Source organism: Mirounga leonina, unplaced genomic scaffold (assembly GCF_011800145.1).
Source record: "Mirounga leonina isolate KUSES-001 unplaced genomic scaffold, KU_Mleo_1.0 Mir_53, whole genome shotgun sequence".
NCBI classification, from domain to species: Eukaryota; Metazoa; Chordata; class Mammalia; order Carnivora; family Phocidae; genus Mirounga; species Mirounga leonina.
Window position 1 is genome coordinate 50,516,004 of NW_023270807.1, and position 72,089 is coordinate 50,588,092.

At 37.9% G+C, this 72,089-nt stretch overlaps 2 pseudogenes; both read right to left on the minus strand.

Annotated features, from left to right (window-relative positions):
* The window catches only part of LOC118001094, an 88,033-nt pseudogene extending 81,021 nt beyond the window's left edge, over positions 1 to 7,012 (minus strand).
* Positions 7,013 to 25,473: 18,461 nt separating this feature from the next.
* Positions 25,474 to 53,147, minus strand: LOC118001096 (annotated as a pseudogene).
* Positions 53,148 to 72,089: the final 18,942 nt, after the last annotated feature.

Genomic DNA, 72,089 nt, shown 5'->3' on the forward strand with positions numbered 1-72,089 from the left:
CCTGCTTTCCATCCTACCTGACAATATTGCTGGCTCCTTTTTATCTCTCAGAACTTCAACTCCAACATTAGAACACACCAGTTATAATTCCCTGAACCGCTAGTCATTTTTGTCTATACTCACTTCCTGGTTCACCTGTCGGTCCACAGGCTGTAAATACCACATATCCATTGATGACTCCCAACTTCACACCTCCAACCCAGTCCTCTTTTGATTTCCAGGCTTAACTACTCCACTTAGAAGAAAAGCACATAGTTCAAAATTAATTGATCCGAAGCCCAACTCCTGATATTCCCCCTGAAAACTCCTCCTCCTCTCTTATTCTTCATTATTTCAGTAAATGATATCTCTGTCCTTGCAGTGGTACAGCCAAAACCTTTGATGCCATCATTGAGTTCTCTCACTCACAAAGTCCAAATTGGTCAACAAATCATTTGGTTCTATCTTCAAAATGTATTCAGAAATTGGGGCACGTGGGTGACTCAGTTGGTTAAGTGTCCAACTCTTGATATTGGCTCAGGTCATGATCTCAGGGTTATGAGGTCAGGCCCCACGTTGGGCTCCACCTTCAGTGGGGAGTGAGCTTGAGATTCTCTCTCCCTCCTCCCCTTTTTCTCTCTCTTTCTGTCTCCCTCTCTAAAAAAAAAAAAAAAAAAAATGTATTCAGAAACATACTACTTTTCATCACCACTATTATTACTATCTGATCTAAGTAACATCAACTCATCCCACCTGGATTATTACAATAGTCCTCTAACACTATAGTAGGATTGGTCTGTATTAAATAATTGAGATAAGTTAGATAATATAAGAAAGTCAGAAAATATCACACCTCTATTCACAACCCAGAGTGTCTTCCCTTCTTAGTCAAAGTCTAAATTCCTTGCCATGGCTTATAAGAACACCTTCCACTTTCTCTTGCTTATCTTCCTTCTTGCTAGACTCCATGTTGTTCCTAAAACTGTCTTAGTGCAGAATTTTAGCTTTATTGTTTCCCCAGCCTGGAATATTCTTCTCCCAGATTGCCACATGGCTCATTCCTTTTCTTCCTTTAAGGCTCTGTTCAAATGCCACCTTCTCAGAAAAGCCTTCACTGATCACCATCTGAAATGCACACTCCTCACTCCTCCAACTCTCCCTGTCTTCTTTCTTTCTCTTTTTTTTCTTTTTTAAGATTTTATTTATTCATTTGACAGAGAGAGAGATAGCAGGAGCAGGAACACAAGCCGGGGGAGTGGGAGAGGGAGAAGCAGGCTTCCCACCAAAGCCTGATGTGGGACTCGATCCCAGGTCCCTGGGATCATGACCTGAGCTAAAGGCAGACGCTTAACGACCGAGCCACCCAGGCACCCCTCTCCCCGTTTTCTACTTTATTTTTTACCAACTGCCATACTATATATCTTCTTACCTGTGTCTCTCCTCTTAAAAATAGATTCCATGAGGGGCGCTCAGGTGGCTCAGTCAGTTAAGCATCCGAAGCTTGATTTCAGCTCAGATCATGACCTCAGTTTCCTGGGATTGAGACCCACCTCAGCTTCATGCTCAGCCCAGAGACTGCTCAAGATTCTCTCTCTCTGCCCCTCCTTCCTGCTTTCTCTCTCTGTCTCTCTCAAATAAATAAATAAAATCTTTAAAGAAAATGAAAAAATAAAAATAAAAACATATATTCCATGAATAAAAAGGGCTTTCCTTTCATTCATTGTCATATCCTCACAGCCTATGATAGCACCAAGCATTTGGCAGGAACTTGATAAATACTTGTTGACTGAATATATAAATAAATGAAAGGTAGAAGCAAAGAGCAGGAGACTCTCTCAATAGTCTCGGTAAGAAATTATGGTGGTTTGAACCAGGGTGGTGGCTGTGGAGGTATTGTTAGATTGCAGAGGAAATGCTAACAAAAATCTTGGGATTCCTGTTACTGCTATTTTTGTCACTATACAAGTAGAAATCTGCATTGTACCTGAATGCATCAATATTGGGGGCTCCTTTATGTGAGGCATCCCCCCAAAGGACTTGATTTGCTCTCAATGTGCCAACAACATTCTGATCGTTAGAGAACTGAGGACCAGACCCTGAACTAGGGTTGTCAGATAAAATGCAAGATACACAGATATATTTGTATTTCAGATAAATAAGGAATAGAATTTAAGTATATCCCAAATATTGCATAGGACATATTTATACTAAATATACAAGTACATATAAATATATGTGTGTATATATATATATGTATATATTGTATGCATACTATATATACACAATATAATATATACATTAGATGTATACACATACATATATCCAAATATTGCATGAGACATATTTATACTAAACATATATATTTATATACTACATATTATATATGTATTTATAATATGTTTTATATATTTATGTATATATATTTATATAAAATATATAATGCATATGTATATTTAGTATAAATATGTCCCATGCATATTGAATGTGTGTGTGTGTGTGTGGTGTTTATGTCAAATCAAATCAAATCAAACCATCTTTTCAAATTTAACCTTGTGTATTAATTTGTTTGTTTGTTTATAGCTAAAGATGGCAACCTGAATCTGGACTACTAAAAATTCTTTGAAGTAGTGAATGTTACTTTGAGTATTCTTTGGGGAGAAAATTCTAGGTTTTTGTTAGTAATGATAAACTGAATGAGCCCTATTTTTTCATCTCAAACATTTATTTTACTTTGCAGTGATAGGGGCTATGAAAGTTCAGAGCCATAGTGTAATTGTCTTTAATTTCACTTATTATCCTTGTATCACTAAAGAATAATTTTCAGCCAATAACAGTATCAAAATAGAAAATTATCTATCTTTATAATCTAGTTAATTAATATTACTTTGCACCTAGTAAAATTAGGCTTATTTCACAATTCTCTCAAGAATGTTTGTCTAATAGTCTGCCCCTAACTCTCAATCTAAACTTTTCAACAAATGGGGGCCAGACCTGGGCTCTGCTCCGCCCCTCCCCCCACTCCTCCTCCTGACCCCCAACTCTCTAAGGTTGATGCCATGCACAAATCACATGTTATATCATGATCTCAGGATCCTGCCTGGAGTCAGCAGTGAATGGACTTCTTTCCATTTTACCAATGGGTTCCCTGTCCTTTAACTCCTACATTTGACCAGAGCTCAGTAATAGGTGAAGAAAAGTCACAGAGAAAGGAGAGGAGCAGAGAAGTCTTAATCATATGAGCATAAGTAGAAAAGAATTCAAAACAGAGAGTGTCTTGGATAGAAAGGTCAGCTCCTACATTTACATAATTCTTATAGATTAAAAATTAAATTATAGATTAAAAATATCTCAAATGTTATCTCATTCACATTTTATTTATCTAGTTATTATTTATTTTTAACAAATGTAAACATTGAGGTTCATGTAAAGAAATATTAAGTGACGAGGTAGGTGGGCCTTAAGTTGCAGAAATACAGTGAGTGATCTAATTCAAGCCCAGATGCCTCACCTTCTCCACCAGAGGTCTCCTTATTTCTGAGTAAAAAAGGAGGAAACTCTAAAAAACAATGTCCCTTTGGGTCACCCGGGTGGCTCAGTAGGTTAAGCATCTGCCTTCGGCTCAGGTCATGATCTCAGGATCCTGGAACTGAGCCCAGTGTAGGCTCCTTGCTCAGTGGGGAATCTGCTTTTCCCTCACCCTCCGATATTCCCCCCTCCCTCGCCCATGTTCTCTATCTCTCTCTCAAATAAATAAATAAAATCTTAAAACAAAACAAAACAAAACAAAAAAATGTCCCTTCAACCTAAAGGAATTCTGGATGAATAGAAACTTAAAGCAACCCCAAACTTAAAACAAAACCCCATCTGTGTCTTTTAAGCAAATGGTTTTTTTGGGGAAAAAAAAGATGGAAAGAAAAATAAAAAATAAACTTAGAAAGTGGTCAAAGACTTAAATCTGTATTCAAAAATTATTATATCTTACATAATCACACTAAGGGAGTAGCATCCAGGATGTATTTAGGGACCAATGGGTTTTATGATCTGTCCTTATCTTACATATTTAGGCAAATCTTTTCCCACCAATCCTACTTAATTTTCAGTAATTCTTTAATTGGTTTTTCCTTTGTTAGAATGTTACTTTATCTTAAGATGCTTGTACACCACCTTGTTCACAATAGTTCCTCAAGACAAATTTCTCTATTGATGAATAAATTAGAAAAGTCACTATGCCTTTATGAGAAATCACTTCTCTGTGCAAGTTATTTTCTCAGCACTCTGTGCTACTGTAACTCTTTTGTTCAGTTCTTTTTTTTTAAATTAATTTTATTATGTTATGTTAATCACCATACATTATTACATCATTAGTTTTTGATGTAGTGTTCCACGATTCATTATTTGCATATAACAGCCAGTGCTCCATTCAATACATGCCCTCTTTAATACCCATCACCAGGCTAACCCATCCCCCCATCCCCCTCCCCTCCAGAACCCTCAGTTTGTTTCTCAGAGTCCATAGTCTCTCATGGTTTGTCTCCCCCTTTGATTCCGCCCCCCCTTCATTTTTCCCTTCCTACTATCTTCTTTTTTTTTTTTAACATAAAATGTATTATTTGTTTCAGAGGTACAGGTCTGTGATTCATCAGTCTTACACAATTCACAGCGCTTTGGTTCAGTTCTTCTTAATTGCATGTGTTGGCTCCATCTGAAATGCGCTCTCAATCTTTCTCTTCCTGTCAAAATACTATCCATCCTTTAAATTCTTGCTCAAATGTCATTGGTGCTCTGAAGCCTTCACTGATATTTTCAATGTACACTGTTCAATCCTATTTCTAAATTTTTGTCATCTATAGAATTTAACATTTAATGATATACCATCTCCTTTTATTCCTTCTTTCTTCAAGATTAATGACGCCTTGAAATCAGAACATCCGTTTCATTCTCTTCCACCTAGTTCAAATATCTATCAAAACACTTAATGATTTATTGATGAGGTGAGTAGAAATAATGGTTGTTAACATCTACTAAGTGAACAAGCAAGGAGTGGGACCAGTGAAGAGCACAGGAATTCAGACTAGTAATATAGAACTGACCCTGTTGGGTCAGTGCCTTGACTATAATATTAAGAGTAGAAAAATAGCCTAGTGCTATGCACATAATAAGTACTTAATAAATATTTATGGAAGTCATATATTAATAAATTAAGCCCAAATTTATGTCCATGCTTAATTAAGCCCCTGTTAACAACTTCAACAGCATTCCCCTTAGAACCATTCGAAAAGTGAAATCACTACTTTTATTTTCCAGTCTCTTGTTTTGACCACATAAATAAGCTTCATCTAGATGATTTGAAAAACATATGTGATCATTGTTAGGCTTGGTATCAGCCTTTTATATCAAAAGCCATTAGAAGCAAGAAAAAGATTTTAATAAAAATTGTCGTATATTGGCAAAACTGAAATTGTGTGAAAATATGTAGAAGTAATAATTAAATAAAAATATTGACAAGGATCAATACAAGACAAGGATCAGGATACAGAATTGTCTTAGTTAAGGGCACCTGGGTGGCTCAGTCGTTAAGCGTCTGCCTTCAGCTCAGGTCATGATCCCTAGGTCCTGGGATTGAGCCCTACATCGGGCTCCCTGCTCAGTGGGGAGTCTGCTTCTCGCTCTCCCTCTACCCCTCCCCCCTGCTTGTGCTCTCTCTCTCTCTCTTTCTCATGCTTTCTCTCTCTCTCTCAAATAAATAAAATATTTTAAGAAAAGAATTATCTTAGTTAAGCACTTTAGAACATCAACCATAACTTAGTATTTTTAAGTGAACACCAGGTCACAATGATCAATTATCAGTACGCCCCAGAGATAAGGTTGCAGATGCAAATTAAAACAGTAGGAGACATGGGACTAGATGGGAAATGCAGCAGTAACCATAGACATTTCATTAAGTCATTCATATTAGCTAGACTTTGAGTCATTTGCCTTTTTTTCTTTTTTAAAAAGAAAGGTAGTAAATGCACTGCAGCTGCATTGCTCCCAACAAAGCAGTGTGGCTAAATTTTTCAGAATTAGTGAAACATAAGCTGAAATAATCTTCTTCCAAATGGATCTCTCCATATCTGGAAAATCTTCCTAATTACCATGGTTGTGTCCCTTGACTGTTACACCACCATTCCAAGATTGAGTTATCTCAATCTCATTGATGTATTGCTCACATATTCTTTCAAAATTATTTGTATCAGTAATATACACAGAGTTATTCTTCATCTTCTACAATTTCATGCCAGGGACTTTGGTGAGGACTCACTCCACTTCCTGAACATCTAGTATCTATCGCTTGTAGGTGACATACCTGCTCTTAGGACACAGGCCACAGTCTTCTTCAAGCTCTCTGTCTTTTTGAGTATTTCCTATAGGCAATATTTAAAAATGCATCTTTAATGTTAAGCAAAATGTGAAGCATTATGAAATCATTGCTTTCCCCTTATATCGTATTCCAGATAACACCATAATTCCAGATGAGCTGGGTGCAGGATGTCTGAAACCCAGCATTTCCAGACACTAACCCTACTTTCTCAGATTGTGCATCACAGTTATGTGTAATGGAATAACAATCACAGTGCTTATACATCACTTTGCAGTTTACAATACATGTTCACCTATATGACATTTGCACCAGAATACATTAGCAAGGTTCAGCTGAGTTCAGAATTCTAAAATAACAATTTACCACAAGTATAAAATGATTGTGGAACACTTCAGATTTTTAAACAAGGAAAAAGGGGGGGATTGTGCAACTATGCATGAATTTGCCCTATATCAGCCACATTTTTATAAATGACCCCTTTGCAAACACTGTGGATATCATCTTTTGGATGTTCTCATCAGAATTACCTGTGTCGCATATAAAAATATGGAATCTTGGGCTCTGTCTCACATCTCTGGAGTCACATTCTGCATGCAAGTGAGAGAGGATGGGTTTCCGAAATTGGATATTTTTACTAATCTCCATTAGTTCATTCCGAGGCACATAGTTCATGGTGAAATTTTGGCACTTGAAAGATTTTATTTTATGGAAGCAAATACTTTTTACACCTTAAAAGCCTTAAGCCTGCAACAAATTAGTTAACACCTATTCCTTAGAAGTAGCCGATAAATAACAGGAAAATAGACCGACTTCATTAGTATGGTAAACCATCCCTGGGCTAGATTGTGCTTAATTGCTATTTTTACTAGAGATACCTAACTGTTTCATTCTTGGTATGAAACACTTTTCCAAAAGCACATAAGCCTCAGTCAATTATATTTACTTGTTAATGTGGCCTGCCTTGGTTTTTCTCTCCTTTCCTTTCTTAATAGCGGTTTTTCATTGAACTTGAAATAAGTGCCCCCAAAAACTCTAATCTGTGCAGTCTTTTGAAGAAGTCACATTACTTGGTGCTAATTTACTTCGATTACTTCATTAAATGACTCAGGGCTTTCAAATAACTTTGGTAAGTGCTTTTTCCTCCTAAATACTGATATCACTCAGTGTAGATGAATCCAACTGTGCTTGTCCATTTCAAGTCACATAGATAATTATTTTCACTGTGTAAGTTAGTAGAGATCATAATTGTATGGGATGATTTTCATTAGGATATTGGAATTCATATACATCCACATATCCTTATAACTGTCTGTTAAAATCAAAATATTTTTTGACCTGTTTAGTCCTCAGAACAGAAGATCTAAAAGTATATAAACAAATATCTCACCCAGAATGGTCAATTCTATTGATAGGCCTGCTTTCAGTACAGGACATTGATGTCTTTTTTTTAGGATGTATTTATTTTAGAGAGAGAGAGAGAGAGCACATGCACACAGGAGCAGAGTAGGGAGGGGCCAGAGGAAGAGAGAGAATCTCAAGCAGACTCCCCGCTGAGTGCAGAGCCTGACATAGGGCTCCATCCCAGGACCCTGAGATCATGACCTTAGTCGAAATCAAGAGTCAGACACTCAACCGACTAGCCACCCAGGTGCCCCATCAGCACAGGACACTGATGTCTTACTGAACAATTGAGGCCACTGGAGATCACCTTCCATCTCGTACTCCCTGTCTACACACACACACGCATACACACACAAACACTACTCTCAGTAGACATGCTTCAAACAGTGTTTCAGACTGTTTTAATAATCAGTTTACAAATGGTCTCTGACTCCTAGGAAAAAAAATTATTCTGTCTTCTCTTTTCCTGACTGCCACCTCCTTCATCAAAGTGTGTTATTTCCTGCTAGTTTTCTTCATGATGGTGCCTAATCTCCCTCACCAAAACGACTGTCTCTAGTACTCTCAGATTTCTCTCACTTCCTTGTACCTTGTTTTCCTCTTTGTCTAATGCTCTTTCAGACCACTTGACATATGTTCTCATAGTTCTCCAGAGACTTCTTTTCTTTCTGCTCAGAAAAGGACTCCTTCATAGTCCCAGATTCCACTTGTCCTCTGCTTACTCTATAGGTACTAGGGTGCTGGTGCTATTTCCAACAAATTTTGTTTCTCTGTTATTTTTTCTTTGTCTTTCCTGAAGTGCAAAATCAAAGAGCAAAGATCAAGGGCAAGTGATGTTTCTTCCAGATGTAGGACAGAGCCAAGGCTAGTCTTAATATACTTGAGGTTCAATATAACTCTCTGTGCTTCCTGGGAGGGGTCTGGGAGGATGGGAGATGATTTTTCAATTTTGTGGAGTATTTTTTAAGTATTTTTAATTTAAGATTAAGATTCGTTTAAGATTACATTAAGTCAAAATATAAACTCATGCTATTTTTGTTAGCTCAATTACATCTTGCAAATATTTTGCTGTTCCTTGCAAGTTTAGGGAATAAGAGTTTTTTGTTGTTTTTTTTTTCCCCCCTTCACCCTCCCAATAAGGGTTTTTATATTTGTAGCTCACTTCACACAAGATGTCTGAATATAGGGATGAAATATTATATAAAATAGTCTCTCTGATTGATTTCAGCTAGATTCTAGTAAGAGAGTTCCAGAGACTATCACCTCTGGAACTCAAGAACTTCCAGGTAAATGCCATTGTGTAATGAGACTTTTTGTATCTGATTCCCAGATCTCCCTCCTACTACTTAAAACCTGTAAGCATCAGATATAAAATCAATTAATGCAGACTTCTTATATTACTATTGTATTTAGATACAAACGTTGTGTTTGTAATAATAGTGTAAGGTAAGTGTGGCCTAAACACTACACACCTGGTCATCAGCAGTCCAGCCAACTCCGAGTATGGACTCTTTCATTAAGAGTCATACCAAACCTGGGGCACCTGGGTGGCTTGGTTGGTTAAGCGACTGCCTTCGGCTCAGGTCATGATCCTGGAGTCCCGGGATCGAGTCCCGTATCGGGCTTCCTGCTCGGCAGGGAGTCTGCTTCTCCCTCTGACCCTCCTCCCTCTCATGCTCTCTGTCTCTCATTCTCTCTCTCTCAAATAAATAAATAAAAAATATTAAAAAAAAAAAAAAAAGAGTCATACCAAACCCAACAGGTCCTGTCAGGGAACTGGGCCAGGACAGGCAGGGGCATGTGGGTGGATTCTTTCTGGGTCAGGATGCACAACTGGACGAATGCTCACTGTGCAACTCCAGCTCATGTTAGAAACCATTGATGGGATTTCTTTCTTTCCTTTGTCCTGTGAACAAAGGACTCTACTTTCTGAGGGCAAGACACCAGTCATTCCTAGCCATCTGTGTGAATGTTAATCTCCTTGGAGTGAGGGAGATCACTAACTTCCAAAACCTTTCTTTGGCCAGGAGTTCCCCTTTCTCATGTCTACTGCTCTTGGGAGCAACAGGAGGTGACATGAATGTTAGCTTTGTTCTAATTCATATCCTGAGGCTGTGACACTATGTGAAAAGTTGCTTCATCTAAAGAGAAAGAAGCTATTTAGTTTTATGTCTGAATCTGGAAAATTAGTTTCTCTTGAGACTGAAAGGTGTTCACATCATTCTTTTTATTTAGTCAAAAGCCAATGCACATTAACAACACCGTGAGATAATAGAAAATATGCATTGTTCTCAGCCCCCAGTTCCTGGCACAGAGCTCCTAAGACCTTTATAACTTCTTAAGTGATAAGAATGCTAGGAGCATCTCTTGTTCTAATGCTGGTCTTTGACCTTTGTTCCTGACACAGAGCTCCTAAAACCCTTGTAGTTTCCCAGGTTATAAGAATGTCTTTTGTGCTAGTGAGGCAATTCTGGCTGGATTCCTGGATGGCTCCTGGATGAGAGATAATCATGGGAAAGACCAAGCTATCATCAGGAGCTGGGAATTTTCAGCCCGCCTCACAATCTCTTCGGAAGGGAGAAGGGCTAAAGATGACTAATCACACCTCCCTGATGAAGCCTCCATAAAATCCCCAAAATAGGAATTTTGGAGAGCTTCCACGTTGGTGAACAGTGCGAGGAGTGGGGACAGTGCCAAGCCTGGACAGGGCATGAAAGTCCTCTACCTCTTTCCTCATACCTTGCTCTACATATCTCTTCCATGTGGATGTTCATCTATATCCTTTGTCATACCCTTTGACAATAAACTGGTAAATATAATTGTTTTGCTGTGTTCTGTGAGCCACTCCAGCAAATTAAGTGAACCCAAGGAGAGAGGTATGGGGACCTCTGAGTTATAACTGATGGGTCAGAAGCCCAGCAGGTAACAGGCTGGGCTTATGATGGCCGTCCAAAGTGAGGTGAAGTTAGTCTTGGGGGACTGAACACTTAACCTATGGAATCTGACACTATTTCCAGGTAGATAGTGTCAGAATTCAGTTGAATTGTAGGACACCCAGCTAGTGTCACAAAAATTGCTTGACGTGAGGAAAAAGCTCCACATATTTGGATGAGAGTGTCAGAAGTGAAGGGTTCTATATGAGTAGTAAAGGAGACTCTGAGGATAAAGATCCATAATAGGTAAAAACTGGGTTTTTCTTTATGTAGGAAGGAAAAAACCTGAGTTTTTCTCTGTTACCCATGATAGGGAGCAGCAGCTGTGCTTCAGTCAGTTACTAAAGGTAGAAGTTATCAAACGGAATTTAGATATAGATAACACCTGGGAAGTTGGTTCACCTGATGCATAAGGAAATACAAACTAAAGAAAAAGACAAAATAGTCTCTCCTTTAGTTACTGTTATCTACAATAGCCAAAAGTAAAAGAACATGCTGAGTTGGATCTTGATGCTAGACAAACTCAGATTTCAGTGAGTCTGAGCTTCAGTCACTAGACTCAAAAGTCACTCCAAAGGTAGAACTTGTGCAGGGACAATAGAAAGTACTTCTGAGATCTCTGGTCACCAAGATGGTATTCAAGGTTGGGGTTGGAGAGGACAAACCAAGAAACTATTGGAACCAGAGTATAATATGAAAGAGGTATTTCATTTTATGAATCAGTATCATCAGCTTCCTGAGGATCCTTCACTGAAGTGGATTGTGATAGTGACAAATTTGGGGGCTGTGAGTTTGGTTTTAAATGCTGCAGGGTGGAAGAGCATATTTGGGTTGATATAAGACCCACCTCTCACTACTGAATAATCACAGATGTCTATATGTGATCTAGACACACGGGAGGTTATTCCTGAGGGAACAACCAGTTTGGTGGGCTGGTTAAAAGTCACCGTAAGGTCTATTTAATCTCAGAAAGATGACCGTCCATTTCTACCTATGAATGTGAAGTAGAATAACCAAGAGGAAGCAACTGATATACTTTGTTTATAAGTCATGTGGGACTGGCTTTATGATGAGTGGGATATTCATCCACTGAATATGTCCATTATCCATCTTGTGGCAAATGCTATAGTTAAGGGGGTTCCATTCAAGTGGACACCCGATATAACCTCACTGTTGCAAAACCAAAGGACAGTTGGCAAAGCCTTATAGAATTTGCTGTTTCTGCTTCCCCTCATGGGTCTTAGAGATGCTAACAAAACCTTAGGTTAATGGGCAAGAGAATGAGGAAAGAGTAGAGAATTAAGACACTAGTCATGGCGGACTGGAAATTTTTAAACAGTTATTAAAGAATAAGGTAAATAAAGCAAATAGTGATAGAAATGAAACAAAGGTGAGAAAGGAAGAAGAGAGTCATGAGATTCTCCTCAGGAGGGGAAAATTTTTAGGTAGTTATTAAGAAATGGGATGAATAAGGGGCACTTGGGTGGCTCAGTCGGTTAAGCATCTGCCTTCAGCTCAGGTCATTATCCCAGGGTCCTGAGATCAAGCCCCACATCATGCTCCCTGCTCAACAGAGAATCTGTTTCTCCCTCTGCCTCTTCCCTGCTCTCTCTCTCAAGTCAATAAATAAAATCTTAAAAAAAAAAAAGAAATGGGGTGAATAAAATGGACATTGATGGGATTGGAACAAAGGTTTTTAGTACAACACTACCAAAAGGTAGGTGGACAAAGGGACTCCCTATTGGCACCCCAATATTAAAGTGCCCCAAATAAGTCCATTCTACGTCTCACAGTTCAGAAAAATTTTAAAAGCCTGAGACAGAAAAGTTATGGGAAACCTGACAAACAACTGCTTATACTTGTGGCAAGCAGATTACTCAAGTTCAAAATTGATAAAAGGCCAGGGTCCACTGACTTAACCCCTCCCTGGGGATGCAAAGTCTTTTTCACAGAGTGAGTAACATGGTCAGGGGTGCAAAAGAGACTTTTCCAGCACTCCTTGGTACAGCCACCCATGTGCTGTGGTACTGTAACCCACTGGGTGAAGCCCTGACATGGGCTACAGTTAGACTGAGAGAACATAAAAATGTGAAAGCCGGTAAGACAATGAAAGTTGGAATGTTCAAACAGGCTTTATGTGAAGTGGTTGTGTCTCTTTTACCTGAATGTCTTATGAGAATGGATATCATGTCCTGCTGGGGAACACTCCCCCTACCTAGCATGGTGAAAGCAAAACCTGTTGACGAAATCCTAATAGAGGCTACAGTAAGGAACATAAGAGTTGATGGAGTTACCGTGAAAGTTTGTGGAAGAATTGGTATGTTTGAACAGGCTTGATTGCTTGATTGTATTTTGGGGATAGACACTGCGCCTGACTGTAGAACGTTTCCCATACCTAATGTAAAACAGAAGGCATGTAAATTCACTCTTCAAGCAATATTAATTGGACATGCTAAATGGGAACCAGTAATATTGCCTGAGCCCACACAGTGTGGAATCGGAGCTGGAGTTCAGGTAGGGACAAATTCTCTGTGTGATAGCCTTCTGTGCGGGGCTTATGGTAAAAGCCTGTGGGCAACTCCCAGCGAAGGCTAATGGAACTTTGGACTGGAGAATTTCCATTTGAAGGGTATTTACTACCCTGCTATCAGACATTAGTGGATGCTACCCTGATGAATGAAGGATATAAAATGATCTTAAAGCCTAAAATATCCATAATGTTGAGAGTGACATCAGAGGCGGATGGCAATGCCCAGAAGACTTCCATTAATAGAAATCACTTATACAGGATCATGCTGCCTGGGAATTGGAGGGAGGAGATACTCATGAGCAGGGAGTCACTTTCCCCCCAGAACTGACTCTGGAACTGTGTGAGGAACCACTGGATTCTCCTGTCACTTAGTGCTCTACAAACAGCTCTCAACTGACCAACACAGAGCTGCTTGGTTTGTAGATGGCAATTCCACCATGAATGGACAACATCCTGTTGGCAAGGCCACCATTCTGAACGAAGAAGGCAGAAACAAATCAGCTCAGTGGGCTGAATTATATGCTGTTTTCCTAGTACTGATGGAAGAATGCACTGAAAAAAGCCTCTATATTTGGGCTTGTACTGATGACTGGGCAGTGTCCAATGGCCTGGCCGAATGTTCTGGCAGGAGGGCAATGGAAACCTGGCCAATTAAAGGGATAGTCATACGAGGCCCAGCCCTATGGAATCTGTGGGAATTTGAGGGGCACATTAGAGTCAGACATGACAATGCCCATCATAAGATTCTCCTAGGTTTAGAAGACGATTGAAGTCAACAAGCAGATATCCCTGTGTGCTCATCTAAGGCAGCCACCCGGGTCCACGAAATGAATAGATGTGTGAGTACTGCAACAGCGCAGCATCCTTTTGCACCCTCTGTGCAAAAGGTGCCAGTAAGAACTGTCCCCCAGCAAAAGGGACTGTCACTGCAGATGACCATGTGGCAGATTCTCTGGCGGGGAGCCCCTGACCATAGCTGGCAAGTGAGACTAATGCTGGTGGCCCTGGGGAATACAAATAGGCCCTGATGGGAATAGACATTGACTCTATATTGGGTTTGGCTTACCTTGTGGTAGATGTTAATACTCAGAATCCTATAAAAGAACCTGAGCAGAAGATACTGCATCAATTTGGATTGCTGACCATTATTTCTTTACACCAACGAACACATTTTACAGTTTATTATATCCAACAAAGGTCAGAGAGATATCCTCCTCAGAGAAGTTGTATAGAGAATTGGAACAGCCAATGGGAACATTAGTTGTGTAAAAAGGAGGAGATAAAGGCATGAAGGGCTGGTTCATACACCTTTATGAGTGTGCACTAACACTCAACATGAGCATGACTTTAAAAATGCACACACACACACACACACACACACCTCCCAAGATAGATTCCTGTTTTTCCAGTGGGTCTAAGGAAGAGAAGGTGGGAAAGATGCCTGTATACTCTCTTCACCACATCACCTCAATTTTTTCTCCCTATTGCAGCAGTCATAGGACCAGGGCTGCAACTACAAGAGCTGGAACAGGGATGATTCCAAATGAGAAATTACAACTGAGCTTTAAACCTTTTGTCAGAATGCATAAGGGCCTGGTGGGGCAAGATATGCCTTCACCGCAGCTGGCAAGACTGGGGCTAACACCTTGCCTGGTAGCAAAGACAGCCCACTAGTTCTGAACCTGGGTAACCTTACTCTACGTGAACAGCAGCGGCCTGAGGGGAAAGCCCTGGCCCTATTAGCATCATTGCCAGAAATCTAGATCAGCACAGAGGCCAGACCTGAAACCTTCTCCAAACGTAGAAGAGTTTGGCTATAAATGGAGAGGAGGAGAAGTAGCCAAGGGTAAAGTAATGAATGAATAAATAAGTTTTATAATAAGGGGAATCCAATAGCACATTAACACCTCAGAAGAGGCTTTGAGTAAGAGATGATACTGTCTCTTAGCTCAATTATATTAGATGCCTGGAAGGATAAAGCCATAGGTTTGCCTAGATCACTCCTGCTCTCAGAATCTGACAAGATGGAATGGAAGTCCACAAACCTGAGTGGCCTGGCCCAGGGAGACGTTTTTCATATGCTGTGATGATGGACCAAAATGAGGATTGATGTCTGCACAGGATTTTAGTAATGTGCCAATATCTTTTGAGTGATATATTATTTTGCTATAAAGAGTCCGTGGCCAGAGACTGGAGGGTGGGCTGTGAGAGAATAGAAAATATCTGTTCGTCTCTGCCCTCCACTCCTGGCACGGAGCTCCTAAGCCCTTGTCATTTCCTAAGTGATAAGAATGCTTGGAGCCTCTCTTGTTCTAATTTTAGCCTTTAACCTCTGTTCCTGACACGGAGCTCCTAAAACTCTAGATAGTGTCAGAGTTGCCTGGAATTGTAGGACACCCAGCTGGTGTCCCAGAATATTACTTGTGGGTGGGGGGGGAAATCTCTACACATTTGGTGACCAGAAGTGTCAGAAATTGTTTTATGTGAGCAGTAAAGGAGACTCACAGGGAAGAAGCACACAGTAGGGAAGAAGCAGGGTTTTCCTTGCACAGGTGGAAATCTGAGTTTTTAATTTTAATTTTTATTTATTTATTTATTTTAAGATTTTATTTATTTATTTGAGAGTGAGAGAGACAGCGAGAGAGGGAACACAAGCAGGGGGAGTGGGAGAGGGAGAAGCAGGCTTCCCGCGGAGCAGGGAGCCTGATGCAGGGCTCGATCCCAGGACCTTGGGACCATGACCTGAGCCGAAGGCAGACGTTTAATGACTGAGCCACCCAGGCGCCCCAGAGTTTCTCATTTTTAGATGCCATCTCCAGAAGAGGAGTTAAATAAATATTTATTAAATTGAACAGAATGTACTCGGGACCAGACAGATGACTTATAGCATTTCCATCCCTACTCAAACAGAAGATTCACAGTGCAAAACACAAAACCTCCTCTCTACATTTTCAATCATTCTCCTTCAAGAGGACAAAATAATCTCAGATTAAAGTGAAGTTTATTTATATTCATATAGAAGTGATATGCAATCCTCCCTTCCCCCCAAAAAAAGACTAGTTCTGTATGATTGCAGTAGCATCTAATCAGTTACAATTTGTGTGGTTTCTTGTTTCTTTTTTCCAGAATGCTATCTACATTTACATGATCAGCATGATACATATAGAAATACATGTTAATGTGAACTCAATCTGAATGATACCAAGTGTTACGAGTTTTATGGAGCTGATTCACCAGGTGGGAGTGCTTGATTTTTTTTTCCCCGTGCAAAATTTTTAAAAACATTTTGGAATTTAGGAGCTAGTGAGAAGCTTAATTAAAGTGAAGCAGGAAAAAAAAAAAAAAAGTCTTTGAAGGAGTGATCTTAAGATACCTAAATTTCAGTGAGTCATTCTACCAAATAATTATGTGCTGAAGGAATTTTCAAGCTTTCTAATGTTTGTTTCATATCTTTATTCTTTTTTCCCCCTCTGTCTGATTCCCGGATTTAAATTCCTTTTGAAGCCTGTAGGTAAATTGTTGGATTTACTTTCTCTCCCACTTTGAGTTTTTTGAACTAACATTTCTAATCAAGATTCTATCTCATGGAATAATATGTGAGACCGACATTACAAACTGTCCCCATTACTGATTTTCCCTTTCTCCTTTCCCCTCTCCCTTTGGCAATAGGATCTCCTGGACTCATCTGTGAGGATTAAAAGTATTTTTCTGGGTCTCCTTTGCAATGAGATGTGGCCATGTGACTAAGTTCAGAACAAGGGGATGTGGGTGGAAGCGAGAGAGGCAATGAAATATCTGGACCTGATTTTTTTTTTTTTTTTCCTGGTCTTATGTGGCTGCTATCTTACTTTGGCCATGCAAAAGGAAGAACAGCCTTAGGAAAAGTTGGATCAATAAAACAGAAGAAATCTGCATTCTTGAGGGAACATGGTACCCTACTGAGCTGGACCAATCATCTTTAGATTTATGTATAAGAGAGGTAAACTTTAACCATATTTAGGACACTTCATTTTTAAATCTGTTTGTTAAAGTAGTTTAGCCTTTGATCTATCTGATACAATTTATCAGAATCCATAGCATTTGTAATATAAATAGATGGCTTTTGCTTTGCTGTGTTAGCTGACTCTTCTGGCTTAGGTTCCAGGCCCAAGATACTGTTCTCATCACATAAATCCCAGTCACCTACTCCAGGATGGGCTTTACTAACTGAAATCCAAGGCAATTCTTGATTTCTTCTACTTTTAAGTTCTTTATTATTATTATTTGTTTCTCATTTCAACGATATGCTAAATTAATTAATTGAAATCTCATGGGCAGTGTATTTCTCCCTACTTAGAACTTCAGAATAAGGGCTCTTAAACCTTCCCTGATTAAGAGATTTTGAGTTTGTTTTCATATGAGTGCCAAAAATGTTTAAAAAAATATATTGTGGTTGTCATAGTAACTGTTCACAGCACCCATCCATAGAGCAGGTTGCATTAGATGCATTGGGTTTAGTATTCTGGTCTTTTAGTAGCATTTAATAGGGAGTAGTTTTGTGGATTTCACCCTGTAAGAGCTCCTTTTTCAGAAGAATCTTGAGACTCATTGCCGATTGGGTTTCTCCTTAGTTTGATTACTTGTTCCAGTTTACAACAGATCAGTAATATTTGTTGAATGCATGAATAAATAAATAAATAAGCTTGCATGGTTAGCTTTAAAGGATAAAGTTTTGCTAAGTGGTTAGGAAAAAGTAGGAGGAGTTTTCCACCATGACATGAGATGACAGGCATCTTCCAACTTTCCATTTGCCGCCTAACAGCAAAATATTCCTTATGTCCTAAGATTTTCTTCTGTGAGCATAGCTTTGTGAAGTTTAAATTAAATCTTAACAAGAAAATCTCAGTTAACATAACAGAAAGGCACTGCATGAGGAAGCAGAGGGAAGTTATTAACATAGGTGTCAAAATAGATGTTTTTGGCCCCAGTGAAAAAAGGTGAATATATCACCTGTATTAATCTCATACTTTCCAGAATTGAATGTTGGTATAACGTTTTAAAATTCATATATTTTTCATACTATTCAATTTAGTGATATTGTAAAGAAGGACTGATTTTTTGCTGAGCCTCTTGCAAGTATCTTCTGCTGGCTTTTTTTCTTTAATATATATGAAGAAATTATTCTGATTTAAGTGTTTAATTGCATCCCAGTTTTTAGCATCTTATTCTTTTGAGATAGGTTTAGTGACATTAATATTCTTCACACTCTTTAGTGGTTGAAAGGTCACAAAATGTCCCTTGAACTCTAAATGCTTCCATGTATATTTCATAAAGACAAGGATATTCTCTTAACTACAAAACTGCACAAACTTAAACTTTCAAAATCAGAAAGTTAGCATCAGTGTAGTACTACTATCTAACTTAAGAATTTATTCAAATTTTTCCAATTATCACAATAATGTTTTTCATTTTTATTTATTTTAAAGATTTTATTGATTTGAGAGAGAGAGCATGTGCTTGAGTGCATGAGTTGGGGGGAAGGAGCAGAGGGAGAGGGAGAAGCAGACTCCAGGCTGAGCAGGGAGCCGGACGTGGGGCTGGATCTCAGGACCCTGGGATCATGACCTGAGCCGAAGGCAGACGCTTAACTTACTGAGCCACCCAGGCACCCCAATAATGTATTTTTATGAAAGAAAAACAATTCTGGTCCAGGATCCAGTCCAATATCACACATTAGATTTAATTGTTCAATCTTTAGGCTCCTTTAAAACAGAGCAGTTCACAGATTTTCTTTGATTTCATAACTTGGACAAATGTGAATAATGCAGAGCAATTATTTTGTAAATGTTCCTCAGTTTGAGCAAGTCTGGTCTTCCTCATAATTACATAGAGCTATGCTTATTTGGACAGTAATACGGAAGAGATGTGTCTTTCTTTGTGCACCCAAGAAAGACATCACTCCTACAGATTTGACCTATTGATGAAGAGGAAGCTGTTAATTTTGATTACTTGTTAGGGTGGTACCTGCTACATTTTTCCACTATAAAGTTGTTATTCTTCCCTTTGCAAATAATAACTATTTTTTATTGTTTGTTAACTTATTATTTGGCATTATTGTTATTATTTATAAGGGAGAGCTTTTCTTTCTCACCGTATTTTCATTTATATCAGTATGGAGTTACAGATTTTTATTTTCTTGAATGAGTTATATCCATTATTATCCCTATCTGGGAATTCAAATGGTTCCAGCTTTGGCCAGGAGAATCCCCTTCAAGCGGACCCTTGGACCTTTTTGATATGCCTTCATCATTTTTTGAGTAGATCTTTATATTCCAGGATATTCCAGGCCCGTTTTTTCCCTTACTTGTGCCAGCCTGGAGTCAGCCATCTCTCCAAGTGGTCTTGGTTTCTTGTAGTGGAGAATGGTGCAGAAACCACCATGTGAGTGCTAGGTATGCCTGAGGTTACTGGAGAGACATTGACTACAGGATCTTTCAGCAGAGAGCTAACAGTTCTATACTTGTCTCTCTCTCTCTCCAACACATGTATATCTACTATTTCTACTTCATCTTTGTATGTGTCTGTGCCTTGAGTACATGCTGATACGGCCAATGCCAACCCAACATCAGAGAGTTTATTCTAGCCTTCTCTCTTTCCATATACATTTCTCCCATCTCTTCACAGTGAAATCAGGCTCCCGTTATCCTCAATATATTTACTTGTTGGCTCAATTCTAGAATACACTGAAAGTCGTGTCAAAACTGCCAGCCTTTCTCGCTGCAAAATCAAACCTACTGACTAGAGTTCAATATTTGCTTGTAATTCTTTCTGTCTTTACCCTAAGGATATAAATCAAAATGCTTTTTCAATATTACTTAGCTTAGTTTGGCTCTTGCTTTACCTCTTCACTGTGGTTGTATTTTCATTTCAAACTGAGTGAGATTTGCTCCTTTCTGTTAGTATTTAATATTAGAATTTTCTCCACCTTGGTTGATATATTATTGTTGGTGGTGGTGGTAGTTAGTATGTAAAACATTAAAATGGGTCCAAAATCCACTACACTTACTATAAGGTGTGCTCAGGAAAGTTTCTTCCATCCCTCACATCCCCCCTTTCTTATTCTTAATTCCCTTCTGCTTGGTTTTCACTCCGCATTGCTTATACCACATTTCAAGCCACTGATAGAATTTTATATGTTCCCTCCATTCTTACACAAAATTTGTTACTATGGGTACTTTTTTTCATTTTGCTCTTTTCTATTTACTATATCCTGAGAACTATGCCATATATGTTCCTACATATTCCCCTTATTTTGTTTTATGGTTACATAGTGTTCCTTTCTATTATAGCTTATTCAGTCACTCTTCTGTATATCAGTATTTAGATTTTTGCCCAAATTTTGCAATTCTAAATAATACTACCATAAATAACTGCCTGCCTAGACTTTTGAATTGTTGAGTATGGAACATCAAGACAAATTCCGAAAAATTAAATTGCTGAATTAAGAAGGAAAATGTACATACCATGTGTTACATATTGCCAGATTCCTCTCCATAAAGCTTGTACCAATTTTCTTTCCACCAGCAGTGCGCATGCCTATTTCCCCATAGCCCAGCCAACAGACAGTGTTGTCAAATTCTCAACATTTTTACCAATGTGGTAAGGGAGAAATTATATCACAGGGTAGTTGTATTTTCATAAACTTAAAGACTATTTTTATATTTTTTGTAACGTGCTCATGTTTTTTTTGCCTATTTTTGTATCAAATTTTTATTTTATTTTGTTTCCCTCAAGCTTTAAGAATTCTTTGTGTACTATGGACATTAACTCAATATTTGTGTATACAATGCAGATATTTTATCTCTGTTATTTGTCTTTCAGTTTTCCTTTGTTTAGATAGTTTTTCTTTTCTTTTCTTTTGTTTATACAGTGCAAAGATAGGGTTTTTGGTAGTTGAATGTATTTTTATTGTATTTGAATTTTCAGTCCTTGTTAAAAAAGCTTTCCTTGTACTCAGGTCATATAGGAATTCACCCTTTTTTTAATACTTGCATGATGATTTAATTTTTATGCTTAAATATCTGGATTATTTGCAGTTTATTTTTTGGCATATTCTGTGGTTTGGGTCTAATTTAATATTTTTTTCTGAAAATTACTCAACTGTCCCAGTACCATTTATTAAACAGGTCATCCTTTCCCTCAGTGATCTTTTCTTTTTCTTTCTTTCTTTCTTTCTTTCTTTCTTTCTTTCTTTTTTTTTTTTCTTTCTTTCTTCCTTTTTTTTTTTTTTTTTTTTTTTTTTTTGGCAGGCTCCATGCCCTGTGCAGAGCCCATCGTGGTGCTTGAACTCAACGACCCTGAGATCAAGACCTGAGCTGAGATCAAGAGATAGATGCTTAACTTAACCAACTGAACCACCCAGGCAGCCCTCCCTCGGTGATTTTAGATGTCACTTTAATCATGGCAATATTTCGATCACTTCAAAATGTCTCTATGTACTTGGATTTATTTCTGCACATTTTTTTTAAAATAATTCACTAAACTGCGTCTCCATTTGCATCATCACAACACTGTTTCAATTGTGGAGTCTTCACAATATGTTTTAACATCTACTAGAAGCGGTGTGCCCTCATGGCTTTTCCCTTCACTCTTTCCCCAGCTACCCTTGACTGTTTATTTTCCATATGAACTGTAGTCTCAACTATGGCTACTTAAGAAGCTAGTTGTTTCATTTTGTTTTGTTTTGTTTTAAATTAGAAATGTCTTAAATTCATAAATTAACTTAAGAGCATGTGACATCTTTATGCTGTTGGGTCATTTTGTTTGAAACAAGGGCTATCTTTTAAGTTAATTTTATATCCTTTAGGAGAATACTAACTTTTTTCCTCATTAACTGGTCTGCAAATTTTCCTGTTCCTTTCACTTTATCTTCTTCATCAGAAGCATTGTCTTATCAAGACTAACTTACTGAATCCCAAAGAAAATTTAAGTCCCTTCCATATGGTCAGACCTCTGGTTTACTCTGGCTTTTTAGTATTTTCACACTTAGGTTTGCCTTTCTTCTAGAGAGCATTTTACTCACGGTAGTCTTCTCTCTCCCACACAGCTTTCCCACACCACCTTAGCAATCCAAAAAGGTTGGCAACAGGAGCTCAAGAGTTAGCTTTGCTGGATATTGCTTTTTTTTTTTTTTTTTTACTTAAATAATTTGAAGTCTTTTGTTTTTATGCCTTCTGATGATGCTGAAGGCATTTCTGTCATTTTCTTTGTTCTTCTTTGTAGTTTATTTGTAAGAGATTTGGGTTTTGACTAATGACATAACTTACCTACTTGCAACAGAAATCCCTTTTCATTGTCAAGTTAGACACAACTAACACACAGTCCTTGCAAAAGGAGGTTTGTTACAAAATCCTCCCATAATTAAATAATTCGATCCAGCTCAACCTCGTTCTTCCAGACAAATTTAGAATCTTCTTTTCATCAGTCAATGATTTGTAACATATTGTGCTTTCTCTCTTTCAGTGGAGAGGGAGATTCTGGTAACGAATATTTGTTGTCTAATTTAGGTCTAGATGAGTTAACCCCAAGTTCCCAGTGTAAATATTTATTTCTACCCTCCAAATCTGTGGTTTTAATTTGTGTTCTATAGAGTCTTAGTGGTTCTGTGGAGAGGGAAGAGTGGACATGTGGGCAGGCTACACTATCATTTCATCAAAGCAGGTCAACTTTTCATGTGTCTTTCTTTTGGCCTTGGTATAAATGATCATAAGAAAATATGGTTCAAAGCTTAAAAAGCACAAATAAAAAGAGAAAAAGAAAAAATGCATACCTCTAAATGAATTTGTCTTTTTTTTTTTGCCCTTCTAAAGATTCATTGCTTTATGTTTATATATATTTTCTTAGTAAACCAACTCCAGTCCCACTTGAAAGTGGTTCAGTAGAAATAGGATATATGGATAAAAGTTATATCTAATTAGCATGTCACTGTTCTGACTATTCCTTATAACTGAATGCTATTGTTTTAGTTATAGATTGCTGAAAAAGATACAACTCTAAAACTTAGTATTTTAAAATAGCAACATTGTTAACTCCTACAGTTCTATGAGTTGACTGGGTTCACCTTGGCAGTTTTCTGCTGTTCTACTTGGAATAATGGTGTGGCATTCAGATGTCAGCTGAGGATGAAGTCATCTGGACATTTGCCTGGGATGCTAAATGGCTGGGCCTCTCTCCATCTCAACATAGTCTCAAGGACTCTCACCATGTGGTCTTTTCAGTCTCTTAATCAAAATAGCCAGACTCCTTACATAGTGGCTTAGGACTCCCAAAAGTGCAAAAGTAAAAGCTGTCAGGCTTTATTAGGGCATGGCCCAGAACAGAGATAGTGTTACTTTCTCCTTATTCTACTAGTTAAAGCTAGTCACAGGCCCACCGGAGGCTCAAGGGGTGCAGACAATAAAAGGGCATAAATACCAGGAGGTATGGTTTATTGTGGTCCATCTTTGCTGTGCTCAAGAAGTACTGCTGTACTCAGAAGTACTAAACCAGGAGCAAATGATTTCTCTTCCGTTCTGCTCTTTTCACAAAACAAACCAATATTCAAATGATGTCCCACTTGTTTACACGTATTCGGGTTGCTATGCTTCTACTCTCTGACTTCATACTTCTCTAGTTTATAGTTGTTTAGATTGCCAGGACTAACTGCCAAGCCATGAATATTTACTAGGCAAAGTTTTTGTTTGTTTGTTTGTTTTGTTTTGTTTTCTTCTGCAAAATGTCTTTTAATATGGAGGATGCATTCCCCAAATAAGGTATGTATGGTATATTTCTTTGGTATGAACAGAAATGATATAAGAGTCAAAAGCCTTAATGGCTGAAAATCAGGTTGTTATTACATCACTTGCCTTGTACATAGTAAGTGATAAAACATACTTGTTGTACTGAAATAAATTCTGTAGTGAAATCCTTGTGTCCCATATTCCTACTAAGCCCAGTGAGAAACTGGGCCTAGACAAGATACTGCTTTCTCAATAATTTCATGCCTCCTACACATAGGCACAAAGGCCATATTTGTGTTATGAGCATTCCAGTCCTAGGCAACTCGGTGTGGAAGCCCTGGAATGAGATCCTCCCTGAGCTTACAAATCTATCACTGAAAGCTTTGTTCCTGAATACGCTTCCCTTCTTGTCCTCGGTCATTATCAGAAAGAATATAGTAGTGAATATCCTAGAACTTCCATCCAACACATTCTATGCCTGAGCAAACTTTGTTAAATTTCATTTCCCGATGATTAGTTAATTAATGTACCAAAAAACTTCAAAAGAATAATCAGGTTAGATTTCAGTTGACAGTTTTCCCAAGCCTTATGCTTGTAATCAACTATGATATTTAAAAGATACTTCCTGAACAGTTAATTTTACATGCCATTTTCAATCGCAAAATGCCACCCATAGGTTAAGAAGGTTGGTGTGTGTTCCAGCTCAATTTCATCTGATGGCTAAATTTTCAGTATGCATCCAAGTTAAGTCTTGATCTGTGTTCTGTGGCTCCTTTAAACTCTATCAACTGGGTGCCTACCAGGAACTGAACTAGTAAATTCTCTGCTGAACTTACCTCAGTAGGATTTTTCTCTATTGAACATTTCACAGCAGCATATCATCCAGTGTGTGGGTGTATTTCAGCATTTAAGAACTTAAGGTATTTAATAATATGAGAAATAATTTTGAAGTCATGTTATCTTGGACTACAAGGTATCTGTGAGTTTTCTTCCTAAGAACTTTTCTATGAGTAGAAACAAGAGAAAGCAGATAACTATCTTTCCACTAAAAGAAAGGAACATAGTTACTGGGTTTATTCCTTTCCCACACTTCAGTGCAAGGTCATAGTTAATCTGCCACAGGCCTGTGTAAACCATCCCAATTCTTTTTCGAAAAGGCAAATGTAAACAGGGCAGAAACAAGAGTTCACAATTTATATTGGTTAGTGGATATGTATGGCATGTTTCACCATTTACAATATATTCATTTATAACCTCGAGGGTCCGTTTACTTAGCTGTGTAAACTAATCAGTGGGAAGTATTTTAGATACTTTAGCTGGGTACCAACTCCCACTATGCAGAACCTCGTGTGTAGTATTTATCAGTGTCTAAAAATTTGTTCCTTAGGAGGAAAACACCAAAACAAGTCTGAAGAGCCTAGTTAGATTATGTAATCTATTTACACACATGAATGCCAACATATATATGTAGCTTCTCCATAATTTTTTTTTTTTCCCCCAGTTTGTTTGTGCTCAGGCTTTGACCGGGTACTTCCGGAGCCGGTACAGCCTCTCGTTCTGCTGCTGCTTCTTGGTCTTTAGCTTTTCCTCGTGCTTGTTCTGCCCATGGTCATGGCACGTGTCTTCCAGGGGCTTGTACTTCTTACCCTGGTAGAATTTCCTGAGGTTCTCTTTCTGCATCTGGCTGATGACGGGGGCAACACGGGTGACGGATTTGCCAACATCTGGCATCTTGGAGAGCTTTGGGTCCACGCAGCAGGGACAGCTCCACCTTCAGCTTTTTCAGCTGGTGAAGCAGCTCCTCCTTCTTGCGCGAAGGTCTCGAGCCTTCATCGTGGCCCCCTCTGCGCAATGCCCTGCTGCCGCCCTATAATTTTTAACTTTATTCATCTAGGACCTTATTTCTGTAAGTTTGCTGAGCGGTTTTGGCTCTTCCTTGCTAAACTAATTTGATCTTCAGAGTTTCCCTGAGAGACTTGTCCTGTGCTTTGACTCTGACTAGGCTCCCTGACCACCTCAATTGATCATGAAAAGAGGTCATTTTCTTTTTGTGTCGGCAAGATCCTGCTTCTCTCCAAAATTTCTCTAGTTAACTTTTCCCCTGTTAGCTCAACTCTATTTCTTTGTTTTAATAATTAAAAGAAGAAAGAAAGAAAACACATAAAGATGGAATGAAAATTATTTCTAATCAATATTAATTGTATTCTTAGAATGCTTAAGATTCACTCATCAAACTAATTTATTCTGTATTAAGTTATATTACTGCAGACTAGTAATAGTGAAAAAAAATATTTGCATGATTAACTAAATTAAAAGAGAAAATAAGTGTCATATTCTTATAACCATATAGACAGTTCTTTCTTTTTTAAGATTTTATTTATTTATTGAGAGAAAGAGAGAGAGAGCATGAGCAGGGGGACGGGAGGAGGAAGAGGGAGAAGCAGGCTCCCAGCTGAGCTGGGAGCCCAATAGAAGTTTCCTTCCAAAGACCCTGAGATCATGAGCTGAGCCAAAGGCAGACACTTAACCTACTGAGCCGCCCAGATGCCCCAATATAGACAATTCTTATATAGTACTGTCTATATGCTAAACACAGACCTATAGGCTTTATTTTTATTAAGTCATTTAATTCTCAAAATACCTTTCAGAATTTGAGTGTCTGAATTTTGGTGTCATTGTTATTCTTTTCTGTGGTAATGGTTCTTGTTTTGCTTAATGTTGTCATTTGAGGTAAAACAAACAAAACAGATCATTTATAATGTTAGGGCAAGTAGCAAATACAGGGTTAAATGTCAAAAACTGGAAAACTAGGGCTGAACTCCTGGAACGGAGAAAACTGTTGGAAGACTGAGTCAAAATGCAGGTAGAGGTATGAGCTTTTAAGGGGAAATGAAAGATTTCTTAATCTGAAACTGGAAGAGAACAGAGAACAAAATAGATTTTGAAGAAATGATAGCTATGAGAGTAAGAAAATTATTTTAGTTCAAATCACATGTCCTTAATTTTCTTGGAAGAATTGGAGGTAAATTTATGTTCCGAGAGGGGCTACAGTATGACTTCTTACACAGTGGGACTTTAACTATATGCAGTATGAGCAGCCAGAGGAAGGGAGCCACAACCCCACAGCACAGATACTCCGTCACAGGAGACCACAGCTCCCAGCAATGTGTGCCTTCCAATTAAAGGATTAGAAGGACCTCCTGAACTTGCAGGTACTCCTCCCCACAACCTGTCAATTAAGTTTTATTTTTGTAGTGCAGGGAATTGGGGATGCTCGAAGATAGAAACTGAAAATGATTTTTAGTCAATGAAATAAGTATTGAAAAGCTCTAGGCAAATGATTCAGGTCCCATTATCTTTATGGGGGGTACTTCATATTAGAATCCTAGCTAATTTTAAGAAATTAGATAAATCACATTTCTCTCAGAATTTTTACTTTTTGAACTATTCTGTTATTTAGTATTAGGATCCTAGATCTAAGATGGTTTATTATGGTTTTGTTTTTTGCCCTGTAAAATGTATTCCAGAATGAGATTCAGTTGAAAACTGAGATAGAAATGTGAAATGGTTCTTTCTGACTTACTAACGAATAATGATCGGCATCTACGATTCATTCAATGAAATTTCCCACCAAACAAAATTCTGACTTTTGTGTAAGTCTTTCTTCTATTTTGTAACTAATACAGTATCTACATGACCTCTGATGCTTAAAAATCCTTGTGTGGTTCTCTATAATTTCCTTGGACCCTTAAGAAATGGGTACATGACACAGCTATTCCTGGGCAAAGCTGACCCAGCCAGTGTGGAGGCAGGTTTGATAACTTATTTCTTGAAGGACTAGATTCTAAATATAAATTTCTAGGACCTTTGTGATTTTCATCATAGCAGCCAATTTATATGCTTGTATTAATTTGCGAGGGTGTTGATCTGTACATCATCAATATGTAACCAAATTCAATTGGGTTATGTTTTTATTTAATATGCTAGATAATTTGAGGCAAACATCAAATTTTACTGACATTTTCACTAAATTGACAGTTGCTTTACTTACATGACTGCTTATTTTGGCATTGGATATAAGCAAGATCTCTCTAGTGAGTCCAACATAATTTATGATAGCATTGTACTTCATGTGTCAAGCCAAATCTTATTTAACTAGCTTTTTCACATCTAGTGACAACAGTAGGCATTACTAACTTGTTAAAATTCAGCAGTGTGCCACACATAAAACCTCCTCATCATTTGATTTTAAAATAACCATAGCTGGGACGCCTGGGTGGCTCAGTCGGTTAAGTGTCTGCATTCGGCTCAGGTCATGATCTCAGGGTCCTGGGATCGAGTCCCGCATCTGGCTCCTTGCTCAGCAGGGAGTCTGCTTTTCCCTCTGCCTGCCACTCCCCCTGCTTGTGCTCTCAGTCTCTCTCTCTCTTCTTCTCTCTCTGACAAATAAATAAATAAAATCTATAAATAACCATAGCTATCGAATACAAACAAATAAGCACACACATAGGTATACCAGCATCACAAAGGCTTTTGTAATGACTTTTCTAAGTAACCAAACTGCGTAGAGGCCCAAAGAGCTTTTTTTTTTTTTTTCCCCTGGGATAATCTAAAGAGTGAACACAAAAGATGACATTATTTACAAAAATGGAGACAAATTGGTTTTATGCTCTTTCAGGGTACATTCTGGAATAAAAAAATGACTGGGTCGAACTTGGTCACTGATGGGATATATTCTAAAATTTAATTATTTTTATCATCTGGCTAGTGATAGAAATATTTTTTTTACTGTTTAGCATCAGAATTCATATACTCATATACATAATGCACATACACATATGCATACATACACACACATACATAGTCTCTGTTCCCATCTGCTGTAGGTTTCATCACAATGTTCTTACAAATAAAGAATTCCATAAGCGTCTATTACTTTAGTCTTAGAGGTTCAATCTCTTCAAAACATATGCTGAGAAAGAAAGACAAGTTAACAATGGGCATCTTGTCTTCATTGTTTAGGATCACTTTAAAGCGAATCATTTCCTTGTCAACCCTTCTTCCTAGCACCTAAGTCATATCTGCAAATAGCTTCCGTGATAACCATTTGCTTACATGTCCACTTGAAGACAAATGCGCAACATTTTCCAGTCGCTTATAGGGAGACCTGAAAGCAGAAAACAGAAGTTTTTCTGTTATCAGACTGGCTAACTCCTATCTTCCCCCTAATAAAAGACCTTTTAAGTAAGCCTATTTTTGTCTGTAATCAAATACTCAAGAGTCGCCCTTGAGTCATATACATGTACTTCCTTCCCTTGTTAGAATTCTCTCTCTAAAGCCAAGAGTCCTCTGTTGACTTTTAGCTCAACAACTTCTGAAAAAAGGCAACTTCCATTCTGCTATTTTGGATTGATAGTAATCTCTCTGCACATGGATTCTAATATACAGTGACATGGTCGCCAAAGTTTCAAATGCCAGCGGAAATGCAATCCACTGCTAGAAGGAAACACTTATGAACTGGCAAAGAATAAATGACTGCCATCGGGAATAAGTGCTTGTCATATCAAAGCTTTGGCAAACGTATATGCTTAGAAGACTTAGTTTAATGAATTTCATCCACACCTACCAGATGTGATATCTAGAAATTTGCCAAGTGTTTGTGCAAATATATATTGCCTGGAAAATTTTAGGAATAAATGAGATTTCATTTTGAAATTGATTAAAATTTTATTTTGGTAAATAGGACTAGTTTAGAAAAATTGAAAAGCATATTTATCTATGCTCACCGTTGTTCATTTTTGCCAAATCATTGATATTTGAACAAGGAACACAATTAATTTGCAATATATTTTATACTGGAAGTTTCCGGTATGTCTACAGCACAACAGTATTACATATAAAATAAAGAAAAAGACATATGAATGAGAATGATCCATACCCAGCCATTTGCTAACAGTGCTTTATTTTTTTTTTAATCCTAGAAGTTTTAGATTTACTTTTTGATTGTCTTTTGTACTTTTCTTTTTAAGACAGGTTAGAAGCTGCTTAAATTAATATGTTCTTCCTCAATTCAAATGCTAAATTTGTTTCTGGGATGCAGTCTAACAATATATCCAATAATTAGAAGAGGAAAGGGAAAGTAGACAGTCTTTTTAGGTGTTAACACCAGAGAAATTTCATCATCCAACAAAGAACAAAATCTGTCTAGAAAAGACTTTAGTTGAATTACCTGTTCCCAACAGTTCAAAGAAATCAAAGCAGGATTAGTATTAATGACAAAACAAACATGTTGCATTGTCTTAAGTGTAAATGAGATACAGAATATCTGTACTCACTGAAGATCAAAGGATAATTTTCAATGAAAGTGCAGCATACTTTCCAAAAAGGCATGAGAAGCCTAAAAGGAGAAGTTCAGATTTCTTTTTTTTCCCTCATGTGATTCTTTAATAAAGACAGATTGAAATTCTTTCTCAAAGATGTCATATTTAGGTGTTGAAATGTGTAATCTTATTATTACAACTTTGCAACAGTAAAGTATCCTTTTTAGTGTATGTTCTGACTTGTTAGTATTTGAATAGAGACACTGTAGGAAGAAATATTTAAACTATCAGAGTTATAGGGAAATAATGAAGAGTTACAGACACTGCGGTAGCTTGAATTCTACCCACTCTCCAAAGTAGGGAGTTGGAGACAAGGGTATTTCTCAGAACACCCTCATTCTAAGAAAGCCAAAATAGAAATATGCTTAAGATGGTGTCTTATGCCTGAACTAAAAAAAAAGAATGTTCAGATAAGGCGTAGGTGGCTTGATCATGAAACCTTATCTTTTGGAACCTCTTTTCCATCTTATAATATCACCACATTCTAGCCTGTCATGAAAATGGGCTTTCCCAAACATGTCACGTTCTCTCAACCCAAGGCACCATTGAGCAAGTTGTTTGTCACTGTTTGGAATACACTGCTCCTCCTCCACTTGTCTTTGTCTTTGTTCTTTATCTTCATACTTTTTTTTTTTTTATCATTATTATCTCATCACAGAGACTTTCTTGACCTCAAGATACTATTGCCAAACTAGGTTAGATGCTCTTCTATCTTACATCCTACTTACTAAACAATATTCGCATCGTATGGATGCTTATCACATCTTCTATTAGATTGTGAATTCCTCAAGGGCACTAGAATTATAACCATTATAACTCTTAGGTTCTTTTGGTACTGTTGGCATAGTAAAATTTGCTGAACATAAAACTTTCCTGGAAATCTTCAATCCTGGCCCACAAGTGCATTCATGTCCACAAAATCACCCCAGTTTGCTAATGAGACTTTAGAATCTCTGAGAGGTGGAGACTGGCCATATTCTACTGTTCAATGTATCAGGTTCTTTCAGGACACCTGGCGACATGAAAAGGCCAGAAACTATAGTCACCATCCAATAAGATGATCATGGACAACAACTAAATGTGTGACTTTCATTTCACATTGTCTTTGCCCTATTTCTTCCTAGGTTTACCCAATGTCTTGTTGCCCTATGACTCTTTCCAATGTTTTGATGTGTATGTTAATAGAGGTGGAGGTAAAGACTGAAGATCAATAGGTCGTTGTTCCCCGCCACTGTGAGAAAACCAATGTTAATGTTATCCCAGTTTTACTTCCAAATTTTCCCTTTCAGTATTCTTTTGTATCTCAGAACCTAAATGGAGAGGAAAATTTTGCAAAACAAATGCAAAATTATTTCCCAAACTACAATACTACATTATTAAATATATGGCTGCTCTGAAATGTTTAGGACAATCTTTTCCCTAGTTCTTCATTATATAACTTTATTGCTATATCATAGAACCTCAGAGGTATTATTTGCGTCCCAAAATTACTGAACTGAAAAAAAAGTTATTTTAAAATATTTTATGTACAAATTTGCCATTTGAACTATTCTCAAGTTCAGAAATGAAAACTGTAGCTATGGCAAACATTTTCTATGGTTTAAGGAGATTATTAGACATTCATGAGGTTAAAAAGAAAAGAAAATTATCAGTTTCTACACTACTATGTGTTTGAAAAATGTATCACAAACTACTTAAAGTCTTAGACATAAAATAAGTTTATTACTTCCACTTAATAGAACATTTACTGCCTTAGAAAGAACTAGAACTTGAATTAACAAGCACTTGTTTTTCATGTATTTATTCAATCATGCATATTGTAGTATACCTACAATGTGGTACTCACTTTAATCTGGCTAGTGATATAATGGTGACCAAGAGAGCCTTCTTCTTACCATTAAGTATTTTATTTTTTATTTTTTTTTAAATATTTTATTTATTTATTTGACAGAGAGAGACACAGCGAGAGAGGAAACACAAGCAGGGGGAGTGGGAGAGGGAGAAGCAGGCTTCCCGCGGAGCAGGGAGCCCAGTGCGGGCTCAATCCCAGGACCCCAGGATCATGACCTGAGCCGAAGGCAGACGCTTAACGACTGAGCCACCCAGGCGCCCCTCCATTAAGTATTTTAAATGGTTAAATATGTGGCCACATATCTGTGAAAAATCATTCCTCTTAGTTTTTACCTGCTATCAATTACTATTATTGCTACAGAGTTAATATTTGTGTAGAAGTTGTCCAGAGAGCAGTGTGGGTAATGGAGAGGGAGTGAGCTAATGGGGAGGAGCTTGAGGCAGAACAGGAGAGCTTGGACAAGACCAGATCATACAGGACCTTGTTGAATATGGCAAGCAGTTTTACTTATATTCAAAATACAATGGGAAACTACTAAAGGGTTTTAAAGCAGAAGAAAGATACAATCTTATCTGCATCTTAAAATGAATACTGAGCTGCTACTACAGCATGAGCAGAAGTGGAAAGAACAGCTAGGAGCAGGAAGCCTGCGGCTTGGATGAGTGAAATGGCGGGAAAGATGGATGGGGTGGGTGGATTTAAGATCTTTATTCTGGGTTGAAGTGATAGGACCTTTGATTAATTAGATGTGGGGGCTTAGGTAAGAAGAAGAATCAAGGTTTCTAGTTTAACAACTGAATGAATGCTGATACCATTTTCTGATAAAGGGAAGATTGAAGTGAAACAAATTAGGGAGAGGAAATCATTTATTAGATTATTTATTGGATGTGTTACATTTGAAATGTCTATGAGAAATCTGCACGAAGATGTCAGGCAGGACTTGACATGTCTGGCTTGCACTGGAGATATTCAGGGAGACCATCAGCTGTTAAATATCATATAAGACCATGAGACTGGGGTAACATTATGTAGAGATAGAGAAGAAAGGAAGTCCTAGAACAAAATACCAAAGTTCTTCAAACTATATGCCAAATCCAGCCATTTCTCCCTACCTAATCTTTGCTCCTGCAATCATTTCTTACCTGGATTCTTTCAAACTACCATCATCTCCCACCTATTTTGACTCTTGCCTCCTACAATCTAGTTTTTAACATAGAAGTGAAATGATCCTGGGGAATATTAAGTTGTGTTTTAAACGCTCCTCAGATTAAAAAAGGGATCTTGTGGTGACGGGTGAGACCCTAGCTGATCTGGCCCCCATTTAGATCTTGGATTTAATCTTCTTCCATTTAGATCTTGAATTTAATCTCCCCCCTGCTCTAGCCAGCTATATTGCTTTCTTCGTCATTGCTTGAATCCACCAGATGTGCTCCTGCCTCCTATCTTGGCTCTTAATGTTGCTCTTGTCTGGAATGCTCTTTTCCTATAGATGTATATGCTTCAATTCCTTACCTCTTTCAAGTTTTCACTCAAATATTACCTCAGTGATTTCTGCAACCACTCAGGATTATCTTTATGGGCATGTGATGTGTATAGTTGCAGAGGATCCCAATATTAAAAGGGCCCATTACTTGGTTTAATGCTCTGCTACTGCTCTCTTGAAATTCTTAACATTTAAACAAGGTGTCCTGCATTTTTATTTTGCCCTGGGCCCCAGAAATTATCTAGCTAGCCCTGTAACCACCAGCTCTAATCTTCTCATCTTTTTTACCTTGATTTATTTTTCTCCACTTCTCACCCATTGCATTTTATTGTTTGGTTATCTCCCTCCATCAAAATTCCACGAAAGCAGGATATTGAAAAAAATCATTCATTGTTGGGTGTCCAGTGCCTATATGACTAACACACTGTAGATGCTCAATAAGGATTTTTTAATAAAAGAATAAATAAATGATTGAATGAACTCCAACATTAAGAGTTAAGGTATAGGAGGAAGGAGACTATGATGGAGTAGTAAGTGAAGTGGGAAAAAAATCAAGAGTATTTCCCAAAAGAAATTAGAGACTAGTGTTTCAAAAGGAAGAATAGCCAGATGGGAAAATTAGGAAGAGGCCCAGTAAGATGAGGCCAATAATTTGCTGTTGATCTTGAGAAGAGCAATCCAATTACTGTGGTGGGGGAGGGAAGGAGTCAAAGACATATGGGGATGAATTGGAAAGAGTAAATAGGACATAAAGAAGAATTGCTTTTTAATACATTAGAAAAATCTCTAAGCTATTGATCTATTTATCATATATATTCCGTGTATTTATCTATCTAAATAATTGTATTCATATAAAACTGATCCCCATGAAGTATATTTTTACCCTAAATCTGTAAAATTCAAACTGCTACAGTACTTTTTCTAGACCATACTCAATCTCCATTATTCTTGAATACTTCTGAAGGAGGAGATAAAAAAAAATATATATATATATAAACATTTTCTCTGTACTCGGGAGCTTTCAACATAATTAAGGAAATAAGACAATCATCAAATAAAGAAAAAAGAAACCTGAATTTAAATAACATTTCAAGGAAATATGAAAGGAATATCACAATGTTATACATAATGTATGATTTGTACCCAGCAATAATTAGAGTTAAGGTTTCTGAGGAGAGAAAGAGTATTCAGATTGTGGTGGTTAAGCAAAGCGTTAGAATAAAGGTAGACTTTCAAAGTGATCTGAAAGAATGGATAACACAGATGCAGATAGCAAATGTTTTAAAAAATACTCCACAACTTTAAGGAAGAAATCAGGATTAGGGAAAATTAGGAGATCAGAAAGTATAAGATTGATTGAGGGATTGACTTATTTCTTTCAGCATAATACCCTCTAGTTCCATCAGAGAAAGACATGTATCATATGATCTCACTGATATGAGGAATTCTTAATCTCAGGAAACAAACTGAGGGTTGCTGGAGTGGTGGGGGGGTGGGAGCGATGGGGTGGCTGGGTGATAGACATTGGGGAGGGTATGTGCTACGGTGAGCGCTGTGAATTGTGTAAGACTGTTGAATCACAGACCTGTACCTCTGAAACAAATAATACATTATATGTTTAAAAAAAAGAAGAAGAAGATAGCAGGAAGGGAAAAAATGAAGGGGGGGAAATCGGAAGGGGAGATGAACCATGAGAGACTATGGACTCTGAAAAACAAACTGAGGGTTCAAGAGGGGAGGGAGGTGTGGGGATGGGTTAGCCTGGTGATGGGTGTTAAAGAGGGCACGTACTGAATGGAGCACTGGGTGTTATGCACAAACAATGAATCATGGAACACTATATCAAAAACTAATGATGTAATGTATGGTGATTAACATAACATATTAAAAAAAAGAAATGCAAAAAAAAAAGATTGAGGGAGGCATATTTTGAACTAAGTTTGTTCAGAATAAAGAGTTTAGGAAGATGAGAAATTGGATAAAGTAGATTGGGGACTTAATATGTGACTGTAGGGCAACATGGTGTAATAAAAATAGTATTTGTTTTGGAGTCATAGAGAACTATATTTTTATCCTGGTGCTGCTGCCTATTACCTAAATTCCAACTGTGTAGAAACTCAGTATCTTTAACCTGAAGTATGACATAATGCTATTTAACTTAAAGGTTTGATGGAAGGGTTAAATCCACTAAGTAACCAGTTTAATGCAACTGATAGGTAATCAGTTCCCAGTATATGTTGGTGAGCTCCCACACACACCCAGCATCAAGTTACAGATACTTCAAATGTTTAAGATTTGCAGTTTATTGTCTAGATGGAGGGAAATCATTAAAGACTTCTAAATATGCAGGTTATGTTTGAAAGCAGGTATTTTGTTAAGATTAATCTGCTTTTATGGGGCGCCTGGGTGGCTCAGTTGGCTAAACGACTGCCTTCGGCTCAGGTCATGATCCTGGAGTCCCAGGATCGAGCCCCACATCGGGCTCCCTGCTCGGCAGGGAGTCTGCTTCTCCCTCTGACCCTCCCCCCTCTCATGTTCTCTCTCTCATTCTCTCTCTCTCTCTCTCAAATAAATAAATAAAATCTTTAAAAAAAATTAAAAAAAAAAAGATTAATCTGCTTTTATCGTGCAGGAAAATTCGAAGTGAGACTGGTTAGAAACCTTATGGAAATGTTGACATAGATAGTGGAGATTACTCTGAACTAGTATTCTAGTTCTATTCCACATATCAGTGATATTATAATCTGTATATATGCCTAAAATATTAGCCCCAGCAAGCATTTTCTTCCTTAGTATTTAATAATGACTAGAAAGGCAGATCTCATGTGTACAACTTGGTGGATTTTACCAAGAGTACAGACCTGTACACACACTACCCAGATCCAAATTTAAAATATTCTCTGCCACCCAGGTATCTTTTTGGTGCCTCCCTTGAACTACTCCCCCAGCGTTAACCTTCCCTGTTCTAAAAGGTAATCACTATTCAGTGACCATTCATCATAATTGTTTTGCTTAGTATTGAATTTTATATAAATAAAATCACACAGCATTTGCTCTTTCATTCATGTTTCTTTCACTTTCTTTTTTTTTTTTTTTTTAAGATTTTATTTATTTATTTGAGAAAGAGAGAATGAGAGAGAGAAAGCACATGAGAGGGGGAGGGTCAGAAGGAGAAGCAGACTCCCCGCCGAGCAGGGAGCCCGATGTGGGACTCGATCCCGGGACTCCAGGATGATGACCTGAGCCGAAGGCAGTGGCTTAACCAACTGAGCCACCCAGGCGCCCCGGTTCTTTCACTTTCTAACTGTAAGATTCACCCATACTGATGGATGTAAGAGTAGTTCATTCTTTCTCCTTGCTGTATACTATTCCACTGTATGAATATATCCCAATCCATTTTACAATTGATCAATAAGTGCTTCCAATTTTTGGCCACTATGAATAAAATGACTCTATAAACATTCTGGCCCATATTATTTGGTACACAAGTGTATGCACTTTTTCCAGGTCCATACCTTGAAATCAAATTACCTGAATCAGAGCATGTACTAAATCAATTAAAATGTTTTATTTTTTTTTATTTATTTATTTATTTATTTATTTATTTATTTATTTATTTATAAAGATTTTATTTAAGAGAGAGGGAAGCAGAGGGAGGGGGAGAAGCAGACTCCCTGTTGAACAGGGAGCCCGATGTGGGACTAGATCCCAGGACCCCAAGATCATGACCTGAGCTGAAGGCGCTTAACTAACTGAGCCACCCAGGTGCCCAATTAAGATGTTTTATAGATGAAGTTTCTAGAAGATAACAAAGGAACATATTTTTATAAACTTAAGGGAAGCAAATATTTTTAAAATGTTTTAAATAAACCACTAACTACAAGGTAAAGTTTGAAAGGCTGACCTTCACCACAATTACGAATTTCAGTTTATCTAAAGTCACCTTTAAGATTGAAAAGGCATGGGAGAACACATTTTGAATTCATTTATCCAACAAAAGACTCATATCCAGAATATCTAAAGAACTCATTAACACATCAATAAGAAAAAAACCCAGACAATCCAACTTAACAACAACCAAAAAAAAGACAAAAAAATCAAACAGGCACCTCACAAAAGGAGCGATCCAAACTGCTGAGAAACATATGAAAAAAACACTTCACTTTATTAGTCATCAGGAAAATGTAAATTAAATCCATAATGAAATAGGACTACAAACACACCAATATCTAGAGTAAAAAAGGTTGACAATATCATGTATTGGGAAGGATATAGAGCAAGTATGATTCACAGGCACTGCTGATGGATGTAAGTTGATACAACCATTTTCATTCATATTTTTTTTTAAATGTAGGTCAAGCAAAACGTATCTGCGGGCTGAATCTAGCTGGGACTGCCGATTTGCAACCTCTGACAACTCCTTCATGTAACAGATACAGACCCTGGGGCACAAAGAAGTTAATTGAAGTTTAATTCAAGGTCAAATAGCTAGAGCCCGTGTCTCCTGACTACTCAATCGGTGTTTTTTCTGCCACACAGTGTGGCTTTCTCTAAATGACTGGACAGGAAATGAAGAGTAAAGTATATGCTTTGAAATTTAACATATTTCACATTGTTCAAGTAAAATCCATTTCATACAATCTTAAATGAATAAAAGGAATTTAAATCAAATTTATTTCAATGCTACTAAGGAAGTTTAAGGCTTAAAATAATAATAACAGTAAGCCTAGAACCACCTATTAGAGATTAAAATTTAGATGGTTCAAATACAAAAGCCTTTCATAAAAAGATATCTGGGTATTAGTCACCATTGTTTTCATACACTTGAAAGAACTTAATAACCCATCTAATTATTTTTTTTCTGGAGTACAAATGAACTGTTCCAAAAAGATCAATTAAATAATAGGACTGAGAAGCATCTTTTTATCAGAGGAGTTTCTTATGAATTTACTGCATTAAAGTTAATTCCCTTGCTATTATTGAGGAAATAGTATGGTCATGTTGGAGTTTTAAAATTTCTACTGATGTAGGAGCAGAATTTCTTGGCAGATTAAACAATAGGATCTTTGGAAACACCAAAGTAGTCTTAAAAATCATCTCTTCTAAATTGGTACATCTTTAATCAGAAAGAAGTTTTGTCTCACTGTAAGAAAGCTTTTAATTGCACAGCCAGTGAAATAAATTATTATTTTCTCTCACATAGGAATTTTATGTACAAAAACTTGAATAATACAGTCATATTTTTAAATGCATAGATGTAAAACTTTGTATAGTTAAGAAGTACTACTTCTTCAGATTTTTTTCTAGCTAAATGTCTTTCCCATCCATTGTATTGAAAGTCCATCTGCTTTTAATTAAAAGTAATCATCTGAGGCTAGTAAATCACAGAGACCATATAAAAGTCTTTAAAGTGTCCAGTGAGCTTGTCTAAATTTCTCAGGGAATGTTTAAATATTTTAATGAGACTGAAAATTTTCAGCTCACTGATGAAATTCTACCAATCACATAAAAAATAAATATAAATTATGTGCAATTTAGATCCATCATTTTGAAAAAAACAAAAAACAAAAACAAAAACAAAGGACCATATACAACTCTTACTGTGGGACAGTAAAAGAGCATATACTTTTCCACAAATATTAGTTCATGTATAAAATGATCTCTTGTGCTTTCCCCAACATGACAAAACTAAATGTGTTAGCTGTATAAAGGGCAAGGAGCCAAAACATCAGAGAGAAAAAAAAGAGGGAAATGAATTTTTGCAGCACATTGTGTAAAACTTTGTAGAAACTTTTATTCGCTGCTATTAATCCTTCACTTTGATGAGAAATGTATTCAATCATTATTCCTTTTTAAGAAAATGCTCTCAGCTTTTAAAACAGTAATTGAAAGACTTTTTTTAGACTTTAAATATCTGCTTTAAAGTGCTTAGAACAACTAGTTACATTCATTTAAATCCCTTTATTGCCAAAAAGTCAGGGGGGAAAAAAAGTAGCCAGATAGAGTTAGATTTAAATAATTTATTTCCTCCGAATATTTAACACACAAACACACATAGAGAAGTACAAATACAGACTAGACCTTTAGTTTCTTGCCAGCATTTTCAACATGCTAATGTTTCTATAATATCATTTACATGGTTTCAGATGTCTATAATTGATCTCCATACTAAGAGGAGCATTGTGATTTCACTGTGACCTACAGCTCTGATCCTTTTCTTTTCCTCCTTTTCTATTCCTTCTTTTGCCCTCGAGAATCACACGCACATACAGACAGAAACAGATAAAGTCACACAGTCAAGATAGGACTCAGCATGTTATCCATTCATTTCTTTCGAACGCCTATATCATTTTACAGTTTGTGTGTTTGTTTTTCTTAAATGGACACATACATGTCCTTTCATCAGTGGTTTCTGGTGAGCTCATCCGGAATTTGAAACTGGTTTTCAGACAAAGCTTGATGAGCAAAACTAAGTAGACTGGAAACTATATTGTCATTCTCTTTGCTTGTTTTGTTTTTAAAACATAAGAATATTGTACATTATGATTCATATCTATAACAATAGAAATATGAAGTTTCAACTGGGAGCGATCATCTGGAAGAGCTGTAACAAGGAATGGAGAGGAGACAAATTAAATTGACTGACACATAAAACCTTCCTTAATATTTGGAGTTTACCCTTAGAGTTGGGGTTAACGTCAAGCCAATGTATCATGCATTTTACTTGAAAATGTTTAATTGAATTTATAGACTATAAGAGTCAAAGGATTCTGAAACATACAGTTGAGATCTTGAATTTGTAACCTGAAATCTTCTTTTTTTTTTTTTTTTAAGATTTTATTTATTTACTTGACAAAGAGAGACACAGCAAGAGAGGGAACACAAGCAGGGGGAGTAGGAGAGGGAGAAGCAGACTTCCCACAGAGCAGGGAGCCCGATGCGGGACTCGATCCCAGGACCCTGGGTTCATGATCTGAGCCAAAGGCAGACACTTAACTGACTGAGCCACCCAGGGGCCCCATAACCTGAGATCTTCTTAGCCTATTTCAAAGGGAAAAAAAAATCAAGGGGATGCTGATATATGCTCTCACTCAACCCCTTTGGAAGTCCTGAAATAAGCTTGATTAGATTCTCAGAAGAAACCTGGAATGCTGCTGGCCCCTGAAGACCTACTAAATTTCTAGAAGTATGGGAGATGTTTTATAACTAAACTTTTTCCATTGAATCACTCCCCGCTCTGGGCTCTCTATTATCTCATTTATTGATAAGCCTGTCTTTTCTAGATAGCAGAGAGCAATCTTGTGTTTTACTTACCCTTTCGCACTCTATAGAGCTGCTGGTATTTGGAGAGAGAGGGACACACAGGGCCACATAGGTATTTTGGGTAATATAATTCGGCAATAAACTTTTCTTTTCAGTTGTAGCCTATTTTTCATACTTCTGCTGAAAATATTTCTGTTAAACAAATGAGTTAAATCCTTGATATTGCCATTGGACAGCACATATAATAATTGCTACATTAGAAAAAATACTTTAGTTACTCTCACCTTATACTAAGAGCAGTAGTATATCTGTTCCTGCCAGGCCTTTCTCACTGCTATCTTCAAGCTGTAGATGTGGGAGGAAACACAATATGGTAAAAATAATTGGGGCTATGCTAGACCCTGTTCTGCCAAGCTGTTTGCTCATAAAGAACAGGTAATATTTCACAAGGGTGGATGTAGATCTCACAAGAGTATGTAGTTACCAATGAGTAGTAAGGCATAAAACTGCACGAAAGTGTTAGATATTAAAATTACATCTAGGTGGCTTTGGGCAAATCATTCAACCCTCTGTATCCTCATTTCTTGTCCATAAAATATGAACCTGTTGATCTCTAAGTTACTTTTTAATGACAGCTCTAAATTTGTACTTATTTATGTTTAATAATTTGACAACTACATCGAAGGGTCCAGAATAGAGCATATGGTTGGTCATCACCAGGGTTGTTGTGACTCAGTCCCTGAATAAAAGTGGAAGTTTAGGCAGATTGGAAAAATGAGAGCAATTCCCGAGAGCCAGCTCAGACACTAGTCTGAGCTGACACCAGTCAAGGATTAAGAGACATCTCACCGGGGCGCCTGGGTGGCTCAGTTGGCTAAGTGACTGCCTTAGGTTCAGATCATGATCTTGGAGTCCCAGAATTGAGTCCCACATCAGTCTCCCTGTTCAGCGGGGAGTCTGCTTCTCCCTCTGACCCTCCCCCTTCTCATGCTCTCTCTCACTCATTCTCTCTCTCAAATAAAGAAATAAATAAATAAAAATCTTTAAGAAAAAAAAAAAGAGACATCTCACCTTCGGATCTAGCCATCCACTCTTATTAACGCTCACTTCTTCCCATTCTTTCAATATACAATGTGTTTGCCCTGATCCCTTTGGCAAAATATTTTTGTCTTTGATTACTTAGAATAATGCTTTCTGCACCAGCTGGAAAATTATGGTTCTTTACATCAAATCCAAATTGTTTTTCAAGATCACTTCTACCTTTCCAAGCCAACTGGGCCTCTCATATTTTCCTTCTTTAGTCATTTTCCCACATCTTCAGAGTTTTTTTTTTTTCCATAAACATTCAAAATTCATATTCATTTATTCCATGAATTCTTTCTCATGTTTCCCCAAAACAACAAGACAACATAGGTTATTATAGAAGAGTCAGCGATTCTACATTTAACATTTTATTAGTCAAAAAGTCAATGTGTCATCCATCGATAGATGAAATTTGGTAACAGAGGATACAGAAAAGACAGAGAGAAAATGCTGTTAACCTTCATTCTTTCCACAGAAAGTCAGGCCTGATCAGATAACGAAAGTATAAATCACCTGGTGTCGGAAAGAGGACAAAGTAGAACAAGAAAAGGAGAGTGGAAAAGGACTTTTAAAAAGTCAGTTCAATTAAAATAAGTATGTTGGACCATGATGTCTTACAGTACATATTATTGCTGATCCGCTAAATAATAGTATGGGAAATCTGGGGAGGATATAAGCACCTTTGGACTTAAAAAAAAAAAAAAAAGAGAGAGTTTAGAGTACTGACATGCCCCAAAGAAAATTAGAAACCCGGATGTTGAGTTCAATTGTGCAAATTATTAGTCCCCCTGCCAATAATTAAGTTTGTTTGATGAGAAATTCATATTCTTCCTGTGAAATCATTTCTTTCACACCCTATCTTCCTGTTTCATGTGGCATCAAACAGGTAGGGGGCATCAGTAGCCTATCTGTACAAGCCTCCCGGAAGGAGTGGGTACTGCAGGTAACCTGCGGGACTCATGCATGATGATGCCAGCCAGGGAGGTAACTTCCTTCACAACTGGCCTCATATCGAGAGAGAAGGAGCACCCGTATCAGAATATCATACATTGGGGCGCCTGGGTGGCTCAGTCATTATGCATCTGCCTTCGGCTCAGGTCGTGATCCCAGGGTCCTGGGATCCAGCCCTGCATCGGGCTCCCTGCTCTGCCAGAAGCCTGCTTCTTCCTCTGCCACTCCCCCTGCTTATTTTGACTCTCTTGCTGTGTCTCTCTCTGTCAAATAAATAAATAAAATCTTAAAAAAAAAAAAAAAAAAGAATATGACACATTGCATTGTGCCAGGACATTGGCTCTAAAGTTCCTCCTGGAGGAAGAATAACTAGCTAGTCATGCTATGTGCTTTAGAATAGAATAGTTAACATAGAACAGTCATACTGATACTGCCTATTTGGCCCCACACGTTTTTTGCCTAAGAGAGACGAAGTGAATGAGCTCAGCTATAAGTTCAAGAGGCTGCTTGGGTAGCCGATAGTCCAGGTCAGCCTCCTCCTCAATGTAGCCAGCCAGATGATCTCTTGGCGCTTCCGCAGGGCCTCAATTGCCAGCAGCTACCAGAGGCGTAGGGAAGAATTTGAACCTTTCTGCTTCACACCAACTACACGGAGTGTTGCAGGGGTTTGATTTTGATTGTCTAGCGTGATGTCTAGTAAGTGAGTCATAGCTTTTTATTATTCACTAGGTACCATAAATATACAAAACTAGGCATCCATTTTTAATGAAAGATAATGTTTTGAAAGATAATAATGGGTCAAGAAAATGTGTACGTTTTAAACGCCTTTTTAAAAATCAAACTGTACATTTTTCTCCATTTGAAATATCTCCACCATTCTCCAAGCGTTAGCATGTCAGTCAGACAGGATGAAAGAACGTAGAGGTGATGACAGAATGAAATAAGTTTGTAGGCAGTCGAACAAAGCCACTTAAAACAGAATTTATCAGGGTGTGGGGGGAATTCTTAACAACTTCACTCCTGTATTCGTGTTTACTTTGTACATATGTGATATGTAATGGAAGCATCCATATTCATTACCCACCTCCTTCATCAGAATGGTATCATTAACATTAAAGCTAAATGTGCATTTATAAGCTTTAAGTCATTTAGATGTATTTCTCTAAACTTCAAGCAGAGCGGACTTGCACATGGGACATCATATTAAGAACCAAGGATTTTGCTGTGTAGTCCCAAAGGATTTTTCAGGATGCCATCTCAATATCTTAGTTTTTTGCTAAGGAAAAATTACAGACCTACACTTACAATTTACAATTAACAATATCAAAGAGTTTTCCTTTCCATTCTGTTCCAAAGTTCCTCTATGGTAGTACCAACTGCATCCTATGCAACTTTCTCATTCCCACAGTATGAACAAGGTCCAAGTTCTTTAAAAAGTAGTACATGATCTGTACTTTTTTTGAAGTTTCTTTTTTTAAATTATTATTTAAATTCAGTTAGCCTACATATAGTACATCATTAGTTTTGGATGTAGTGTTCAATAATTCATCAGTTGTATATAACACCCAGTGCTCATTACATCACGTGCCCTCCTTAATGCCTGTCACCCAGTTACCCCATCCCCCCACCCACCTCCCCTCCAGCAACCCTCAGTTTGTTTCCTAGAGTTAAGAGTCTCTCACGGTTTGTCTCCCTCTCTGATGACTTCCCACTCAGTTTTACTCCCTTCCTCTATGATCTTCCACACTGTTTCCTATATTCCACATGTGAGTGAAACCATATGATCATTGTTTATCTCTGATTGACTTATTTCACTTAGCATAATACCCTCCAGTTCCATCCACGTCTTTCAACTAAAGGGCTAAATATAAGTTTTTTTAAGGTGTAGGGCATGTAGATTTGATACATTTGTGTATTGCAATATGATTACCATCGAAATATAGTGCTTTTATTTCAAAAACCATGATATGTTTTAAGACTAGGCAAACAAAATTAATCCCATAAAAGTGAAAAGACCAAGTAGGTGAAGAATATATTAATAGGTTTAAAACATTCTAATTTAGGTTAGTGGGTAATATTTTCATTAGGTATGTACAAAATGTAAGGATTTAAATCATGATATTATGGTAAGAAAGATCTACAATCAATGATTTCGACTGATAATTTTAAAACACATAAAAACTAGATAGGAGTTAAATTTACATTTAAATTAAATTTAATTAAATATAAACATGAAAGATTATATTTTTGAGATTTGAAATCATTCAGATTCTGCATCTTTTAACTGGTGTTTGTGATTTATTTTAAATTTAGAGTTTTCAGCCTAAAAGCCTGTGTCCTCTAAAATCTGAGAAGTATGCACGGGCACAGATGCCCCACTAGATAATGGAAATCAATTGCCATGGTCTGCTCTAAGGAGCGTAATGATTACTGACTGGCCTCATCCCCATGCTAGCCAATAGCATGAGTCAAACAGAAGATAACCAGACATGCTTCTTTTGCACTCTTGTTTCTTTTCTCCTAATTAAATCTCCTTTGAAAAGAAGGCAGAAATTTCACTCCCACTGAAATGACTCTCTTATTGTAAAATTGATAAATTTAGAGAGAAAAAAATTCAAGGGAAGAACAATAAACATAATTTTGAAAAATTAAGATTTTTACAGAGGTAAGGGGTAATATAAGGAGAAATTCTCCTAAAAGTTTATTTGTAACATTTACTGGGTACTAACACATTATTTCAATTAAGCTTAAACTCTCCTTACTATTTTTAGAGAAATATGGTTTCAGTAAAACCCAACAGTCTATCCTAACAATGGGAGACTGGAATCTCCAAACCTTATGACCTAACATTCTTATATGTATTTAACTTTAAAGTTCTTTACAATTGTCAAAGGAGTCCCGCTAGATGAAAACATTGCTGAGTGTTACAGAGCCATACGTTTATGTAGCCACATGTTTATATATGTTTATATAGAAAGCTGAGGTACAGGACTACATAGCTATAAAAATAGAAGATTGTACCCATTTTGACTATGTCTGTATAAATGAGACTCAGTGTAAGAGTAATGAGACCCCATGTCTTAACAAAATTAACAACACAAATTCATATCTTGATTTTGTAACATTCAAGTATATACCAAATTTTACATGAATCTCTCTGTCAAACTAGGCATTTCAATTTTTCAGTTAAGAGGCTGAATGAAAACAAACTACAAGTAAACCACCATTCAACGCAATTGATGTACTCCAATGGATCTCTGGGAGTCATTCTGCCTAAAATATTTACATTAGTCAGCTGTTTGTGGAGTCTTAATTGCAATTTTCCTTTTTTAATTTTTAATTTTATAATTGTATGGTTTGCTGAGTGGAATTTCAAGTGAAACAAATGGAGAATATCCTTTTTGTTTTCTTTTTGCAGTGTTTATTGAGTAGGTACTGTCTTCTCTGCCAGTTGAATAGGTGAGAGCGTTGCTGTTTTTGCCTTTGGGAGCTTTTCTACTTGTAGACAGTTCAGGTCTCAGACTTCCTTTTTTTTTTTTTTTTAAGATTTTATTTATTTATTTTTTAGAGAGAGAGAAAGTGAGAGGCAGGGAGGAGCAGAGGGAGAGAATCTCAAGCAGACTCCATGCTCAGCATGAAGCCCCACGTGGGGCTCCATCTCAGGACCCTGAGATCAGGACCAGGGCTCAGACTTCTTTAAGCAGTACCTTCATCACCAGGAGCCCCTGAACATGGAGGAAAGATAAGAAACAGAACTTGCTGATCAAAATGGGAGTTGAAACCATTGAGGATTTTTTTTTTCTTTAAAGAAGTCATTAAAGAGGGGCGCCTGGGTGGCTCAGTCCTTAAGCGTCTGCCTTCAGCTCAGGTCACGATCCCAGGGTACTGGGATCGAGCCCCGCATCGGGTTCCCTGCTCAGCGGGAAGCCTGCTTCCCCCTCCCCCACTCCCCCAGTTTGTGTTCCCTCTCTCGCTGTGTCTCCTCTGTCAAATAAATAAATAAAATCTAAAAAAAAAAAGTTATAAAAGATAAGGAACTAGGCTTGCCTGAAAAGTCTTAAAATTATAAATTAAAAGGACGCCTGGGTGGCTCAGTTGGTTAAGCGACGACTGCCTTCGGCTCAGGTCACGATCCTGGAGTCCTGGGATCGAGTCCTGCATCGGGATCCCTGCTCAGCTGGGGGGTCTGCTTCTCCCTCTGACCCTCTTCCCTCTTGTGCTCTCTGTCTCTCACTCTCTCTCTCAAATAAATAAATAAAATATTTTTAAAAATTATAAATTAAAAAAAATTAATGGATCTGGATGCTGAAGAAATGCTCTTCCATAGATATTTAGTACATTAAATATCACCTAGAGTATTGGAAATCTGTTGATCTGAATATATAAATACCAAAGTTTAAGTCTGAAAGAATTAAGTTCTATTTATACACCAGTGAATTTCATAGGAATGCTTTATAATGTGCAATTATAGAGGGCAAAAGCATCTTTTACTGGATGAAATATAGTGATTACACATCAAAGAGACAAAACAATGTCTATTAATTACTAATAAGGAGAGAATGTAATATATAAAACTGTGCTAGTTAGCTAGTTTACTAATATCCTCCCAATCTATAACCTTATCCTTTATCAGCCAAACTCAGTAAACTTGTCTCTATGTTTCTTCAAAAGAAACTCTACACTTAACATGTGAAAACCTTTAGTTATTATCCCCTTCCTTTTGGGGGCTGGGGTGGGGGAGGTAGTTGCGGGGAGAGAATAGGTGTGTTCACACAATGCTAGCTAGCTCTAAACACCAATTGGCACCTTTACACAAACAGAATATTATTATTCATATATATTGTTGATTATTTGTCATTCTTACATTTCTTACATATAAGCGTAAACAAAGCTTTCTAATACAGCTTCTCACAGTTACTGCTCATTGTCTATTATTAAGAAACTTTGGAGACTTTCACATCTTATTTTCTTAGCAGATTTTCAGAGTCTCAGGTAGAGAGCAATAGTTATCAAATTATTAACTTTCCCATTAGATGGCCAAGCTCTATTAATTTATATCAAATTATAGTCACCTATCTATCCATTCACACATATATGTTGGCTCCTTCTTTTTATGCACAGCCCCTTTCCTATTAAGTAGCCAAAAAGCTGAAATAGAACATTTGGTCTTTGGGGATAAACAACTTACCTCTCAACTTGGAATTTCTGCCACTGAGATCCCCAGGGAGATGGTCCCACACAAATTTATCTCTCCGAGCTCTTCCCTTAGAATTAGATTCCACTAATCATGAATCTCAGTGGGGACTATTTTAGCAGAAAGATTAAAAAATACATAAATGAAAGAAATGATTAAAGGTGGAATTAGCTTTGTGTCTAAAGCATCAAATCATTTTTTTTTTTAAATGTCAAATTTCTTCCAGTTTGCCATTCATTTGTCTCACCACAAATTTACTGTGCTGTAATCAGGTTGTTGAAAAGCCAAAAATCAAAGCTGCAAATAAGTTACATTCTATAGGTTATTTGCTCATAATTAAAACATATGACCAGCTCTAGCTCTATTAAGACTCAAGAAGATAATGAGTATCATTATTAAAAGTGTTTCCAAGTTCGAATATTTAATATTGCCCATAACCACATTGCTGATTTTATTTCTATTATAAACGCACACCCAACATTTTTCAATAAGTTAGCATTTGGGGTTTTCTGGGCACATAGCATTATACTTAACCACACTACCTCTGCAGCCAACCTCATATTTGAAATATTAATCTCTCATAAGAGTGTCTTTATTCCTGCTGTTGTGGTCTTCATTTTTTATTTATCCTTTTTAATAACCTCATGAATAGTTCCACTTGGACTTTGCTTAGTATCTCTCTAACCTGGTTTTGGACTTCCTTCTCTTATGCACTCATGGAATAACCATCTTTCCCCACGTTTCTCTCCCCGCCTCCATTCCCTGTGTTTAAACAATGAAAACCATAGGAAAACTTGAAAGTTGGAAGGTAAAATTTTGAGAGGCCTTAGAAGAATCATGCATTTGAAGACATGCAAATCATACATTCACAAACATGCAAGGGTCCAGGCAGTACACATATATTTGAACTACTTATCAGATGAGAATTTTGCTTTAAGAACTCAAAAATTAATGGAAAAGAAAAAATTGATTATACAGATTTCCCTTCCTCATACTTGTAGGCATGCATCTCTCTTGCCCTGAGATTTCTGAAGTCTTAAACACAGGATGCCGTGTCACGTTCTCATTGCCTTATCTGACCTCGATTGAAATTACATGAGGATCCTATCCAAGATTAATAACTGTACATCTGTTCATTTACCAGTGCAGCAAGTTTGTGATCAATGGACCTACACATGTATCTGAAATGGTCAGTAAGTCTGAATGAGGCTAACCATGTAATTACAGAAAATATCTTTTTTATAAGTCATCTGTCTCTGTGTTTCGATGATGTTGACTGCTATAATATTAAGATTGTTTGAAAATAAATGCAATGGGAAAATCAAAACTGTCTATTCACATGATCTCCTTTAACCTTTAATTAAAATATCAAGATGGGAATTGCAGTCTTGTTAACAAAACTGTCTTGTAATAGAACATTCTACTAAGGAACTATATTTTTAGGAAAGAGTCCAAATCTCTTTCAGCCTCCAGATATTACCTTCAGATTTTCTGAAAAATAAGTTAGAACTCAGAAAATATCATAAGAGACTTATAAATGAGAACACCAATGGGATCATCTGGAGAAATTTGGGCACAAGTGATCAAAAAACAAAAAGAAGCTGCCAATCATCTCTCCCCAGCTTAGTTTAAATTCCCAACAAAAAAAGTACGGAGAGTTTCATTCGTGGAATCTAAAAAACAAAGGAAATGAATAAACAAACACATAAAAAGCAGAATCAGACCTATAAACACAGAGAACAAACTGACAATTGCCAGAAGGAAGGGGGATGGGGATGGGCAAAATGGGTGAAGGGGAGAGGGAGATACAGACTTCCGGTTATGGAGTGAGTAAGTCTCGGGAATAAAGGGCACAGCAGAGGGAATACAATCAATGGTATTGTAATAGTGTATGATGACAGATGGTAGCTACTTTTGTGTGAGCAGAGCATAACATACAGAGAGGTTGAGTCACTTTGTTGTATACCTCAAACTTAGTGTAACGTGTGTGTCAACTGTACTCGAATAAAAACATTTAAAAAACACAGGGAAGTTTTTTTTGTTGTTGTTAGTTTTTGTTTTATTTACTTTAGTTAGTACTTACTCTAATATGAACTTCAGTGAACTCACCTATTGAACATAGTCTCACTGACTAAACATGTTAATTTGTTAATTTTACCTTGAACCAAAGATTTATTTTTTATTTTCTTTAGCTAAAAATTCTATTTTTACCACATTTTGCTTGCAAACAGGCAATATAAAATAATTTTTAATTAATTTATAAATTTATTAATTTATAAATGTGTATCTCGTAGAGTATAGGTGGTTTTGGTCAAAATAAACATAGTTCAAAGCCATGTTCCTTTTATATGCCTGGGTGTTTTTATATACTCTAATGATTTTTGCTGCTATCTTTAAGCTAATGTTAACCATAGTTTATCTCTAGTTTTAACTGTATCTCTGGACTGATGCCTCCTGGATGTCCTAACTTATCCTACCCTGGATGCATCATCTTCCCACACCTAAACTAGCTTCTGCCCCATTAGACCTATAACACACAAATCAGGCATTTGTAATTCATTTATAACTTCTTGCTCTTTTTCTTTTCCTTTTTTTAAAAACAACTAATCAATCCTGATATTATGTGGTATTACCTCTTGTTCATGTTTTGCAATTTATTAAAATTTGTGTTTATAATTGTTATTAATGTTATTCTGTGTAGTTCTCCTTATACAAGTCATTCTATGACTCTATGCACTTGTTGGAGACACTTCCCCTAACTGAAATGCTCTTCCAATTTTCTTCAACTAATTGTTAAGGAGCTCAGGGGTGAAATCAAAGCTAATTCAAACTCAGTGACTGATTTACCGTATGTCACTTGAAATTTTGTTCATTCTATTTCAGCCTGGTAGCCCCATCCGCTAAGTGGGTAGCTTTAAGAAGGAAATGGATATATACTTCATGGAGATTTTTTAAGGATCAAATTAGATAGCACATATGGTATTTAGAAAAATAATCAACATAGAGTAACTAATTAGAAAGTTTATTTTACTAATATTATTGGTCTCACTTAAGTATTATCTCCACCATGGATCCTTCCACAAATCCTCGGTATCCATTACACTGCTCTTTTTATCATATGGGATCCCTTACGAACTTATGCCCATTTCTTATATCTCGTATAACACGTTGAAATTTCCCCCTGACATGCCACTGTACTATATGTACAGAGCTCTGGAGGAGGGATTCGTCCTTAATCATCTATGTGTGCATTTAACCTAACTCTTAGTACAAAGTGAACATTCCATAAATTTCTGTTGAACATAATTGCATAACCACAAAGTAATCAAGAGATTTTGAGCAATCTTTTTAATACATCAAGAAAATGAATAAATGAATGAATGAGTAGGTGAACATTTCTTAAATATCTTTGTGACAGGTACTATGCTGGATATATATCAAAGGAAATACAGTAATCTTGTGACATAATGATTATCATCTCCAATTTACAAGTGAGATCATTGAGATTTGGAGAGTTTCTATGCCCAGATCATATTGCCAGTAAGAGTTATAAATCAAATTGTAATTTTCAGCTCCAAACGGAAATATCATTTTATGAAAAATATAGAGTTATATATTAAAATCAAATTATTGGTAAAATTGGCTACCTCTGCTTTACTTTGGATCAGGATTTTTAACCTAAAGTCTGAGGATAGCCTTCAAAATGTCCATAAATCTTCTATGAGTCCATGTACAATTATGTGTATGTGCAATTTGCCAGGAATAGCATCCATGGCTTTTATCATAGTCTCAAAATAATTTATGACCTGAAAAAGGTTATGAAGCAATGTTCTAGATGATAGCTTTTCATTACTCAAAATATTTGATTAAACAGTACACTTTATTTTTTACTATTATTTATTTGCCATCAGCTTGTAGGTAAAACTAGTGTCCAATGCTAAGAGCATATGAGTAACACAACTTAATTTGCATTTCATAAATACAATAAAATTAATTAATTTGACACCAATTTTTGAAAGTGATATTCAGTCATAATGTCACTTGACCTACTAAGCAGTCATAACTTTCAAAGTAAATGCCTATTCCATTTAAATAAGCCAACTAATTTCAAGAATCACTATTCATATAAAAAGATGTGTTAATTACATCTCATACTATTTATTAAGACATGCCACAAATAAATTTATTTGACAATGTGTTGTTAGTTAGTGGTTACTATATATTTTGGTAAACATTATCATTTTCTGTTTCAAAAAATATTTTAAGGAAGAAGGCTGACCTAGCTGGCCTCAAAAGTCCCTTCCAATATGGTAATAATTTAACTTCTTGATTCATGTGAATAATTCAGACTTTTTATTAAAAAAAAAAAAACTATAACTCAAATAAATCACAAATGTGCTCCTAACAAAATCTAAGAAAAATAATACCATATGCTTTTTCAATGAAATGAGCCCATCCTGGGTTAAGACTCCATATGTTCATTTATTTGTCCATCATCTAGCCTTTACTGGTTCCTTCACACATCTCTTCCCTTTCTCACATTTGAGACATCAGCAATATTCACTGATAACTCTCTTTTCAAATATTCCCCTGCCTTAGAGGATTCACTGTCATAGGTAGTGTGTGTTAGGGTCCTACACACTTCCAACCTCCTTTTAACTTGTTGTCATGTTATAGGTGCTGAACAGCTTAAAAACCAAACTTCCCAGACTCCATTGCAGATCAGGACTGGGAACTCATCCAATTCTCCCAAGACGAAGGACGCACATAGAAGACCTGGAAGCAGATGGAAGCCTGGGGAGCATCTGTAGCTCAGGAGCACATTGAATCTTCTAGTGAGTTGGTGATGGAGTCATTTGGTTCTTCTGGGGTTGCTGTGGCGGAGCTGTTCTGGTCTCCACTTGCAGAATCGTAGGTGTCGAGTGGCAGGTAGGGAAGGCAGTGGTGGCACCGTCCAAGAGTTCTGCTTAATGTGCCCATCTTCGCTTGCACCTGAATGTAAATTACCACACCTCTTCCTTATTGAGAAAATTGCACTGTGAAAATAATTGTCAACTGAACTGAGTAGTGTGCCTAGCAACATAGTTCATTTGCAATCTGGTTACAAGAACTTTTTCTCATCCCAGACTAGGAACGGATGCGGATCAGCAGCTGGTGCCTAGCCCGCAACTTAAGTGGCAATAGCTAGGTTGTTAGACGTTTTTCCTGTGTTTTCTTCTGTGTAGCTTTGAGCTATAATGGTGTCTTAACCCAATTCAATGAGTCTTCTAAAGAGTCTATGAACTACATAGCCCTTTTTTTCTTATATTAGCTACACTGAAGTTTGTTTTGTCCAACTAATATGGTTCTCACATGGGAATTTGTCCCTGAAAATATTATCCACTGATCAGATAGACCTCTGACTTTAAGTCAGGTTTATTGGTATTGCAGGCTTTGGCCTACATGTTGCTTGCACTTTTAGGTCTCAATTTTCTTTCTTTCTTTCTTTTTTTTTTTCCAGAGGATCCTTTTTTAAAAAATTATTTATTTTTATTTAAATTCAATTAACATATAATGTATTCTTTGTTCCAGATATAGAGGTCAGTGATTCATCAGTCTTATATAACACCCAGTGTTCATTACATCACATGCCCTCCTTAATGTCCATCACCCAGTTATCCCATCCCTCCACACACCCCCCAGCAACCCTCAGTTTGTTTCCTATGATTAAGAGTCTTTTATGGTTTGTCTCCCTCTCTGATTTCCTCTTGTTTTATTTTTTCTCTCTTCCCCTATGATTCTCTGTTTTGTTTCTTAAATTCTACATATTAGCAAGATCATATGAGCATGAACAGGGGGAGGAGCAGAGGAAGAGGGTGAAGACTCCCCACTAAGCAGGGATTTGGATGTGGGGCTCAATCCCAGGGCTCCCGGATCATGACCTGAGCTGAAGGCAGGTGCTTAACCAAGACTGAGCCACCCAGGCACCCAGGTCTCAACTTTCTTTTGAACTAATCCTACATTTCTTCCTATGGTTATCTCAACTTAATATTTCTTTTGTTCATGCAAATAACCCTTTGAAGAATATTAAGTTCTCAAATTTCCTTCATGAGTTCTTTTTACCTTCAGTCTATCCTATCTTGCCTGACTTTATATACATTTTTTACAACTTGGGAGTGGCAATTGTTTAATAATTCTATTATACCTAAAATAACCAAAGTTATGTAGCACTTGTTAAATATTACATTCATATGATACTATTCACATCTAAAGAATATATAATATGTGTCTAAAAGAATAACAAATTATATACCTTCAAAGTGAGCTAGGGGAACATAAAAGCCTAGAAAAGTTCAGACACTCAAATTAGCTAACCAAAGACAAATTGGGATTTCCCTGAAGTCATTTCCCAAGCAAACTCACTAAACAGCTTTCCCTTTCCTACTGTGAGTGGTAAAAGCCTGTGACTTCCTAGGGCTTTATCCAACTTACAAAATTTTAGATTCTGACTTTTTCAATAACATTACATGTAAAATATATCTGAAGTTTTTATTATTGGAAACACTCTCCCATGGTTACAGGTCACTCTTTCTCTGATGGAACTCCACTGAGATTCATGAGGACTTACTAGACAAGTCCACCTTCTAGTTATTTTATTAAGGACTTGGGAGCAAATTGGATAATAAAAGTCATTGACCTACAGAAACAAAGCCCAGAACATTTTCGCTGTAAAAAGAGAATTGATAACATCACAAAACTGTTAACTAGGAAAAAAACCCAAAAAGGACGATTATGAGTGAAAAAGAGTCTAAATGTCATGTAAGATGCTGAACTAGTCATGGCCTTTCTACACAAATTAAGCCAAAAAGGATTCCCCTGCTCCCACAGGAGTGATTACCAGAGTTTATAAAATTTAAAATATATTTTAATTTTAAACAAAATGCAGTATTGTTGAAAAAACAAATAATTTAGATTTGAATAAAATAAAAACTGACCATTCCTCGCCACTTCTCTTCCACTCACCCAAATGCTCTACTCTTAATGATTAGGCATATCTCCTTTTAGCCACTTCCTATTGTGGAAATATAGGATACCAAATATCCTGTGTACTCTCCTATATTTCTCAGCCTCCTTGCAGGTAGGCAAGTCCCATTCAGTAATTATGTCTATAACATTTGAATAGAAAGGATATAAGTCCCTTCCAAGCGAAGACAGTGTGCAAAGCCACGCCCAGTTCTCCAATTGCCCTTCTTCTCCTGCTGGATCAACCAACCACACTTTGGTTCAGGCAGCAGAGTAGAGGATTGAAGGGTCGAGATCACTGAGTCACTGGAGGGGACAGCTACCCTGTAAAGTTGGCCACACCTGCAACGAACTCATAACAGTAAGCCATCAATTCTTATTGCTTTAAATCACAGAGACTTAAAGATTGTAGATTACCACAGAAAAACCTTTCCTATCCTGACTAATATACCTATGCATATAAACATACATAAAGAGAGATAAACAAGAGTATGTAGAAATACTTTCACTTTCATTTATTCAAAATTGAGATGATAGTGATAAGGAAAAATCTGTGTCCTAAGATGGCCCACCGAGCCAGCAAGGGAGTCCCAGCCCCTGCCCCAGGGCTCTTCCAGGTTCTTCTCTCTGCTCCACTTCCTGCATGTGCCAATCAGGGTTCCTCTCCCTGCCCCACTTCGTGCATGTGCCAAGAGTGTCCAGTACGTGGAAGTAGAAGTGTATAAATCGTCCCCTTTGTTTGTGCTCGGGGCTCAGACCTTTGGAGATCACTCTCCTTTGAGCCCGTGGGCATTAAATAAACCTCCTATCCTCCAAGATCTCTGAGTGCTGCTTTGTTCTTCTGTTGGGCAATCCTGTCCAGGTTCTGTAACATTTTTGGTTCCCTGACTGGGAAACCCAACCATGCTGGCCCATTGTTGCCACCGGTTTGGGGGAAATGGCAGGACGGTGACGGAACAAGAGATCATAACGGAGAAGGCGCACCCTGCCTAATTTTTGGCAGTCTCCCGCCCCGGTCTCCTCCAGTTGGCCCCGCTCCACTGTTCCCGCTGGACTTGAGGAGACTTGGCAGGTGAGGACCTGGTCCCGACGTCGGATTATGGTAAGGCCTGGGGCCCCAGGACCCAGATAGGCCCAACTGTTGGGGTGGAAATGGAGCCTGATCACCTCCCACAGACCTCTTAGAGGTCTCACAGGTAGGGATTCCCAGGGAAAGAATGTAATAACTTCTGGAGTGAATGTGTGAGTGAAAGTGCAGTCTGACCTGGTTTGCTCAAGCAGACTGATTCTGTGACTCCACTGGCCGGCATCCTTAAAGTCCCTAGAAGCCTACGGAGTCTGAGTGGGCCCATCTGCGATTCCGTGGTGAACAGCATACAGTCTATGGTGGCATCGGAATAGTTTCTGATTGTAAGTCACAATGCTGAGATCACTACGGCTAAGCCTCACCTAAGCTCCTTTGAGACACGGCCAGACGGGCATCCGATTGGTCTCCTCACCTCAGGAGGCACCCCCCCCTTTGTCTGGTTCTGCGCCACTGCACATGGGAACATCACCATGGCGTCGGGGCTGAGGAAACCTACGGTTCTAGAGACCATGATCAAAAATTTTAAGAAGGGGTTTTTGGGAGACTAATGAGTCAGGATGAACCCCAGCAAGTTGAGAACGCTATGTGAATTGGAATGGCCCATCTTTGATGTTGGGTGACCTTCAGAAGGGACATTGGATGTCCCAACGATTTGTCGAGTATGGCGAGTCGTAACAGGAGAACCAGGACACCCTGACCAGTTCCTGTACATTGACTCCTGGCTAAGAATTGCCCAGACCCTTCTGCCCTGGGTGAGATTCGCTTGCAATAAGCAGGGACAGGTCAGGGTCTTAATCACCTCAACCAAGCAACCTAAAGAAAATCAGCAAAAGCCCCAGTCTCCACAAATCCTAGCCGGAGATCCTGAGGATGAACCGATCCTGCCCCCACTGTACACACTCCCAAGACGATCTACACCAGGCCCTTCAGCTCCAGACACTCTGCCGTCATTGGTTTCACCTGGGGGACTATGTGAAGCCACAGGATATACACTCCATTTGACCCCGAGGCCAAATCACCATTACTGGCAAATGGACTTTCCATCTTATTCCCCTCAATCCCGCACCAGCACCCCCACTGATTCTTCCACCTGGGATGGACACACACCAAAGTTGACCTCCAATTTGATGGATGCCAACTTCTTGGTACCTCCTGGGAACCTCATAGACAGTGTCCCTACCATGGCCCTCACTCAGGTTACCGTCTGGTAGATATCCATCTGTGGGGACCCTACGCCTCAACAGCCAAACACCTGCCCCAGTTCTGCTCACAAGCCTGGGGATGCGAGTCATGGCTGGTGACTTGGCTGGGAATGGAACAATGGTCTAATGGGTGGTGGAACCTCAAACAGTGCAGTGACATACAGATTTCCTTGTCATGCAATGCCACCCCATCCTTTTGCCCTAACAATCACTGTATACCACTCACTCTCTCAGTCCTAGAACCCAATGCCACATCATGGGCCACAGGAATCACTCTCCTTTTGGGCCAATATCACTCTATAGGGGCCGACCCCATGGCCAAGTTTATGATTAAGTCTGTGTTTGCCCCAAGCCTTGCAGTCAACCCTCAGAGTCAGACAGAAAATAACTCGCCCTGGTGTATCCCTGGGTCCCCCATCCCACAGAGCAAGCATCTACAGTGCAACTGTTAGGTATGATTAACATCTCCTACCAAACGCTTAACCACTCAAATCCACCCCTAGCGTCTGACTGCTGGATCCGTATGAAGCCTGGTCCCATCCAATACCTAGGTGTCATCCTCAACCAGTCCACCATGTCACCTCCCACCTCGACACTGGGGACCTCAGATTATCCCTTTTTGGCTCCAGTACTGCTATATGGAAACTCTTCTTCTCCCATCATGGGTCACAGCCAGGTCTGTGCACCTAACAACACTTTTCTGGCTTGTGATCAAGGTGTATATATCTGCATCACCCCGCACAATCAATCATGCACATTTGTCAATCTCTTACCCCATCTTTCAATCCTCCCCAGAAGCGATGCCCCACTTATATGGAGACCTCCTAGCCACCCCCAAGGCTCCCCTGTGGCCATCCCTCTTATTGTGAGCCTGCTGACTGTGTCAGGTATTGCCCTTGGTGCCACTGGCGTCAGGATGTCTCAAGTTAAGTACCAGGGGCTAACTCAACAACTCATGGCAGATTTTTCTGCCCTCATTCAATCAGCCCTGGCCCTGCAGTGCCAACTCGATTCACTGGCCTTAGTGGTCCTCCAAAACAGGCATGGGCTCAACTTGCTCACAGCCGCACAAGGACTCTGCCTCTTCTTACAGGAGGAATGTTGTTTCTGTGCTAATGAGTCGGGGGTGGTCCAAGAAACTCTGACCCAATTACAGGAACAAGTAAATCACCAGTGGGAAGCACTCCAGTGGACGACTTAGTGGGATTCCCTCTCACAATGGTTCCCTTGGTTCGCACCCGCCACCGGCCCCCTCCTACTGCTCCTCACAGCAGCATTTGGTCCTTGTATTCTTAATGCCCTTACTAGGTTTATCACTGCTCAAATTGCTAAGATCAGACTCCAGGTGCTCCTTACTCACTATCACCCCTTAGAGAATGAAAATGATGCCTTCTAAACTAGGTGTTTAAAGGGCCATCAAAGCGGGGAATGATAAGGAAAAATCTGTGTCCTAAGATGGCCGAGAGAGTCCCAGTCCTTGCCCCGGGGCTCTTCCAGGTTCTTCTCTCTGCTCTCCTTCCTGAGAGTGCCAATCCAGGTTCCTCTCCCTGCCCTGCTTTGCGCACGTGCCAAGAGTGCCCAGTATGTGGAAGTAGAAGTGTATAAATTGCCCCCTTTGTGCTCGGGGCTCAGACCTTTGGAGATCATTTTCCTCTGAGTCCACTGGCGTTAAATAAACCTCCTATCCTCCAAGATGTCCAAGTGCCTCTTGGTTCTACCGTTGGGTGATCCTGTCCAGGTTCTGTAACAATAGTATAAACACTAATTTACAACTTGCTTTCATATACACAGTATCTTTTTTAAAAAGATTTTATGTATTTGAGAGACGGGGGTGGAGAAGCAGACTCCCCACCGATCAGGGAGCCCAACTCAGGGCTCCATCCCAGAACCTCAGGATTATGACTCGAGCTGAAGGCAGATGCTTAACTGAGTGAGCCACCCAGGCACCCCACAAACACAGTATCTTTTGGTTATCCCAAGGAAAATTTAATATCTTTGATATTAACCAAGCATGTAATAAGCAGTTGACACTCAGAATAAATATTTACTTCAGTAATGGATGAATATTTATAACTATCGTATGAAATCTACCCAATCAAATGATAATCTGTGATAATATTGATAATCAAAGCCTATTTTATAGTTTCTATAATAAATTAACTTAAAATAAGTATGGTGACTCACAATACACTTCAAGTTTATTTGAAAGATTTGTTTTCCCCATTTTAGGTCACCATTAAAATGTTATTCTTCCAAGTAGGGGCGTCTGGGTGGCTCAGTTGGTTAAGCGACTGCCTTTGGCTCAGGTCATGATCCTGGAGTCCTGGGATCGAGTCCCACATTGGGCTCCCTGCTTGGCAGAGAGTCTGCATCTCCCTCTGACCCTATCTCCTCTCATGCTCTCTCTCTCAAATAAATAAATAAAATCTTTAAAAATAAAATAAAATAAAATGTTATTCTTCCAAGCATACTTGCTTTGTGCAGAAAAAGTAGAAGGTTCCAAAAAATATATTTTTTTTGTTTATGCCAAGTGCTATTCAGGATGAGTTTTGCTCCTAAATCATCTAATAGATACAGGTATCCAAAAGTGGCAGAGGGTAAAAATGAGAAGCTATTGGGACTTAGAGGCCCAAACCCACACACAAAAACCCCTGCCTGTCCCTAAATTTAAAAATCTAATCACATGTATTGAGATTGTTCTCACCGGTTCCTATTTTAGTGAATACAATCACAAAAAGAACACCAATGACCATTTCTCTTCCCAAATCTTGGGCTCTCAATATAGTGATAATCTAGAGATTGTATTCAACTAAATGTGAATGGATTTTATTTAATTCTGTAAGAATGCGTGATAGGTTTATCTACAAGTCACTGTTAGCTTTACAGTTAATTGGGTAGGCCAGTGACTTGTTTTTCTTTCCACACAAGTGATTCTTTTAAAGCAAAAGTCAGAAGCAAAATTCACAAAGTCACCCGATCAACCAGTTTGGTTAAATGGCAGCCTTTATACCTGCCATTCAAATGATTTCAACAAACACTGTAATTGCTAGTTGACCTTGAAAAAGAGGTAGCTTGAGGATTATCTGGTGTATTGTTCAATAAACTCTGTATTGTCAAGCCACCCAGACTTTAAAAGCAACAGGATGTTATAGAGTTGTTTTCATATCCTGTTCTTAGGATGATCAAACATGTCACAGAACAGGCTCAAAGATTCTTCTTTCTTTGGTACATTATATCCTGAGAATGATTACTTTATTCCAGATGACTCTATTTTATACCTCTTGTCTGTTCCATAAGTTTGGAACGGGTTACAGTTCTGCCAACACAAAACATTCACTTTCTACATTCATCCAAAAGAAATTGTGGCCAACTCTGTCAACTTTCTACACTTTCTACAAACTCCCTCAATAGGAAAATCTTATTCAAAGAAATAAAGGGAAGAAGCCATGTAAAAACAAACTTTTTAATGTTTGGGAAGGAAGAGTGAGTGAGGACCTAAAGCATGAACCAACTAGGTTTACTAAAACAAAGTGACTTTTTCACTGAGCTCACCTGAGGAAATTCACAGGTTCCAGCAGGAACCATCAATTAACTTAACTGACAGCAACTTCGGTGTGTTTCCCATTGAAGACTTAGATGCTTTTGTTAAAAGAAAAAGCGCACTTTCTCCATGGCTTTATAATCACTTAAGACTACAAAGTTCTACCAAGTAAATTTACAAAGAGAACTATGAACAATAACATGGCATAGTACTTTATTTACTTTAATATCCCCAACTTAGAATTTGTTTGCCCTTTTTTTATAATGCGATTAGTTGCCACAGTTACTGTATAAGAAAAGGTTAGGGCCAATTTCAAGCAGAAGTCAGTAAACCTTCACTATTTGAATTATCGCTCTGGTTCCAGCAACATTGCACTCAGCTGAGAGCTTGTTAGATATGCAGAATCTCAGGCCTGGCCCAGACCTACTAACTGAAAATCTGCATTATAACAAGCTCACCAGGTTATTTACAAGTCACATTAAAGTCTGAGAAACACTAGACAATACAACCTCATGCTGGTACCTCCATAATGGACCAGCTTTTGTGTTTATTGGGTCGGTGGCTTAGGTTTTCACTGAAGACTACTTCTAAGTGCATTCATTAACTCAATCAAGATACGGGCACTTATTGTATACCAGATACTCTTCTAGGCTCTTCTCTATGGCTCTCTTACTTTAAATCCTAGTGTCCTTGAGCAAATGAAGCACATTATTTCTACAGAAAATTTTGATGCTTCATCTTGTTAATTCTTTGGTGAAGCAGAATAATTTAAACAAATAGTGGGGCTCTGCATCCAATAATTACATATTGATGGTCTGCATTTTACATTAAACTTTTGTTCTTTACCTCTTCAGAATAGGTGAAATGGTGGTATTACCTAGATGGCCTTTGATAAATTAGTATTTTACTTACTTAGTATTAGTATTACTTAGAATAATCTTTTTCTCTGGATATCTATTTCCAGGGTAATCCCTGGAGAAGAAGCATAAAAACATTTAATCAGTCACAGAACACTTAATAAGAAAATAATTGCAAAATTATATTTCATAGAGCAAATTATTAGTTCCAGGGCAAAACAAGTATTTAAATAAATTGTGAGTTAACTTATTTGTCACCTTTAAACATTGGTGTTACATTTCTAAAAGTGAGTCCCATTATACAGTTAGACCCATAAGAAAAACTAGAACAAATCAGTGATGTTATTTATTAACCTGGACTACATGGTACACAGAATTTCTGTGCTATTGTTAGTATTTCAGTTAGTACTTAAGTATTCAGTAATGAGCTAATTCATTCATAGTTCTCAGTGTCTAACTTCAAGAAGAATAAAAACAGCATATGCTGGAAAAAAAAGATAAGTTGTTCTCCATCGTTTTATATATTTTTACATGTATACACACATATCCATACATATGCATGGATATACATATATTTATATACATACACACATGTGCACACAGACACAGTTTCCTGAATGAGTACATTGATGATTATGTTGGTAAAAAATAGAAGACTAAAAATGTTTAAAATTATTCATCCCATATATAGAATTGTGATATATGTAAATAAGAGCTTCTGAAGGAGCCTTTCTTCTCCCACATCTGCTAAGTATGTCCAGGGATATTTTTTATTTTTTCAAAATATTTACTTTATTTATTTATTCGAGAGAGAGAGAGCGTGCATGTGCAGAAGAGGGCAGAAGGAGAGAGAATCTCAAGGAGCTGAGCCCAGAGCCCCACTTGGGGCTCGATCTCACGACACTGAGATCATGACCTAAGCTGAAATCAAGAGTCGGATGTTCAACTGACTGAGTCATCCAGGCGCACCCATGGATGTTTCTTTTATTCCTGCTATTTGATCCTCAGGAATCCTACTTTATTTCAAAACCTCTACCACATTTATGATTTCAACAAACATGCATTAAGCGTCTACTACAAATCCAAGAGGAACTCTCTAAAAACAGATGGATGAAGACTTTGTCAATTAGCTAAGTGCTCACCTAGACTCAGTTATCAAATATATTTGCAAAATTTGGGGACAGTGGTATGAAGAAGATCATGATTGAATCTGGTTGCAGTATATTTGTAACACACAAATACAGGTTTAGGCGGTGAGAATAAAAAGGTTTCCACAACTTTCAGGAAGGACGGATTGTTCTGTAGCCATGGTAACAGGGAGCCACTAGCATCTATGGATGATGTCAACCCACTTGCATTTCTGAATATTTGTCAATGCTTGTACTCTACCCTTCCCCAAAACCCATAAGGAATCAGTCCTCTGCTCCGCCCAGAGAGACCATGTTGACCAGTACAGCTCTCCAATAAATTCAGCTTTGTGTTTTTTATTTTAGGTATTGTGCAATGGTGTCATCATCTTTTGACAAGGGCTAGCATACCTGGTCAGAAGAGAAAGGCCCCCTTGAGTGCCCAGTTTCTTTATAGCAGAACACCCTGTCATGCTCTCTGACTGAATGATGAGTTCTCCTCAAAGTGCGTTATGGGCAGCATCAGGCATCTCCGGGGAGCTTGTTAGAAATGCAAATTCTTCAGCCATTCCCAGACTTGTTGGACTAGGAATCTCTTTAACAAGCTCTGCTAAAGTTAAAGAAGCACGAATATGAGGTACAGAGACTAAATATTATTGAGCCAAAATTCAAATTCCTGGAATACCACTTCCTAAATATTTGACCTTGGGTAATTTACTTAACTGTTCTGTGCTTCGACTTCCTAAATAATTAGGGGATAATACAGTACTTAACTTCTAAGGTTATTGTGAGGAGTAAAGGACATAATGATTTTAAAGTGTTTAACCTGGCATGTCGTAAGTACTGCATAATCGCTAGCTATTTTATATTTATTATTATTAGTTATTAAATCCATTCATGTGTAACTTCATAAATTCACTGATAACTATATTTAAGTATATGCAAATTATTTACCAGGAAAATAGATAGCATTTTATATAGCTACTTACTCTGATTAATAATCAGCTGCAGTTTAATTTAGAGAATCATTTAAACAAATGCTAATAACAAAAGCCAAAAAGTAAACTACCTTGACCTAAGATTACCATCCATCTTACGCGATACAGACCAGTCCTTCTCAAATGAGCCATGGTAAAGAATCAGCTTTTATTTTATTTTTTCTCCAATCTCTTAGACCATCTAACTCAGCAGCTCGAACGACAAGTGCCTTACACAGAAGTTAAACAAAATAGAAACTTATCTATTCCTTGGTCAATGAGACAAGTCCTCTGCTTTTGTTTGTGTGTCATGAGCAATGCCAAATTGTCATGAAAGTTTCTAAACTCTCACTCTCAATTTTTCTAACTCTTTCACCAGCAATGAGGGGTCTGCAGTTCATAGACCACAATTTGAGTAGCACTGAAATAGACAATAAAGACAGCTGACCTCCCACAGCAAATGTTTTCTTCCTTTTCCATATTGTTAACTAACACACATACATGCAGGTAGAGACACTTAGCTGTCATTCAAAATTATGTAAAAATGAATAAATCTTTAAAATTAATAGCATTATAGTACTTGTCACATAATGAGTATATTTATTTACATTTTTTATTTTTTTAGAGATGGAGGGGGGAGGTGTAGAGGGAGAGGGAGAGAGAGACTCTTCAGCAGGCTCCATGCCCAGCACCAAGTCTGATGTGGGGCTCGATATCACGACCCTAAGATCATGACCCCAGCCGAAATCAAGAGTCGGGCACCCAACCAAACGAGCCACCCAAGCACTCCTAACGAATACTTTTATACCAAAGTTAACTATTAAAATGAATTTGCTCAATCTCTGAACATAAGTATATCAGTGCACTATGGAGTCCTAGGTTGAGGAAATTAAGACATAACTTTGGGACACTGGCAATCCAAAGCAACAAGTAAACTGCGCAGTTGTGAATATTCAAGGACTGTGAGCAGTACGGCTTTTATTAAACTAAAGGCAGGTTCTACTACCTTCACGTTTTCACCCTCCATGGCTTTGACAATTCAGTTTTGAAGTATTCATTTCCTGTGTGTGTGTGTGTACGTATATGTACTTCAAAATCTTTTCCAGCTTTTTTGATATATCATTGCCATATAATATTGTGTAAGATGAAGGTATGCAAGGTGATGATTTGAGACATATATGTTGTGAACTGATTACCACAGTAAGGTTAATTAACCCGCCTATTAACTCATAATTATCTTTTTGTGTGTGTAGTGAGAAGGTTTAAGATCTACTCTCAGCAACTTCTAAGGATGTGATACAGTATAGTTAACTATAGTCCCCATTCATCTTATCACTGGAAGCTTATGTTCTTTGATTACCATCTCCCCATTTCCCCCACCCTCCAGTTCCTGGCCACCACCATTCTACTCTCTGTTTCTATGAGTTCGGCCTTTGTACACTCTGCATACAAGTGAGGTTATACAATCTGTCTGACTTATTTCACTTAGCATAATGCCCTCAAATTCTATGCATGTTGTCACAAATGGCAGGATTTCCTTCTTTTTGGAGTGTTCATGCTTTAAGATTTTTTTCTTTAATTTGTCATTTAAATGCGTCTTGAAAATTTTAATGTGTATATGGTAAAGTCAGTTTCAAATGAAAAAGCATTCAGCTTACCTATAATGTAAAATTAGAATTATCAAGTATAGTTTAGTTATAAGCTACAATAAAGAGCATGTTGCATTTTATTGGTATGTATTAATTACATTATGTTATAAATTCATATATTGTTATAATGAATAATTTTATAAAATGATGGTTTGCATTTATAATTTAAAATGACAGACCAAATTCTATATAGCCACTGAGGCTAGTAATTCTGGCCACAGTGTGCCTACTTACTTGGTAAAGGATGACAAGAGGAGCGTGATTAGTGGCCTTGGTACTTTCCACAAATATGGAGATTCAGAGTTCTTTGAACAGTCACTGGAGTTCTATGCCAACCCACTGTAGGTGTAGTTCCTTACTGTAAGCCCATTACTGACTATTCACCATTTTCGAAACATTTTAAACCAATGACAACATCTATAAAACTTAGACCTCTGTATTCAGTCATTAAAAAAAAAAAAAAAAATGGGTAGCTTCCCCGCCCCCGATCCTTTATATACTCTTTTGTTTTAAAGTTTCTATTCCAGGGCATAATAATCTGAGTATGAATAAGAGACCCCAACTGAAAGATTGTTTCTTTGTTTTAAAAAAATCATCTAAAGACAGATAGTAACACGGTGCTGTCATGATACCACCATATCACTCTATAATACTGTGTTCTTAAGAATTCACTAGACTTATTCACCAGCATAGGTACTTGAATTAAATTTATTATATCATTAAATTATGATTTTCTGTACCTTATAATTTTAATGGCCACATTCATCCTTAAAATAGTGTATATGAAGATGACTTTTTTCCCCTAATTGAATGAATTTTGTCTCCATTTCTGCTGATTTTGATAAGTTTAATCTTGCTAATTCATGAACACAGTTGCCTCGAGTTTAACACTCTGTCTCTAGTCTTTTAAGATGTGTTTGCTTTCAGATTCTTCTCCCTTTCTTTTTTTTTCCCTTGTTTATTGAGATGATCTAATTTACCAGGACTTTGTTTTGGCCTGGCATCAGGAGACAACAGTCTTGTCTGAGAGCCACAATATGGCCTTGCCCTTTGATTGCTGGATAAATCAATCAAAATAGATGAGATAATACTGCCAGTCCAAAATCTCACGCTTAAAACAACAGAACTTTCTTTTTTTTTTCATGTTACGTGATCAAAGTGGGTCAACAGATGGCTTTGCCCAAGTGTCTTACCACTAACTTTGTCTCTTAATGCCCTAGGTTGATGGAGGCTCCATCATCTTATGATGGTGACATTTAAACATGTTTCCACAACTGCCGTGGTAGGGAAGAGAGAGAGATTCACACACACTAGCAATAAATGCTTCCTCCACAGTGACACATGTTATCAATTGTCACCGTTCACTGGCCAAACAGAGCCAATTGCCATGCTTAACTTCAAAATACAAACTTTCCTCGTGGTCCGAAGGGGTATAGACCCAAATATCAGTGAATGATGGGCATGTCTGGCACAAGAGTCCTGCTGGACTTTTAGGACTCATTCCCTGTCTTTGTCACAGCCTTTGCTGAAGCAGAAGCATGTCCCTACACACCGTGTGCTGCCCTTCACTACGCTCACACACAGTACTCTTGGGAACTCTCCACATTGTTCCAGGACCCATCTCCCCCGGTCTCTGCTACTCTGTCACTCAATCACCTCGTTGGATTTGTCCGTGAGACTGGCAGTAACCAGGCTAGATGCATGGGAGCCAAACAGTAGCTCTTTAGGTTGCCTGCATTTCACTGGGGGTATACGAAATTTCAGTGGACCTCAACCCCTAGAAAGAGTGGAATACGGTCCTTCCAGCCCCTGTACTTTATCTTACAACTCGTATTTCTCCCCCTATGACACTACTGCTAGTTGTTCCAAAATGTATTCTTTCCTTCCTCCCTCAATCCTTTACTTTTTATTTTCACTTCCTTTCCCTAACCCTCATAGGACAAGACCCTTAGAATACATTTACTTCTCTCCTTCTTCTCTGATTCTTTCCCCTGCCCCCCAGCAAGACCATGAGAATGACTTCAACCTCTCTTCTCTCACTCACACCCACTCCCAACCCTTAGGTTTTGCCAGAATAATTCAGTGATTATTGTAATTGTTTTTGCATTAAATCCCTTAAGTTTTAAAAGTCCTCATGTCTTCATTTACTGAATTCACATATTTTAAGTTCATTGCTCACCACTACCTCCTCTTCCTGCATTCTAGGTTCTGTCTTTTATCTAATGATTATCTTTGCTTATGGTCTTTTCTCAAGTATTTTCCTTGGATAGTGTACTTGCATGGAAAACTGAGTTTTTACATTTGCAGGAAAACTAAGTATAGGATTCTTTGCAATGCTGGTTTGTTGTTGTTCTTGTTTTTTCTCCTGAGAGTACTAAATAATCTCCCGTTGTCTATTAGCTTCTGATATCAAATAATAAGGCCTATGTCTTGTTATTATTATTTTTCCTTTTTTTGGTAACTTGTTCTCTTAAGTAGTAAACATACCTTATTTTTCTTTATCCTTCAGTTCACACGCTTTGCCAAGAATTTACCAGGTTGTGTATCTCTTCTTATTAAATCATCCTGGAACTTAGTCTGCCTTTTCAATTTCTAGACTCAAATCTTCTCTCAGTTCAGGAAAATTTATTTCTAGAAGGTGTGTAGTAATTACCTCACTCCCATCCATTCCTCTTTCCTCCTTCCATATCATTGCTTTTTTGTTGTTTAAGCTATTCTCACAATTTCTTTTTTCTTTGTGATTTCTCTTTATCATTTTTTTCCTGTAGTTTGAGATATTTCTTCTACTTAGATCATCCATTCTTAATAGTAACTATTCTCCCCTTTCATTTTATGTTTAATTTTTTAGTCCCCAAATCAGGAATTTGGGGTGTGCTTGTGTGGGTTGCATTTGTGTTTCAATGCTTCCTTCCTTCCCTTCTTCTTTCTTCCTTCTTCCTTTTCCTTATTTATTTTTTTTTAAGATTTTACTTATTTATTCATGAGAGACAGAAAGAGAGAGGCAGAGGCAGAGGGAGAAGCAGGCTTCCCGCAGAGCAGGGAGCCCGATGCGGGGCTCGATCCCAGGACCCCAGGATCATGACCTGAGCTGAAGGTGGATGCTTAACCGACTAAGCCACCCAGACACACTTCCTTATTTTTTTTTTTAAATTCAGTTGTCAATCTGCTCATATATCACTTGATGTATATTCAGTATCTCACCCTGACCCTCATCTCTATGGCTGTCATGACTCCTTAAACAGGCAGTTATTCTCTCAAGAAGCTAACCGAAGCTCAGTTCTGGGGGCTGAAATGTATGCGGGGCAAGGATTCTCTACAGGATAAAAGGTCCAAGAGTTATCTTCTTTCTTTCTTTTTTATCTTCTCATGTCTTCAAGGCAGGTTATCTGCCTCTTCCAGACACAGCCAAAGTGACCTTTCTGTTTTCTGCTTTCCTTGCATTTCCACAGGTGTAGGATCAGGAAAGAATCAGCCAAAACTAGTTCTGGCCTTTAGGGAAGTCATTTGACCAGGGTCACTTAGAAGAAGTGGTCATAAACCTCCTTTGGTGATAGAGTGCACACATTCCCAAACATGGAGATCTTTCTAAGACCTGTTACGCACCTTGCCCACTCCTCTGGGCTTTGATGCCATTCTTTAGTCAACTGAGTAGCCCACATGAGAGGGACCCCAGCCAGGAATCCAGCCACCCCTGGTTATTTACAAGTCTTGGTAGCTACCAGACTCAGAATGACAAACTGCTTGCAATTGAGAGCAGGAAGAAAGGTGGAGGGGGGTGTGGGGTGGCCTCTAGGTTGCTTTGTTGTTGTTATTGTTTGATTTGGGGAGATATGAGCTAGTAAATACTACTATGTAAAGTAAGCCAAAAATGTATTAAATATATAATAAACTACAGTATTAGGGTTCATGTGATCATGGCACATATAAGGCAGAACAAGACAGAATAGTTGCTTGCTCGAGAGGCATCAACTCTTCTCCTTCTTGGGGCCAAAGCCCCTAATTTTCTCAACGATCATCCTCTTATATGCTCAGCCTAGCAAACCTCCCTCCTCCCAGGATGAAGCACAACCAATATGGGCTAGTCAAGGTGGTGTCGATCCCTTTGCCAGTGTCCGGTTGAGGCTTGCCCATGTGAATCTAGTCCTAGGGGAGGAAATTTGTTCAGTGGCTTCTGGAAGTTTTTCTTATTGATCAAAATAGATTCAGGATGAGAAATGTCCCTCTTATTCATTAGATATTCATTAGATAACATTGTGTCTCCAGCAACTACTTCATGAATTCATCAATTTTGGTTTTACTCTTCTTTTGTGAATTATCTGTTGATTATTTGAACATTTGTATGGATTTGAAGCTAAAAACAATCTCTCTAACACGTGCTGTAAAAAAAAAAAATACGGACTTTAGGGTCAGATGTAAATGGATATTCTGCAATGTATTTAATCACATTAAGTCTGCTTTTTCATTAGTGATTTACCTACTTCATTGGTTTGTGTTAAAATTACATTTGACAGTTTATGTAAAATCCCTATATATTAAATATTACTATGTGGTTACCCCACAGGGGTGACAGGACCAACTCTTCCAATATTTTGTTCAGATATTGAAACAGATGACACCATGCATGGACCAAGAAGGTATGAAAAATGTTTATTACTCATACAATGAGGGGTAAAGGTGGCTCCCAAGCAAGCTTGAAAATGACTTGAGAGAGCAAGGAGGAGCAATCGACTTGGGGATTGTATTTTGAGGGCAGGTCTGGAGTGAGGATTCCCAGGCACCAGCAGGTAGGGTAGTTCGGTAGTTTGAATTTCCTTCCCACTGGCACAAGATATGGAGCTCCAGAGTCTTCTTACTGATTTTCCCAAAAGTGAGGCAAGGAAAGGAAATATCAAAAATGGAGTCAGAATCCATTATGAGATGCTCACTTAATGCTCCTGCATTGTCATTTTCAGTGACGTATCATGAAACAATGATTAGGGGATCCGTTTTAGAAAGATAGAGTAAATGTGCTCTTGATATGAAAAATAACATATAACCCCATTATTTTACGTATCTTTTTTAAAAAAGAAACAGAAAGCATATGAACTCATTTTACACGTCTCTAAATACTGATGTTAGACTCCTAACAGATCTCATTTTAGAATAAGAGCTAATGTATGGGCCATCAAATAAATAGTAAACAGATGAATAAATGAATGCGTGACAGAGTAAATGCTTTCTTGGTCCTATGTAGCTTCTATGTTTAATTTCTACCAGTCTGAAAATTGTGTTAGGCAGATGCTAAAAGAAAACACTCCTTTTCATGATGTTCTCTCATTTGAGATCTATTTAGGCTTCCTCCATATTGATAGTTAACCATAATCTTTTGCAAACTTAAAACCAAGGCCAAAAACAAAAAACCCAGCATGTTAAGAGTACTGGTGTTTCCTTCTGCTGTGTGCTAGTTTATTTGGTTATGGTGCAGCCAGGACTTGCAGGCCTATAGCTGACAATGCTGCGCAGCAGGAACCATGTCCTTGCAGCCCGAGTTCTCACAGAGGCAAGGAAAGGCAGCTCTGCTTTGCACATTCCTCTCCGTTTGCTTTAAAGATCAAAAAGAGGTGCATGGCAACATTGTTCATTAATGGTGCAGAGATGAGTGATTATGAGCTTTCTGCTTTCTATTACCTTTGAGACCAGGCACCTTAGACAGTCAGCGTTTAAAATATTGGAGACGCAGTCAGCTATCCGCCCCTCAGTTCAGAGAGGGGATGAATCCTCATTATAAAATCCCATCTCTTCCAAAGTTGACTAGGCATGCTGTGCAAAGAGTTTACCGTATGCTTCCTTCCCCCAGCAATCACACAACCTTGTCAGGGCAATTTTTTTATACGTTCTCTGTGCTCTCTAGCTCAAATTTCTTTTCAGTTCATTGCCACGAGCTTTTAGAATACAAAAGCATGTGAATCCAGCTCATTCAACTCACTATGCTCTTGATCTCAGCCAGGCCTTCGCTGCCAACAAACTCCCACCCCCCGCCCCCCCAGCCCAATGCTTTCCCTTGGCCACCTCAAAAACAGGTCTAAACACCTGCTCACCAGTCGGGAACAATACGCAGGGCCACCATAGAGCTATTTACACAACACAGCGTAGTCTGTTTTCTATTTCATTAGGGATGAACAAACATTAGTTTACTTTCCAAGGCAATGTACAGTCACTCAATCAGTTACAAATATTCCATATTTAGCTTGGTAGCCTGTGGTTCTTCAGGTTATAATGAAGTATGGGACTTGACCATCAAGCTGGAGATTTGTCCTCAACAGTGACAAGAAAAGGCAAAGCTCAGGTTTCTGACAGCAAATAGTTTCAAAGAGGAGAAGATGCTCAAACTGTGTGACTTCTCCTCTCCCTCACAATTCACTTGCAGCAAGAAAGACAATTTGATTTTGGGGAAAAGCTTAGAAGTAAGAGTAGGAAAAGGAGATCCAGTTCCCTTTTGGC